The sequence below is a fragment of the Kryptolebias marmoratus genome, linkage group LG13, assembly GCF_001649575.2.
Source record: "Kryptolebias marmoratus isolate JLee-2015 linkage group LG13, ASM164957v2, whole genome shotgun sequence".
NCBI classification, from domain to species: Eukaryota; Metazoa; Chordata; class Actinopteri; order Cyprinodontiformes; family Rivulidae; genus Kryptolebias; species Kryptolebias marmoratus.
Window position 1 is genome coordinate 17,885,802 of NC_051442.1, and position 50,619 is coordinate 17,936,420.

At 38.2% G+C, this 50,619-nt stretch overlaps 3 protein-coding genes across 5 annotated transcripts; 2 read left to right on the forward strand and 1 right to left on the reverse strand.

The window, feature by feature from the left end:
* The first annotated feature begins 5,122 nt into the window (after nt 1-5,122).
* On the forward strand, nt 5,123-28,960 carry kcnip1b (Kv channel interacting protein 1 b). 3 transcript variants are annotated; one of them, XM_017412705.3, is made up of 10 exons: nt 5,123-5,256; nt 5,630-5,724; nt 5,809-5,897; nt 25,038-25,162; nt 25,254-25,323; nt 25,404-25,474; nt 25,556-25,663; nt 25,734-25,838; nt 26,690-26,752; nt 26,912-28,960. In XM_017412705.3, the coding sequence occupies exons 3-10, from the start codon at nt 5,810-5,812 to the stop codon at nt 26,957-26,959; spliced, it is 678 nt and encodes a 225-aa protein (XP_017268194.1). In that variant the 5' UTR covers nt 5,123-5,256; nt 5,630-5,724; nt 5,809; the 3' UTR covers nt 26,960-28,960. The 3 variants fall into 3 exon arrangements, with proteins under 3 accessions (XP_017268194.1, XP_024860943.1, XP_017268195.1); XM_025005175.2 differs by having other exon boundaries at nt 5,630-5,897; XM_017412706.3 differs by lacking the exons at nt 5,123-5,256; nt 5,630-5,724; nt 5,809-5,897 and adding an exon at nt 16,545-16,845.
* Nucleotides 28,961-30,357: 1,397 nt separating this feature from the next.
* Nucleotides 30,358-36,385, forward strand: npm1a (nucleophosmin 1a). Its single transcript, XM_017412476.3, has 11 exons — nt 30,358-30,516; nt 31,845-31,924; nt 33,042-33,161; nt 33,331-33,424; nt 33,565-33,683; nt 33,759-33,811; nt 34,462-34,513; nt 34,591-34,671; nt 34,794-34,895; nt 35,012-35,086; nt 35,358-36,385. Exons 1-11 carry the CDS (start codon nt 30,468-30,470, stop codon nt 35,406-35,408), a joined length of 876 nt encoding a protein of 291 aa, XP_017267965.1. The 5' UTR covers nt 30,358-30,467; the 3' UTR covers nt 35,409-36,385.
* Nucleotides 36,386-39,452: 3,067 nt separating this feature from the next.
* Nucleotides 39,453-42,648, reverse strand: LOC108233802 (claudin-7-B). The gene is made up of 4 exons (XM_017412493.3): nt 42,150-42,648; nt 40,600-40,764; nt 40,401-40,485; nt 39,453-40,256 (listed from the first exon to the last, which is right to left on the reverse strand). Exons 1-4 carry the CDS (start codon nt 42,370-42,372, stop codon nt 40,103-40,105), a joined length of 627 nt encoding a protein of 208 aa, XP_017267982.1. The 5' UTR covers nt 42,373-42,648; the 3' UTR covers nt 39,453-40,102.
* Between the last annotated feature and the right edge of the window lie 7,971 nt (nt 42,649-50,619).

Consider the following 50,619-nt stretch of genomic DNA (forward strand, 5'->3'; position numbering starts at 1 on the left):
ATGCATCAGTTTCAGTGTCATGGATGATTTTCATTTATGTTGCAGTTGATGAAAAGGCACATATTGGACATTGTGAAGAGTCACAGATCAGACTTTTCTTGGTACTCCAATATTATTTCACCAGGTCCTATGTAATTTCATTGGGACAAAGCTAGGCGGTGTGTGCAGGGAACGGATTGACTGACAGATATCTTACTCAGAACTGTTTAATGTGTCTTGAAGTTGAGAATTAGATGACATTAACAAAGTGTTAAATGTCTGAAATCTATCCTTTAAGAATGGACATGACTGGATCTCAGTTTCCAAACAGTTAAAAAGAATAATGAAAGTGAAAGACTTCATGAAACATATTGTTAAAGCTGAGTTTCTACCAACATTTGTATGTATTTCTGCAGTAATTTTCTGGGTTGATTCAACATTTTAAAATTACATTCAAGTTAGACATGCAGTCAAAAATTCCTAAAACTTCATAAATTCAAGTTTTCATGGCTAGAAAGCCTCACAACTTTGCTGAAACTGTTGTGTTACTCAGAGTCAAAGAAGGATTGTGTTATATATTTTAATAAATACTACTTCCTGTTAATCTAGCATGTCGGAAAAAAATGCAAAAATCTTGGGTTTCTCAAAGCTGACCCCCTGTGTTCCAAACTAACTTGACAGGTCTTTTTTATCCTCTTGACAAGTTGAATGACTGACAGCAACTTCTCAACAAAGGGCAACATGGCAAGAGGACATGTATCGCTCGTTGTCTTCCAGTTAAGAATTTTTATTTTATTTTATTTTATTTTATTTTTAGACATTTGTTAAATAAATAAATCTACTTTTGAAACCTGCCTTTTAAGGGTGATCAATACCACAATGCCACCAGGTGTGTTCCTATAACAAAAAGAGAACATAATTCCTCTAGAAAGTTGGAAAAGTAGAGTGGTTCTGGTTTTTCTCTTCTAGCAACTGAGACTGAGTCAAAATTGCAAATATAGCTTGTTTAGAATAAGCTGTCTTTTTCTACAGTATACTAATTATTATTAATTAATATTATTTATTTTAATGCTGAAGTTGTAAATGTTGGCCCTGCTTTTTATTTTAATCATTTGTTCTCTCAGAGATGAATCTGACCCCTCAATCCTCCCTTCCTGAGCAGAAACCCTCCCTCACGCAGGTCACCTTTCAGGCAATGCACGCTGCACTCTGCTTGCACTTGCTCTCACAGTAACACAGACTCAGCACCACATGATGAACACTTTATCATTACAATCAGGTTCGTATCTATCTTTAGACTCAGATACATGACCATTACTTGAAAATGGCCACTGAGGGACTTTTTATCGCACCAAATAAAATGAGTCATCATTATAAACTAGTACCCAGATGTTGCTGTAGATCAAGACATTAAAACATTAATTTTGCTATGATCTGTTGACAAATCCTATAACAACAAATCGTCCTGGTTTTGACTATAACTGTTACAAAACAGAAAAACGTGGCTGATCATGCAACGATCAAGAAGGCGAACCCTTTTGGGTCCCTATAATTTCACCTACTGTTGAAGTGCACTGGATAAACAGAGCTCATGGAAAGCAAAGAACAGACAGGTAGAGATTTTTTTTTACAAACTGCCTGTTCTGATTATTGCTTGGCCTCCTGAGTAAATACTCAGAAAATAATTTTAAAAAATAGTCAACTAATCATGTTATGGTGACTGTGGCTCAGTGCTGCAGTCTCTCCTTCCCCTGTGATCTTTTCACTTCTGTGGCTTGCAAGCTTTTCAGCGATATTACGAGTAAGGCTGTTTTCAACTTGCAGAGTTTATGGAGAACCGCATTGTCTGGTTTTAGATTTTTAAATTCTGCCTCAGGAGACAGATTTTTACCTTGTAGCAAGTTGTAGTTGTAGGGAAATATGAAGCCATGTGCACAGATATTTGTGATAGATTTGATGTTTCAGCGCAGTTTTAAGGCAGGCTGTTAAAATATATTTCAAACGTATTTATTTTGTTGACTGAAACTACTTCCTGCTCAGTATTTTCACTTACTGTTATAGTCCAGAAAGTGAATGCATCTTGTTTGTAATAAATGGTCTCATTCTCCTGATAAAATAAAATTAAAAAAAAAACATTTGATTATTTGTATTCTGAAAACATTTTAATAATTGGTTGTTAGTTGCGGCAGGAGATGACTCTGATCTCTGACTCCTCACTTCCTGTGCAGGTCACCTTTTAGCCGATGCATGCTGCAGTTTGTTTGCAGACACAGCCCCACATAATGAGTACAGTTTCATCACATCTTTTCCATCCCTGGGCTTAGATGAACTCTCGAGGACCTCTATTTAGGAAGTGCCACTACAGGACTTTTTTTATTGCATCAAGTAAAATCAATAATCTGTGTAAAAAGCTGGTTCCCAGTTGCTGCTATAGATAGACATGTAGACATCACCAGTTTTAGCCATGAGCTAGCTCCAGGTTCTGAAACTGAAGCAGAATTTCAAGAAAAACACAATGATTGCTCATGCCACTAACTCAACAATCAGCACAGTACTACTTTGTGTCCTAGCAATTCCACCTACTGATTGTGAAGTGCACTGGATTAACTATTGTTATGAAAAGCAAGGGACATACAGGTATTCAAAGTTTTTTTTTGTTTGTTGTTGTTGTTTTCATAACAAGTTCATAGTGTGCTAGTTCAGTTGATTGCTTGGTCTCCTGTACGAGTACCCACAATATCAAAAACTAAGCATCAAATCAAGCAAACCAGTGGAGACAGAGTTATTTATGACAAAGTAAATAGATCCAAGACTCAACCTACACATTTGTCTTTGCTTATCCTGCGAGCCTGGCATATTTGTGTTCCTTTAATTTCGGCGGTCCAATGGATCAGTGAGGAGGAATGGGTCCATATTCTGACGATAAAGGTTTTGATTATCCATGAAACGATTCTGGGATCATCTGAGTGTTTTTGTTTGTGTGTGCAGTTGATGAAAAGTGTGTGTGTGAAATGTGTTGTACTGAAAATACCAAAAAAATGCAACAAATAAAAAAAGTTTGACTATTTTTTGAATTTGTATAGTTTGACAAGTCTGATTTTTCAAAACTCAGTGCCCATCCCTATTTGTAATGACTAATTTGGTGTGTTCTGATGTATTTTGTGTCGTATCACTGTCAATTGTCCTAATCAAGAATGAAGAATGTCACTTTTTGAGACTTTGCATCCTTTTTGTTTGCCATTAGCAAAATTTCCTCCTTGTATTCCTGTCCAAACAGAACCAAAAAGTGTCCCACAATCAAAATGTTGGCCTCTTCCATCAAGGCATAAAGTGAAAATGTAATCCAGAGATCAGCACAAAAAAGGCATGTACCCATATATTTTTACTTTTTATTGTTCTTTTTTATTGTTTGTGCTAAAAGTTTAAGAACTAACCGCGTGCTCATGGTTGTACATTTTGATTGTGTGCCTTGCACAGGGATGCTATTTTTACTGTCACACTCTTTGAGTAAAGTGCTCTTCTCCTGAGATCGAAACAAGATTGAGCAAAGCAACCACCTTGAGTCACGACAACAGTGCTCCTCCTGCTGTTGTTGACTTTTGAAATTTTTGTTGTTTCCTTCTTTCTAATCTGAGATTTAGAACAGAACTACGGTCAGCTTGAGACCTCCTCAAACCTGACTGCAGCTCTGAGAGGACAAATCAAATCTATAAACATTAAATATAGACAAAATGAAAGGGGGGTTGGGTGTGTGTGGAGTGTAGGGGGGTGTTTAAAATGGACAGAGGTAGTACTGTGTCATGCTTTCCCGGAGCATTTCCCCAGTTCACTGGAGTGAGAAATAAAAAGCTCTGTCTCCACAGGCAAGTTGCGGACTTACATAACCTGTTTTAGAGTGACTTCAAGGAGTGCACTGTTGTGTTTATGGTGCAACTGCTTTCCTTTATGTGACTTTGGTGTAGTGAGGTTCTGCTTTACTAACGATAGCCTCACAGGTGTAAGTTTAAAGTGATCAGACTGAAAGAAACTTTGACGTTAATGATATTTTTGATGTTTTACAAAGTCGATAGGAACTTTTGAAAGGTGGTACTTTTGATTATTAAGGGTCCAAATGCATAAGCACTGAAGCCCCTAGTTTCCATCACAGTTTTTGTCAGTTTTCACGTCTCCTGATTTATCCAAACCGTGCACCTCAACAGGAACTGTGTGCTTTGACTTTTGGCATTGTGCAACATAAACGAAATTTGCACAGCTCTGTGTACAGTTTCCCCACAGACAGGTGAGAAAACTCAGCCTTCTTTGTGGCTCTATAACTCGATCATGCTTTACAGTAAAAACATCATTCAATGGATGAACAACTCACAAAAAGTTGGATTTCACATGTCTGAACTGGCATTTTTTATATCTTTTATGGTTTTTAACACAGTCACAGTTTAGGATTTATGAATCTTGTGATTCTTTCTCTACAGAATGTTCGGTTGGCGAGGTTGCACACTTTTTCAAATCCCAAATTTTGTTAATACCACAACTTTTGTAGTACGTATACAAATTTTACGTCACATCACACAGTGTGGGCATTTTTGTTTTCTCTCACTGAGTCTTTTACTGCTGTAGGACTTCTCTTTTGTTTTGTTTTTTTAAGTTCCTCAAGGTGCAGAGATCCAATTTTCATAAGTTTAGCTTTATTTTTGCTTTAATTGTTCTCTTCAAGGCTAAAAGTGAAGGGGGTTTGTAACTTGTCATATCTCCTACTTAGGCATTTTTTGTAGCTCAGATTTTTACAAAGTTGATGTTCAGAAAGTATCAAGTTTGAGTTAAGACCACTATATAAAACCACTGTCTAAAAATAAATAATGTTAAGACGTCAACTTCCTGTGCTCCAAAAGCATCGAGCCTTCTGTCTTACCCCGTAACCTACAAACCTTAACGTGAATCTTTCACCAGGCTGTTTGCTGGATCATGCAACTATGTATGCACATCAAGAAAAAAAAAAAAAAAAAAAAGGTTGAATAAGGAGTTTCAGCCAGACTGAGAGTGAAGAAGCACAAATGCAAGTCAGGAGGAGGGACCACGTAGCAGGGAGGGAGGGAACAGCGTGGTGGCTGCTGGCACTCTATGCAGCTCAGATCTGCTGAGAACACCAGAGCAAAACTCCTCCACAGACCAGAGCCGCAGGACTGCCACTGCAGTTCAGAAGAGAACCTCCCACCCAAATATTTGCTGTGCTGGAGGACTGGCTCGGAACATTTCAAGACAGACAACAAGGAGGAAGTGAAGGTGAGTGAAACCTTGATGAGGTTGATGTCTCCGAGATGAACAAAACTTCCAGGGGGTCATGATAATTTAGCATACATTCAATTATTTACCTGTTTCTCAATTTGTTTTGTGCAATCACACTTTGCACTTTTACAACTTTATTGAAGAATTTCAAAATGTTAAATTTCCTTGCAATTGCCAAGTCTTTTTTTTTCACATTTCTAGCACTGTTTAGTTGTCTGCCTTTAAACTTCACCACAGTTTGATTGTGCAGGAGCGTGTGTGTCTGTGTGTTTCTTAGTAGTTAGTGAGCAAAATGTACCTGATCAAGTTAAAAGGCTGTCAAATACGGTATTCTCTTTTGAGAATTTAAAATAAAATCTTTCTTCTGCAGGAATGAGGATCCCCTGTTCCAGAAACCACCTGATGATTTCACATTCCAGAGGCTTTTGAAGGAGGCTCTTCTTCGCAACAAGGACCACATCCCAGGTTATTAGGCAGAAAAGTCTTGTTGTTTTCATATTGAGACATACTGGAGGAAACCCAGCCCTTCTGCCCCTGCCTTAACCCCAGGATGGATGGCTGTACCAGCCGCTGCAGGCAGGGGGTGCAGAAGTTAATCCAGTCCCTGCAAAGACTGGTCTCAGGAAGCCTCGCTAAAGGTACTGTGGCTCTTCACTGATGCACTCCTTCGTTTCATGACTTTTTCATGCCGATTTGATCTGACACAGAGTGGTTTATTGGGTATGATCTGGTAGGGCCATGTAAATGTAACGTTCACATCTGTAATCATCCTATGTGGTGCTTTCATACAAAAAAAGAAATATTTTCAGCATCAAAACCACTAAAATGATTTAATTCACAACATTTAACAAAATACCTTCATTAGGCTTCTGTTTAATATCAGTTCTGTGTAAATCGCACTCTGTTCTGTGATGGTTTTGCAGCCACGCGGTCAAGGTCAAGATTCACTTCTCTATCCAGCCATTGTGTACTTCAGTGCTCAACAGTGATGTGTTTTATTATCTATGAGTGAAATAGGCTAAGCCTCTGCTTTACAAGTGGAACTCTGTAGGGGTTTCAGCTCAAAAGATTATAAAAACAAAGCTATATTATTACATGTAACAATGTTTGAAGTGGGAATGCACAAAAACTTTTTTGCACTAAAGGCAATAAAAGCTATAAGGAACTGAGGTTGTTTGTGTGTGTAACACTAGACGCCCTGTAAATGGTGGTGTATTTGTGGCTAAGTCTGCATTCAAAACAAGTAATGTTTAATGTTGGAGTTTGATGATCTGTTTCCACATTAGGCAATTCAATCTTCTTACAAAGCAGTCTGAAAAGACTATTTAACAGCTTTATGGGTGAATTATAAATCAATCAGCTCTCCGGGGCACACATAAAAAAATGCTTCTACATCCATCAACATAAAAGTAAAGTAAAGCACCTGAGGCTTATATTACAAAGCCTTAAGTACCTCTCTGTCTTAACTATGTTAGCATGCCAAGCAGTGTCCAGATGTTGATTATGGTCTGTGTAATTCTGCACAGGTTTATCAGTTTGGGTCGTGTATGTGTGTGTTGATACAAAAAGTCTTGTACCAGGCAAGCAATCACAAAAAATTAATCTAGAGTTGTATTTTTTTAGAAAAAGTAAGACACAATCTAAACCAAAAACATGGAGGCTAAAAGCTGTACAGTTTCTACAGCCAAAGATCAGATAGCAAAAAAAAACAAAAAGCAGTCTAGCAATCTCCATTCTGCAGGACTGTGTAAGTTACTGAGAGAAACACCTTAGATCTTTTTTTTTGTGGGGTTTGGTGGAGTTGCTTTTACCAGTCAGAGTCTTACCTGATGTGGTAATCTGAACCTTAGTTGGAGGAGGTTTATATGAGGAGGACTAGTTTGAGTGGCCCCAATTCCAAAGCAGATTTCTGTCATCTAAGAAAACGTCTCTGTTGTTTCATAAACTTTTACCACATGACTTTTACATTAGATGGTTTTTCACACTGAAGACTGCGTAGGTCTGCAGTCTTCTGCAATGAAAAAATGAAACAATGCAAATTAACTTAACTTAACATTTTAGAGCAGTTCAAGCACTTTTTTCTTGTTTTTATGAATGATTATTACACTCACAGTTACTTGACCTGTGTTGCAAGTGGAGGAAGCGTCTTCCCTTTTGTTGACTTGAAGTGTAAATTTGAGGTTTTGCTCATGTTTTCACCTGGCAGGTCTTATCACTCTATAAATTTTGACGAATTTCTGTTCTTCATCAGTTCTGAATTAGCGTTGTGAATAACAAACTATAATTTTAATATTGCAAAAATAATAATTCTACACTAACAAGTTGTGCAAAATCTTTGTTCAAAACTTTGTCACGCATGGCAGCAGCTGTTTCAGAAAATACTGGTTTTAATTCTGAATGCAAAATTTAAGAGGACAAATTTTAATTGAGCTGAGTAGAAACTCTGCTGTTCTCAAGTGGTAAAGTCAACTGTAAAATATGAAAGCAGAGTAGATCTTAATCAAAAGTTGCTGGTTGTCAATTCATAAAATCACATATTTGTGAAGCAAAAGTAAACAATCAGGCTGAGGATGAGACTGTTTTGAACTGGTGGAAAAGCTACTGTGCTATTCTAGAAACAATACAGCCCACTCATATATGCATGGGTGGACAATCTGGGTCATACAATGCAGCTACATGTAAGCTCCACAATCTGTATTATTCCAAAGCCATTAAGAAGCTGATCACAGCTCTAAGTAAGTCATTAAACACAATGTTAGGGGATTCCAAAAGTGCAAAGGTGTTTTCACAATGATCTCTGTTTCCCTGCCTTTTTATCAGTAATCCTTCTCTCTGTGTCCTTTAAAGGATGAGTAGCTGCTGAAATGGAGCGTGAACTCTATTGAACATCGAGTCCCTTGATATTGTCCTTCTGCTTCCGTGTGCTGCCTTTCTCCAACTTCTCTTTAGTGCTTTTTCCGTTTTCAGCGTGCGTCTGACCGCTTCTGACGCTTGAGGTCAAAATGCCTCTGTGCTGAGCAGCACCTCATCTTCACTTTGTTGCATCATTAAATGCCACTGAGTTAATTAGGAACCTTTAGTAAAAAGAAATGAAAGATAAAAACATTTTAAAAATGCCAGAATTAGGGCTAATTGTTCCATAAATGTACCCAGCAGTGGGAGTTTTCAAAGGTTTCATTAGAAAGAATGAGTTTTTAGTGTGTGTTTTGAATTGTTAATTCACTGAAGATTTTGTGTACACATGTTAATGGGACATTTCAGCCATTTTAAAGTAGAATTCTGTGGTTATGAATGATTAATATCTTACCTGACATTCATAGAACTACAACTATAGTAAGTTCTCTTTTTAGCATGACCAAAAAACAGTTTAACTTTATAATGTTTGTAACACCACTAGGCTTTATTTAGTCAGGTGATAAGAGTTTATTCTGATATTTAGTCTTATAAAATGCACGGCGATAGTCTCGAGTTTCTCCTGTGGCTGTCCCTCAGGATGTTGCTTGCACAAATTACTCATAAATATGTCGCACAGCATCAGCTCTGCAGACTGCAGCAGACGAAGAGCACGATTTCATATGCATGAGAGGAAACAAGAAAAAAGGGCACACACACACACACACTTGCACATTTACTCACACACTTCAAACAATTCCACCTTTCTCGTCTCAATGCACTGATCACTTCTCATTTCAAATTGCTATACATGGCAGCTTGCTCCCACTTATATCGCTTTGTGATCCGGTCAACTAATCGTTGCCTGTTCATCTTTAGAAACTAAGCTGCTTCCGAGTTCAGTGGCATAAATATTCATCTGTAGACCTTTGAAGGGTATGAGCTGAGAGTTGGGAACTGAGGGTGATAATATGCCTCAGGCCTGAAGCTGACTTTACACACACTGTTATTCATGTCTCCCAAGTGACAAGCTGTATTTTCTGCTCCCGTTCCAAACTGTTTTACATCGAAACATGGTTTGGTTACAATGCCAAGATAAAAATAAATTTAACCTCTTGCTAAATTTCTTGGTATTACATTGTCTGAGACAGATCAAGGAGAAGCAAGAAAATAATGTGTGTTTTTATTTTCTTTTATTGCTCAAATGTCCTGAATTAGTTTAAAAATGTGCCTGATAAGTTAACTGTGTAATAAAAGTCAAGGTAATTCTAAAGGGATTAGTCAGAATTGCTGAGTTCTGAGTAAAGTGGAATGTCTTCAGTCTTTTTTTTTTCCTCAGTTAATTTTAACCTCTGAATCTGAGCATTTGCGTGATGAAAAGAAAAAATGCAAATACGTTACAAAAAGGCAGGATTTTTAAGCATTTTGAAACAACGCGTGTCTCAGCCAAGACTCCAGCTGCAGGGCTGTTCTTGAGTAGTTCAATTCAGACAAGCTTTAAGCAGCTGAGGAGGAGAAAACGCTCAAGTTCTGGTAAAGTTCCTGGTGTCTCTGTGAGGCATTTTGGCTTGGTGCATTTACATAACACTCACTACGACAGTAAATGCAGCTAATGATGCAAACGTCATTCTCAAGTGTTTACTTATGAAAAGAAGAATCAGTTTAATTTACGTAGCCAGGTGAAAAGAGGAACAAGCATAACACTTAAGTTTAAGACCACATTTGGAGGGCAAATGTTGTTTTTTCCCCTTTATGTTATTTTTTTTTCCTTCACCGTTTAGTTTTTGTCTCTTGCTGTTTCACTTGTGTTTTAGGTTTAGGGCTTACAGTTGGTTAGGGTTTAGGAATACAGGTACTGGGTTTAAAATACATAATGTTGGTTAATCCAATATGTTAGAGTCCATTGTCAAAAAGCACTTGCAGTTATTTTAAATTGCATGTAAAAAGATGTTCCTAACCCTAATTTGTTTATTGATTTATGGCGCCATAGGTCTTATATCCAAGCAAAGACAGCAAACTACTCATTATGTGAGTATGTGCTACATATTATGTTGCACAGAGCCACAGGCTTTGGTGCATGTCTTTATTCTTACCAACAGGTTTGATGGTGGATTTAAATCTTCTTTAATGAGATAATCTGGTTGTTTTTGAAGTGATATTCTGTCATCTGTTGTCCAGGACTCCCTTGAAAAAAAGATCTTGTAATCTCAACAGGATTCACCTGGTTAAGTAAAGGTTAAAAAAATAAAATTAGTAAAGTAGAGTTTCCAAACTTAGCCCCTTATCAGCTGCAAAGACGAAGAAGGCTAGGCTAATGGCTAGCCAAATGTTGGTCTGGTGCTTGTTGTTTTTCAGGCTTAAAAAGAAATTCTTCTAAAAAAACATTGTACCACTGGAAAGGACACTACATGGGTTATTATTAAACCTTTCCTCTTTTGTTTGACACCATTTGTTTAGTTTGTTGCTGTTTTTTTCAAGAACAACATTCTTGTTTCTCCACAAATGTATGTGTGCTGAGCATAAAACTTGCTTGGCTAGCCTTTAGCGTAGCCTGGATGAAGACTTTTGCTTGTTTCTCTTTACTCCATGCTCTATTACTGTTGCCATGGCTGAGTAGGTACTAACTATTAATAACTATTTGATAAAACAACGCTTCAAAAATGACTAGACCATCAATTTAAACCTTGTGCTTGAGTGTTTGCTTCAGCTGGACGCACTCCAGTGAACAGAAATAAGAATGTTCCAATATAAGTGATCTATATTAGTTTGATTTACGTCTTAAAAATAAACACTATATGTTTAGCTGCTATCTTTTTTTTATTTTGATATAAATTTTAAATGCAGTAAAGCTGTTATTCTCACATTTATGTGTTTAACTCGTGTACACTCAGACTCTGTTGGAAGCAGTGGACGTCTAGGTGAGGACTCTCAGGCCTCATTCCTCCGCTGTTACAAGGAGAAAGAGTCTTCAGAGTGCACAACGTTGCACGAACAGTCGTCTGACTGCACACAGCAGGGGCAGAATCAGAAATATGACACTAACCCATGTTTGTTAACCAAAACTTTGCCAGGATTACCGAACACCACTCTCCTTTGTCCCCTCCTTCTCATTTCTTGTGGCTGTTACAGCAGCGGATCGGAGCTGACAGTGTGTGTCTTTGATTTTAATTTTTTACATCACCTCACTATGTACTTTTATGTAACCACCCTCCCTAAGATTTATTTTTATCTCTTGCTTCTGCCTCTCCTCTCTTTTTCTCTCTCGCTCTCTCTCTGTTTCAATCCCTACTTTAATTTTGTTCTGCAACAAAGTTTTATTACTTGGAATATACTTTCCTATTGATTCCCGAGTAGTTGATGCAACTACAGCATAGTGATGAATGAGTTATGTGCTTTACAGGGCACTGTTCTTATGTTCTGCTGACACATTGGTGAGCTGCCCTGCTGTGTAGATTTTCGCTCACTCTGTATGTGTTTCAGAGTAAAATATGCTGCTAGTTGAGCCAGAATTTTTTAACTTTGCTGCCATCTGGTGTTAAACAAGTAACACTGCAAAAACAAACATTTCTATTCAGAGTTTTTTTTAGTAGCAAAACTTCTTGAGCTTGTTCTCTTACGTTCTTCTTGTCCCCTCAGTTAGAGTAACAGCCATTTCTCCTAACATGTTTTATTCACTGTAACATCCACCTAAGTAAATTATCAAAGATAGCCAGATCTTACTCCAGATTTCCCAGTTTTTTGCCAAAAAAAAAATTAGTACCCTCTGAATTTCTTGTATTAGATCTAATTCCTTTCAAGCTGAATCTAGAGATCATATACTATTGGTTCAGTGAATACATCTGAGTAAAGCACATTTCAGACTAATAAATAGAAAAGATGTGCCATGAAAAACAACCCAAATAAAAATGTATTCATAGTTTTTTTGGGGCAGCATTAATGGATACCTCACACTAGAGAATCTATCTAATTTCCAGTAACCATCAAAAGGTTTCAGCTACAGTTTGAAATACAGACAAAGACTAAATAACTCTTATCGGAGTCAGGAAATACAGGATAGATCCTCCCTTTGTTTGTAAATGGCAAAAAAAAAGTTAGAAATGGCAGTGTGGGGTTTCTTGAAGGAATGCCTTTCTGCCTTCCCTGCTAAAATTTCAAACCAGATCATCAGACAGATCAGACATTTTTAAGATTTTGATCCGATCTTAAAAATGTTGTTTTGAACAATATCGCATTTTTTTTGCATTCTGCTAGTGCTCAGTGTATGTGTTCTGAATGACTTTCAGCTATTACCATAACAAATTGGAACTAAACATATTCAAAAATGACTGAGTTATAACCATATTTATTTTTTTCTGAAGTCAGCTGGCTGTGGCAACCATCTTAAGTTAGATTAACTTCAACAGGTAATCAGTTGTAGATGTGCATGTGATTTCTTTTGGAAAGTTTCATTGAAGTCCACTGACTGATTCACAAGTTATTTTGATAACAAACATAGTAGACTTTATTAATTATTGGCAGAGTTTTGAATGAACATCTTGCGTGATCAGTTAGCGCTGTATGACAGCGACTGTTCCGCACCAACAACTTGGTGCGGAACAGTCTGAAAACTGTGGAGATGACAGAGGGCTTTGGGAGACACTCCTCTTCACACACACACACACACACACACACACACACACCTCACAATAACTAACTGTCCTGTGTCATTCGTAGAGACTTACCGGTTCCTGAGAACTACTATTTCCCAGGATCTTAAATGAGAAGTCAACACAGACACTATCCTATAAAAAGGCCCAGCAAAGACAGTTTTTCCTGCAGAAGTTGAAGCTTTTCTACACATCTGTCACTGAGTCCATACTGTGCACATCTGTTACAGTCTGGTTTGGTGTAGCCACCCAGCAAAAACATAAATGCAGAAAATAAAAAGCAGACTGCAGATGACAATGAAAACTGCAGAAAAGATCAGTGGTGCTCCCCTGCCCACCCAGAATCAGGATCTCTGTGCAACAAGACTCAAGAAGAAGGCAGGGAACATCGCCAAAGGCCTTTCACAGCCCGGTCAGTACTTGTTCCAGCTCCTTCCTTCTGGCGGGCGCTACAGATCTGCCAAAATCAGAACCACGAGACACCAAAATAGTTTCTTTCCCATTGCCATCGATATCATGAACACCTGAAGTGATTTTCTGCTGTAAATGTTAGGTAAAGAAAATGGACGGATGGATGGATGAATGAATATATATTTGCAAATTGTTTGTACATAAGGAGTGTGACCATCTACTGACAACAAATTCCATGCATGTGTGAGTATTGGCCAATAAAGTGATTTGGATTCGGATTCTGATGGGACTGTAATGGACTTGTGTCCAGTCCAGGATGTACCCCATCTCTCCCACATCTTTCCCACTGGAGATAGGCACCAGCTCCCCCACGACCCTGGACAGAAAAGTGGGTGAAAGAAAATGGATAGATGATTGCCATCCCTTTGCCTATTGGCAGAGAGGGATTAAAAACCAGGTTGGAGCTTTACTAAAATAATTCAGCATAAGGCATAACCAGCCATGAGCGCCACCTCATCAAGTCTAAAACTGCAAACTGCCATCTGCTAATACTTGTAATAAATGTTAGCTTGTGCTAATCTTTAAATATTTCCTGTTTGGTAGAAGGGGTGTGCTGCTGTGTGGAACTCATCCATTTCAGAAACGATAAAAGCTATGGAAACATCAGACTGCAGTGCGGCGTTCTTGCTGCTTGTCACTCTGTAGCGTGACATGTTGCTGACAGACACATCCAGATGGCCAACAGCTGTCAGGGGGGATAAATTTGGGTTGGGAATCCAGATACCTAAATTTCCATCTGAGGTGGTTTGTGTGTGTGTGTGTGTGTGTGTGTGTGTGTTGGTGCATCAGTTCTGTTTGGAATGAAAGCAACGGCGGGGAAATGTTGTTTCAACTTCCATATCGTTTTCACTGCCTGGTCATGGTCCTCTTTTACCCTCTGGATGTACAATAAATATTTGATCGGAAAGTCAGGGAAATCCCTGCATTTAGCTGCAGCTGTTAAATAATCTAAAAAGAAAGGGAGACTGAATATTATTTTAGTGCAACCATTTTTGTGTGCAAACCTTCGATTGGAGAGTCGGAAAATGATTCAGGTAAACATAGAAGAACTGGGGTACAAGAGATGAAAATACATCTGAATTATAAATGATTTAATGTTTAATTAATCAGTGCTGGTTGAGTTCATACCTCAGCTCCACCTGAGCGATCATCACGTGGTCGGCCTCAACACCCCGCTCGAGCGATTCCACTGCAGACATTTTGACAACTCACCTTAGTAAACACAAAAATTGCTATAATTCAGTCAGTTTTACAGATATTTGGTCAAAATTTGATGTGGTTGTAGCTGAGAGTCATTCACAGCACAGAACTCAAGTGCCTCTTTGCATAAGATCTTTACTTAAAACTCGAACGTTAAGTATTGGAGTCAACCCTGTTTGTCTTTTAGCAAAAAATCTCCTGAACCACGGGACATTTTGTAATGAAACTTTCAGGAAACAATCACTGAAAGCACATTTACAACTGATTAACTTTTGTAGTCAACCCAAGAAAAGAAAACGGCCACAGCTAAAAAAGTCTGTAGCTCAGTCAGTTTTACAGATATTGAGCTAATATTTGTTGTGTTAGTAGCTGAGAATCATTCCCAACACATACTTTGAGAATAATATCTCGTGGTATTGCAAGAGAATAAAGTAGTTTTCAAGGTTTGACCAGAACAGCTAGAATTCTGTCATTTCTCAACATAAGATGATCTTAGTCAAAGATTCTGGCAGCAGGTTGCATGCATTTTTTCAAGAAATGCTAGGGTTTTATTTGAAGGATGTGTTCTACGTATATCTGCACCTTTGGAAACAGACTCTTCTGCTAAAGATTAGTAAAAGTTACCTTCATTAATCTGCTTGTAGTTTTTTTTTTTTTGTATACTTGCAGGTCTAAATGTTTCCTGTGAAAATGGCCAGTTGTGAAATCTTTATTTATTTTAATTTCATTATTTTACACCAATTTTGGCATAATAAAAAACAAGGATATATAGTCACTTATTAAATGTTAATCATTTTTTTTTGTGTGTGTTTTCTCCCATTTTTTGTATTGAGTCTTACTGCACTACTTTTTTTTCTTTTTTGCCTTAGCTATTTTTTTGTTACCACTCAACTCAAGTGTGTGTGTGTGGGGGGGGGAATTAAGAAACTGAAAAAAAGAAAAAAAGAGACCTTGTTGGAAAAAAGAAAAAAAAAATCTGCAGTGCATGAATTTTTTACCGTGCACGCACACACAGGCTGACAAAAAATGAGTGTGGGGACTTCATATTTCCTGTCTTCAGCATATTTAAGAAGGCCTCCACATTTCTGCGCCTTTACTTACGCCTCACATGACGCCGACGCAGCCTCCTTTACATGTCTCTGCACCAATAACGCCCTGAGGGAACTACCGGGGAGGAAACGTTAGAGGGAATATTTGATGGCCTACTTAATATCCTGACATGATCGGGTTTTTGTCATATGAACGGGCCGTGTGTTTCATCTCCACCACTCACTTTGATGTAGCTGGAGGGGTCTGAAGCCCCCCTGAACAGAACAGGAAGGGGAGCGGTATTGTCTGAAGAGAGCTCTTACTCTTCTATATAACATTTGTGTGTGAGTTCTAACGCTCATTCAACAAACACACTTCAAGTACTGTTATTACTCACTGTGAGAGGTTTTGGCTTAAAATTTTTCATTAACTAGTGGAGTCAACCCCGTTTTTCTGTTAGCAAAATAACTCATAAACCACTGGATAGATTTTATTGAAAGTTTTAGACCGTAATCACTGGATGTATATCTGCAGCTGATTAACTTCTGAAGTCAGCCCAATTGAAAATGGCTGCCACAGCTAATTTGCATTCACAACCCCAATAAGGTCTATAGCTCAGTCAGTTTTATAGATATTTAGCTAAAATTTGATGTGGTAGGAGCCAAGAGTTATCTACCACACATACTATGAGCATGAGATTGCGCCTGAAGTTGTTTTGAAGGTTTGACCAAAACGATGAGGACCTTGTATTTTCTCAACATAACATGAAGTTAGTCTGAAACTTTTGCAAGAAAGACAGCAGTCGACATGCATTCCTTTAAGCAATGCGAGGTCTTTAGTTATCTATTGGGTTGAGCCATGTGTGTGTTTAAAAAAATAAAAATCATCAATGATTTTAGAATAAAAGGATAAAAACAGATTGATAAAAAAAAAACAGCCACCTCTCTCATGTCAGTGGCATCAGTGAGTGCATCGCTCTGCAATAACACGGGGGCATGAGAATGCAGGCAGCATGAAAAAGGAAAAAAAAAAAAAAAGTGGGGGAAAGGCTGACAGATGAGTGGAGGGAGTGGCGCAGAACGGCAGCAGCAGCAGCTTGCATGTGTGCGTGCAGGGATCAGAAATTCAGGAGAGTTCGCTCAACAGCAGTGAGCCGTCCCCAGAGACTGATCTGGCAAAAGAGGGACACAAGCCCTCTGAGAGGAAAGAGACGACAACACTCTCTGAGACGAACGGCGGACCTTTTTGGGGGGTTGTTTGGCCAACCAAGCTGGTTTCCACGGTGACAACATGGGTGCAGTGGTGGGCACTCTGACCATGCAAACCAAACAGAGGAGACCATCGAGAGGTATGTCATCAGGAGGAGATGGAGAGGGGCAGCAGAAACCTGAGGACACTTTAAGATGACAGCTCAGACTAAAACTCATTCATTCATGCTTTGGTTTGTGGATGTTTTGCACGGCAGTCATCGAACAGCTAAAAAAAAAAAACCTGCTATTGTCTTTTCTTAAAGTAAATACTTGAACACATGTATGCACGACAACTAGTTGCACTGATTTTGACAGAGTGTAGGAAAAGTGCTCAAATATTTAAAAAAGGGATGGCTGTTTTTCTGTTGCAGAGGCTGCAGAACTGGTTTGCCTAAAGAGAGTCAAACCTTAAAATTGATGTAGATTGGTGAACTATAACACATGTGTGGTGTTAATGACAGACTGCAGGATGTCCTTGAAAATCGTACCCCCCACCCGCCCCCAGACTCTGTCATTTTTGTGTGCCTGCCAGTCAAAATGTGTCGGCGAGTGCTGCACGGGTGAAAGAGAAACAGGCAGCGAAGCAGGCAGAGTTCAGGCGAGAATTAACACGCAGCTCACATATCATACCTCACTCTGGCCTTATGCTTGAGAAGCCAGTTGTCATGGAGACCGGGTTGTAAAAGGCACAAAGGAGAGTGCAAACACGTACTCCATCTGGGTGAACACAGTGGTTTTTATAGCAGCAGGAGATGGAGATTAAAGAAAAAAATAAAGCGAAGCAAACCATTAACAGCTGACTCAAGAAGAGGGATGGTCTTTGTATTTATTTTTACACCCCAAAAAAAAGAAATCCTTTGTCCCATTTGAGAGTTTCACAAGCCTTTTAACAAAACAGGTCATCTTGTAGCTCTTTTTTTCTCTCTCTCTCCAATAAAGTGGTCCAATGAACAGTGTGCTGTTGTGCCAGCTATGCAAACATGGAAAAGATAAGATTAGACAGATAAGATTTAATCCTCAGAAAATGGGGGCACAGACGGCTGTTTGGCTCACTTCATATCTGTCTGAAGGATCTATGTATGGTAACTGGTCTGCCATGAGTTTGGATATAAGCTAAAAAGAAAAATAAATCAACAGCAATGTACAGATGACAGTCATAGCAAAACTTAAGGAACTTTCTCATGAAGAGCTTGATATAGATTATTTTATACAGCTAAAAGGTTCTGAAGAAATGAACTAATGCAGCTACAGCCAAAACAAATCCATCAACTTTCTCCTGTAAAAAAAACATTAACTATTTTTTGTGAAAATTTAAGTTGACAAAATGCCAATGTTTTGATGCACAAACTGTGAAAAAAGTGTAAAGAGAACCAAGAAAGTTTATCTACAGAAACAGCTGAAGGGACTGAAACTAGGTCAACAATGGCGCAGTCCATGGAAGAGCCATTGGGATTAAGAAGTTAGACCATTTTGAGATACTGGTACATATTTATGCTCAGATTTGTTGAGTAATAACTCCCGAAATTGTTTGTGACAAGTCGAGTCTGAGGTCAGGTGTACAACATTACGATCATGGTGTTCATGAAAGACAAGAAATGCAAAGATTGTAGCCCTGAACCCACCCTCATCTGGCCTGATCCAATCTAGTAGGCAACTTATAGGCATCTTTATAAGAATTTCATGGACTGGAAGAAAATTACGGTTTGAGCTCAAATGTTTGGAGCATTAATATAGTTGAAAAATTGTTAAAACTATAAACTTACTGGTCTAAAGGTTTCCCAGAAGCTGTTTGAATGCCGAGCTCTGTCTTCACGGCGCTCCACAGATGTTGCTTTACTTGTTTTTTAAATGTTCTTTTGCATTTAACAACTTGCTCACTCTTTGTGTTTTCATCTAAACATTTTTTCTTCAATCCCACACTCGTCCGATTCTACTATATTTGTTTACCTACACAGACTACGGCCAGCCTAATGTAGGTCAATCACGTGACTCGAGCATTAACGTGGTTTTGGGAGGATTCAAGTGCCAAGTGTTTTGTTTACATTGAGTGTAGACCCACATTTCTGAATGGCATATTAGTATATCTGGAAAACTACCAGAGAAAGCTCTTTCAATCTGCACCATTTGATATAGTTTGGGATAACCTTTTTTATGATTTTTTTTCATAGCTTGCTATGAGTACTTTCAAAAAAGGGCAAAACACACAGGCAGTATATATGTGTACTCACTGCTTAGACATCCAGGTTACTGGAGCTGCTGGTGTTGTTGTTTAGTGTTTTTGTTCTTTGGGCAATTATTTTCTTGATTTGTTGTAACACTGTTTAATATCAAAAGTATAAAAAGAGGGAAATGAGGAAAGAATCATTTTTGAGGTTGAGAAATATTTGGATATATGACCCAAAATATTGTCTGCTGATCCGTTGTGTGACCATTGTGATGAGAAAGGAAGAAGATTGCGCTTTCCTGGGTATTCCTGCAGCGTTTTCGGCTTCCAGAACACAGGCAGACAGAGAAAAAAGTAAGCCTCAGACAAACGGACACTGTGCAAAAAGTGTAAGTTGTATTGACAAATCTCCTGAAATGGACATCATTCATGTCATTTCTTTTCCTGATTTAGGGTTAGGGTTAGGGTTTTATGTAGGAGATGAGACATGTTGAAAGGTCCCCTCACTTCTAGGTTTAAAGAAAAAATTCTGAGCTCAGATACAATGAGAGTCAATGAAAGTGTGGATGTCCATTTTGCACTCTGGGGAGATTTGAGAGAAGACTAGGTCCTATAGGAGGGAAAGACACGTTGAGGAAAAGAGGACAAAAATGTCTACATTGTGTTGTATAAACTGTATAAGAAGGAATGTTGGAGTGTGTGATATCATCCACACTTCAAGTTGATCATTCTGTGGTACAAACTTCAAGAATCACAAAAACATAACTGTGATTGTATAAAAATAATCATAAAAAAATATCAAAATGCTGTTTTAGTCATGTGAAGTCTTACTTCCTGTGACCCATTTAAATTTTGAAAGATGTTTCTTTTGTGAAATATGGCTGAAGTGTAGAGCTCCAAAGATGGCTGGTTGGTAACACTGAGGAGCGTTCTGCAAACTGGATACACAGTCTTAATACTTCTTACTGCGTCATGACAAGGCAGTGAATTAAAAAGGTCCTTATCTGGAAGAGCAGGGTCATTTAAAGCCTTAAAGCTCTACTTTTGCGATCTAGACTTTTAGATTGACACATTTTCGAATGTGTGCCAAATTCTCCAGCTGTCTCCTTTTCTCAGCTGATGCCAAACTACAGTCACTGCACAGTGATCCCATCATCAGTGCATGACCACCTACGTGCTGCTACTGATGGCAGCAACTGATCTTAAATTGAAACAGATGGAGATGAAACTGTGGTAAGAACAGTGTGTGCCTTACAGAGTGGTACCCAGCAAACTGATGAACTTTTAAGGATTCTGACTTGTTTTTACTTCAGCTGCCGCTCTCCAAATATTCGCGCTGAGCAGAAATTTAACAGTGATTATAGAAAGTGTTATCTCTATGTGTGTGCATGTGTGTTGCAATTACTTGTACAAAATGAAAGTATTTTTTCAAATTTAATTTTAATTTTGACGATCGTTTGTTTTCATGATAACTTCATTTTATACCCTTTGACATCACCATCAATTTTACAATAAAAAGTTGTTTTAATTGGAGCTATATGGTTATTTACGATCACAAATTCCAGTAGCAGCTCGCGGTAGCAATTCTGAAGCCGTCTGTGGCACTTCCTACATGATGTAATGCAACATGTAATCCAAAATTGATAGCTGTACAGAGATTTTTCCAATAGTACAAACCGCTATGAAATTATTGAGCTTTATGTTTTAAGATGACAGCAATCCACTTTGGTTTTGTGCCAAACCGGGCTAGCTGTTAGCTCGTCAGTCCAATCAGAATTAAACTTTATTATGGCTGAACTGTTCTTCGTGTCAAGAGATGGCACATAGGACTACTTTTACCCTAAGAAATAACTTTTAAAATATAACATTTTTCATGTAATGTCATAACATTACTTCGAAATACAATACAATATTTCAGTAACTTTTTTTGTCTGTTTATTGCTTTGCATATTCAACCCCAATTCCGACAGAACTGAGACACTGTGTAAAATGTAAATAAAAACAGAATGCAGTGATCTGCGAATCTCACAAACCCATATTTTATTCATAATGGAACATAGCAGACAAATATTTTAAGAAAAATAAATTCATTTTGAATTTGACGGCAGTGACACATCTCAAAAACTTGGGACAGGAGCAACAAAAGGCTGTCGAACAATAAGTGCAACTGGACGAACTAATTAGGTTAGATAGCAAGAGGTCAGTAAGAGAACTAGGTATTAAAAAGCATTTTGAAAAGATTGAATCTCTTAAAAGTAAAGATGGACAGAGGTTCACCAGTGTGTGAAAAACTGTGTCGAAAAATAGTGGAGCAATTTCAGGATAATGTTCCTGAAGACTGGAAAGCTAAAAATCAGTTTGGATGATCGTCACTGCATTAAAAACAGGTCTGATTCTGTTATGGATGGGCTCAGGAACACTTCTGCAAATCATTGCCTGTAAACACAGTTCACTGTGCCTTCCACGGTCGCTGATCAAAGCTCTATTATGCAAAGAAGACATAGGTGAACACAATCCAGAAATATTATCATCTTCTCTGGACCAAAGTGGAAATCTGTTCTCTGGTCAGTCTAATTAAAATTTGCAATTCATTTTGGTACCCACATCCTCCATACTAAAGAAGAGAGGGACCATCCAGCCTGTTATCAGAGCACAGTTTAAAAGCCTGCCTCTCTGATAACATGGGTTTGCATTAGCCTATGGCATGAGCAGCTTACACATCTGGAGAGGTACCATCAGTGCAGGAAACTAGAACAACATGCTCCCATTTAGATAACATATTTTTAGGGAAGGTCTTGCATATTTCTGCATAACAATGCTAAACCTCTTACTGCATCCATCCATTACTTTGTAGTAGAAGAGTCCCAGTGCTGAACTGACCTGCCTTGAAGTGCAGACCTCTCACCAGCTGAAAACATTTAATGAACCATGAAATGAAAAATCCCTTAAAGAATATCCAGGACTGTTGAACAGCTACATCAAACAAGAAGAGGACATTTCTCTTCAAAACCTCCAGCAGCTGGTCTCCTCAGTTCCTCGACATTTACAGCTTGTTGTTAAAAGAAGAGGAACACTAGCTCACCTTTTTTTTAGATGTGTTGTGGCCATAAAATTCAAAATTGCCTTATTTTTCCCCATAAATGAGCAATTTCTTTGGTTAAACATTTGATATGTCTACTATGTTCCGTTGTGAATAAAATATAGGTGCACAAGTTTTTGCAAACTATTGCATTCTGTTTTTATTTACATTTTACACAACATCCCAACCTCTTTCTGAACTGGGATTGTAAACCTATTTGCACATTAAGATCATTTGTAGTGTATATGGTGTCTTTTCATCAAACTTTTGTTGGGTTTTTTTTTGTTGGTTTTTTTAAACTCATATCTCAACCCTAAAGCAATGTTGCGTCTCACTGCCCCCACAGCATCCTTTTTTTGATGTGTTTGCCCCACACTGACACCAAAATAATGATTACACTTGGAAAATGTCAGCGGTGTTCTGCAGAAACATGTGCTGCCGTCCTGACACAGCTGCAGGGGTCGCCACTGACAGCATAACAGAGTTGAGACCCAGCTTTGATTATCTCCATCATGTCATCCTGTATCACTTCCCCTCGCAGCAGGGGCTGATGAAGCTTTATGTGTGAACCATCATTTGAAACCAGCCTCCTACCTTCAAAGCGTCTGTAAAAGTCTGTACAATCTGATTGCATTAGGAAAAACTAAAGCAGTATATTCTCAATAACAGATCATTTTATCGTGTGGTAGGATTGCCAGTTCATGTTTTAAATGCCCTTGTTTTATTCCTCAATAGAGCTCTTGTATATTAGCCTCAATACGATGGAATTTTTTTGTTTGTTTTGTTTTTGTTTGCCATGTGTTGCTCTCTCTTTCTCCTCCGCTGTTTTCCTCACCCTCTGCCTGCTTTCTTTCCTCCCAATTCTCCAGCCACCCTCTAATCAACACCTCTGCCTGTTTCCTTTTCACACCCTCATTTCATTTCATCTGCTTCATTTACTGGAAACTAAAGCACCCTGACCAAAAAAAAACAGACAAACACGTACCCCAACACTTTTGCTGTTTTGTTACCACGCCAATGCAAACAAATGTGCAAATTGCACTGCCTTGCGCGTGGCTGTCAATCTCCATGACAACGAGAGGCCAGGGGATGGCAGCTCAGGGGAAGATGGAGGGAAGATCAAGGTTGAGTTAAAGTGATGCGTGAGGGCGTGCGCTCAAATAGGAAACGACATCCACCGAGTTAAACCGACAAGCCAAGATCCTGGAAACATTACTTAAGGGATGATCTCATGGAGGTGCAGTGGATCAAATATAACAAACAACAACATTAATATGATACGTTTTACACAAGTTAATAAAGCTCATCATGACCACTTATTGCTGCTGTTAGTTAATGTTTTTTGGAAAAAGCGGGAGACTAACAGGGGTATATGATGGATGAGAAAATGTCATCTTACTCATCGCACTCAAATCTCATTAACTTCATTCAATTGTAAAAAGAAATTAAATAAATGTATTCTCTATTTTTGATGATCCTACTGATTAAAGCAGGACTACAAATTTTAAACCTGCTTGTGTGAAATTGTTTTAAAAAAAAGTAATTGCAAAATAAGTAAGACTTTAGAGGAATTTATATAGATTTATAGAAACCCATTTACACAACTTGGAAGACAAAAAAATGCCATCAATACGAGTTTTAATCATAGTTTTATAATTGGTTTTAAAGTTGTATACATGAGATTCCAAATCATAATTACAAGAGAAATAATTGCTGCATAGTTATGAGTTTTAAAGCTAGAATTATGAAATACAAGCTCATTAATATGAGTTTAAAAATCATACTTGTGAAATTAAAAGGCATAATTTGGACTATAAAACTCAATTAATTTTAGAACTTGTGTGAAGTTATGTTATACATGTGACAATTTTATTTATGCTTTTGTTAAAGTAGTGCAAGTGCAGATTTATCAACACATTTTTTGTTAAACTAGTTTAATTAAAGGGGATATGTTTATTTTTCTTTGCACTGTGTAAATACATAGCCATGCAGCATCTATTTCTGCATTAGATTTACAACAATAATTTTGATATTATTGAAGTCCGGTCCTGTTGTAGAGCTATAAACAAATAATATCTTACCTGTTGTAGATAGCCCTTGGAATCAGCTCAGTTTAAAGAAAGCTTTATTCTGACTGATTGATGAGCTAACAGCTACTCCAAGTGTGGTTAAGAGGAAAATGGATTGCACAGAAATCTGGGTATCTGCAAGCACAAACAGCAGCAAAAGCAACTGCATCTGTACTGGTGCAGCCTGGCAAACTTTCAGCAGGTATTTTTCTGCTGAGTTAACCATTTAATGCAAAACAGCAGAGGCACGAACCGCTCTGAAACTTTGGAAATTGGAGTTATTTTAAGACACCACCAATCCACTTTAGTCTTTGCCACGCCCAAACTAGCCATTAGCTCATCAAGTCAGTGAAAACTAATCTCTATATCTCCAAACTGAGGGTGTTAAAAGAGCTGTTTACAATAAAATAAAAAAAAACATAATAATTGTTCATAACCTTTTCACAAAAATCCCACTTCAAAAGAGTTGAACTGTCCCTTTAATGTCTTTAGGATGTGTCTGCTGCTGCCTGTGGGTGTTTGTGAACTCGTTAATGTGTGGTTTGTTGCCCACCGCAGCAGGCTCTGACCTGCATCCAAAGACTGTGACAGTGACAAATTCAGGCCCACAGCAGAGCCATCTCCTCACACCATTAACCACCATCCGTCTCCCCAGCACCCGCTCCTCAGCTTCCCATTAATAAAATGCTTCAGCTCCTGTGGGGGGGGGGGGCAATGTCATTTTTCATGTGCACGCAGCTCTCCTTGAATCGTTCTTTTCCTCTTTATCCTCATCTTTGCCTATGTTTACGTTCTGCTTCGCCGCACCTCCGAGAGCGTTATTTTTTTCAGCAGCCTAATCAGATTTTTTGATGTTTTCCCCCAGCTTCACATGCTTGAGCCGTCCGTTTGCCCGCATCTTACAGTTTCCGTCTCCTGGCGAACAAGGAAGAGCCCGTGTTAAACAAGGTGTCGTTCTGTCGTCTCCCTCCACTGCAGATAAAACAGACGATGAGCTTGAGATGACCATGGTGTGTCACAGGCCGGAAGGCCTCGAGCAGCTGGAAGCACAGACCAACTTCTCCAAGCAGGAGCTGCAGATCCTCTACCGTGGTTTTAAGAATGTAGTGTCCCGATTTCACTACCTGATCACTTCACAAAATGTTTTCTTCCAACAAAAGCAGAATAGCATTGATGAAGCCTTTTCTTTCGCAGGAATGTCCCAGTGGAGTCGTAAATGAGGAGACATTTAAACACATTTACGCACAGTTCTTCCCTCATGGAGGTAAAGAGCTCTGTTTTCTAGACTTTCTCTTAGGCTTTTTTTTTCCCGAACCTTACAAGTTCACTTTGTTGTTGCTGCAGATGCCAGCATGTACGCACATTATCTTTTCAGCGCATTTGACACCACAAACAACGGCTCTATTAAGTTTAAGGTAAAACAAATCATGTAAAAATGACATTTTAATCTCCTCTCCCTTGCGTTTCCGCTGACTCAGTGCTGTTCCTGTTGACAGGACTTCGTAATGGGCTTATCTATCCTGCTGCGGGGCACTCTGAGGGAAAAGCTGGAGTGGACGTTCCATCTTTACGACATTAACAGAGATGGATACATAAACAGAGAGGTGAGGCGGCGTGAAAAACGTCTGCTCGGCCTTTTGTCTCTACGGGAGATGACATGTGGTTCTCTTGCAGGAAATGACCGAGATCGTGAGGGCCATTTACGACATGATGGGCAAGTACACCTACCCCGCAATAAAGGGAGACGTTCCGCAGCAGCACGTGGATGCCTTTTTCCAGGTTCACATTCCTGCGCCTTCCATTAACATAAACAGGAGATAAATGATTCAACATGCATGTCGTGATAAGCGTGTTTACCAGCACTGCTCCAGCGCTGTAGTTTGTCATACAACTAGCTGACTTTAGGGTAAACGCAAACGGTTATAACTCTAACTTTACAGATGCTGAGCTAAATGTATGGCGTCATTCTCAAGACTTACTTTGAGCCCTACTCACCTTTGCTTAAAACCTTGTTTGTCTGTTATCAAAATATCCAATAACCTAATGGATAAATGTTAATGAAACTCTCAGAAAGTTATCCCTGGATTTACAGCTAGAACTGAATAATTTTTAGAGTCCACCATAATCAAGACGGCTGTCAATCAATCAATCAAATCAATCAAATTTTATTTGTATAGCACATTTCAGCAGCAAGGCATTTCAAAGAGCTTTACATAATTAAAAAACAAAATAAAAACAGCATGTGACATTGAATAAACAGTAAGAAAGAGAAAAACATCAAAGACATCAAAAACCCGCACTCTAACCCTAATTTAGCCATAAGCAACTCTAAACAGGTGGGTTTTAAGTTGAGATTTAAAGGCACCCAGTGTTTCAGTTATTTTACAGTTTTACTGTCAATGCTAACTGGCATTAGCTGAGAGTCATTCACAACATAAGTGCGAATAGAACAAAAGAGATTGTGCATAACGTTTGTTTCAAGGTTTGACTAAATTGACTATAACTCATCATTTCTCGACATAGGATCAGCTTAGTTTCAGAGTCTGGCAGGGGTAGGCAATATGGACTTTATTTTTCTAACATATCCAATTCCCTGCAGCCTGGTATTAACTCTCTCTTTTTCCCCACAGAAAATGGATAAGAATAAAGATGGAGTTGTGACTATGGAGGAGTTTATTATAGCCTGCCAAGAGGTATGCATTGTCCTTGATTTGTGCAGAGTAAGGCAGAATCCACAAACTCTTTAGAATATTCCATCACCTGTGCTGTCTGAAAACATCACATATCCAGATGGACTGCATCGCTGTGTGCCTGAACAGTTTATTACATCTTTCCATCTTCTCTCTCACCAGGACGAAAACATGATGAGATCCATGCAGCTGTTTGAAAATGTGATGTAGGACAAGTGGAAATGAGGGAGATGAAAACGTGAAGAAAAAAAAAAAAAGAAAAAAAATCAGAGGGCTCGGTCTGAGTGTGTGTGCATGGTTGCATATGTGCAGTACCTCCAGTCTCTCCTCCTCTTCCTGTTCTGTCCAGCTGAGCTCTGGATCCGACCAGAATCTCCTGCAGTGACACTAATGAAAGGCCCGGAGGGGGAACGCTTACAGCCCTCCTGCCGAGTTTCGCCAAACAGCAAACACAAACTGATCATTCCAACGGGTTTCGGGTGTGTTGACGCATCTGCTTCAGGCGCGACGTAAAGACTGGCCTTTTTAAAGAGAAGGATGCTCCTACACGACGAGGCTGCTCCGGATCTTCGAAGAGTCATGTGCTCAAGAAGCTGAAATACTTGTTTTCCTGTCTTTTCTTTTTATTTCCCCAAAATAGAACTGCATGGAACTGTCTGGAAGAGATTTTTACCTTCAGATATTTGCTTGATTTGCCATGGGAATTTGTCCATATAAGGACATGTGTGTCTGTTAACTTTACCATGGGGTTTTTGGGAGATTTCAAATGTTATGTACTGGTTTTAATGGGTTCAGTGATTCATGTACTTTTGTGTTGACTTGGCTGCCGTCTTATGTCTTATGCTTGTTATTATTCTGTGTAAAAGCTTACAGTAGAAATTCAAACCATTGTAAGGCTGTACATTACCTTGGTAATATATGGTAAGTATGTCTGTTTACTGTCTTTTTGTCTATGTTGGAGCTCAGCTTTTATACTGAAAAAGGGCATTCTTATCTATTTTGACATGGTTGGCTAGTATTGGCAGCCATTTTGAATTTTGAGGTCAGGGACCTCGAACTTTCCGAATAAGAATTCCAATTTCAGAGAGCTTTCCAGTTCGTTAAGTTGAGTTGGAAAAATTTCCGAAGATTCAGACTTTCAAGTCTAAATCTTGAATGGAACGCACCATAATTTTAACCATATAGACAAGCTGATGGCTAGTCTGAGTGAGGTTAAGATTAAGCAGTGTTAGCTGCGGTCTTAAAAAAAAAAACCCTCCTGTTTCAAAATTTCAGAGTGGTTCATGTGAATGCAGTTTTCGAACTATTGCATCACCATTAAGTTTGCTTTATGTAGTCATTCGTATATAATTTTATGGTTATTTATGAGTATAAATAGCAGCAGTAGCTAATTAGCTGAAGCACTTTTAGTTCAGCCTGGGGTACTTCCAGCAGGAATATCATCATATTTCTTCTCTAATGCAAACCTGACAGCAAAGCAAAGGTTTATAAAACCTTCATATTCACTTGAACAGTTTTAAAATCTTTGAAATTGAAGTTGTTTTGAGACAATAGCAATCTGTTTTGGTTGTTTAAAACTGGCAGTTAGCGTGTCAGTTTGATCAAAATTAAACAATTTTGAATTGCAATATGTACGTTGTTATGAACTGTCCATAACCTTTCCCCTGAACCCTACTTTAAAAAACCAATACTATTGCTTCAAGATGTGTCTTAGATGATAACAGTAATATTCTAAATCTATTTTAGGTATTAAAGTTGTTGCCAGAAACTGTTTGTGTTTTTTGAAGTGTTGCAATGAGGTTTTAATGGAAAATACCATTACAAGTCATATTTTGAAGGTGATGTAACAACAGCTCTTTCTGTACGAGTCAACGTTTGCTGATGACTTCCTTGTTCAGTGATACTCTAACTATGATGACCTTTACAAAGCACAGACAGATGAAGGTTTCTATAGATTCCTGCCCGTGTTTTTTTTCTACCAGTGACTTCCTGTGAGTCTAAAAAGCACCACTGTTCCAGAAAACTCACTGGGATACGATATTTGAAGCACTGAAATATTAATCATTGTTCTTTTTCGCAGTCAGTGGAGCAGCTCTTGGTTGTGTAGTGCTTCTGTACAACATCAGAGTCCCGGGTCGATTGAAACAGAGTTTATGTCATGTAAAATGAAGAGTCATTTAAAGCCATAAAATAAAGATTTAAATTATTTAACTTAATTGTGTTTTAATTCACACTTGTCCTTCCTGTGTGTGAGGGAAAAGGTGCGTGGACTTCTGGACTGTAAAACAGTGATTCTTAATTTATTGTTTATTTGTTAAAGCTACAGGCTAAAGCATAGTTTTGTAGCACATTTCTGGACATTTTTATGTTTTTATAGAATAATTTGCAGTTGCAACACAGAGTGGGCAAATGAATTATTGATGAATGTACATTAGAGCGGCAGGCATAGAAATATCTCCTAAAACCGAATGTTCAGGATAAATTTCTAAAGTTAAAAAAAATGTATACGAAAAATTGTGCTCTGGCAAAAAATGTTTGTTAGCTGTAGTGTTTTGTGTTTTTGTTTGTTTGTTTGTTTTTGGGGGGATTTACATTGCATGTCTGTTTTGAATTCTGATGAAAAAGTAGTTCTGTTATTTATCTGTGGTTTTAAATCATATCATGCATTCTTCCGAAAACATTTTTTAAGTCAGAATACATAAACACAAAAGTATTCTATTATTAATATTGTTTTTACAGAAAACATGCTTTGTTGTCTCAAGATAATGACATAATACATTATCATGATAAACAAGCTTTGTTATCTTGTTATCTCAAGATATTGTGCTGAAAATAAATTTATCAGCATGTCCTCTCTCAGCTTCTGTTGGGGAAGCAAGTTTGGAGGAATAATGAAAATAACTTTGGGATAGTCTGAAATGGACAAAGACGTTTGAATGTGACGATCAAAAGGAAAAACTGCCAATAATTAGGTTTCAAAACTTTTAGTATTCCAGGTTGAAAGTGCACATGAGGCAGTGTGCTCACTACTAAATTTAAAGTTGATGTTGACAAATACTTTTCATGCCCTTTAAAAACACAGTTATCTACAGTTATTTCATTACGATATATGCGAGGTGCTTTGAGCTAAACTGCCAAGATATAATATCTGCTTTTTCTGAAGAAAGAGTTTGTGCAACAAACAGAATATAACAACAACAACAACAACAAATCGAACTAATCTTCCACTTATACTTTAAGATGGATGCAACAATAAAATATTTATATTATCTGCAGGCCAAACTTGACATAAAATGTTCACTGTAAACACAGAAAAAAGTAAGAAAATGAATTAAGTGGCCAATATTGTGTTCTTAAAGCTACTGGGGGGGAAGGGGGGACTTTGTCATTTTTCACTCCCTTTATTCGTGATCAAACAGCATTCAAATGTGTTTCCTACAACAGGTGCTTTCCACAGCAAAGGTACTTTTTGGCACACCTGTACACTTTTCACACCTCCTTCCAGTAGATGGCGCTAGTCGTCATTAAAGATGGTTGCTGCCCGAGGATCGACCATCGCAGAGCTCCAGCGAACAAGCGGCCGTTCTATAGGGGGCAGTGTTGAGCTCGTTGTCTTCCTTTTGCAACAGAGAAGAAGAGCAGCAGCCACCCGTAGCACGTTTAGTGTCCATCAGCAGTACTTTTTATTTGCGCCGCTGTTCTCTTTAACTAAATAAAAATGAACGGAGTGAACGACGAGCTGGTGTCGCCACAGAACTTCCTTTACGGTGAGCTAATGCTGAAAACTTGTGTCGTTTTGAACGAGTTCAACTCTCTTTGTCGAGAAGTTTACAGCTAGTTGTGGAGAGGGGAATGCTTACCTTTAGGCTAATATTTTAGCTGCTTGTTTCTTTCCTACTCGCAGTGAAATGTATTGTGGCGATATTGAGCATTATAAGTCTAAACACTTCCTAAGGGAATTGTATCACCAGTATTTTTGACCAGCAGGTTGTCCGTGTCCTCCCGAACAACTCGGCCACACACGTGGTTTGTTAAATCAACATGGCTGCGCACATGTGTTAAATTAGGTGTTAAAATGTGAGTTTTTATGCCACAAAACGCGTGAATTGCTTTGTAGTTTGATTTAAAGTTTTGTTTTTGTGTAAAAGTTTATTTAATAAAACGCTGGATGATAGCATTGTTTCCTGATCGAGATGAATCAGATCAACGTGGCTTCAAGCACATGCTGACTCTCACTACAGCTGATTATTGACCATTCTGTTGATTTTACCCCCCAGATATATATATATATATATATATATATATATATATATATATATATATATATATATATTTTATTTTATTTTTTTTTATTTTTTTTTTTTTACTAACCCCGGTGTCATAGATCATTTTGTATGGTGTGGTTATAACCTAAATTTGATCTGTATCTATATATCTGTAATATCTCATTTTTGTTTATACAAGTCTGTATCACATTTAACTAAACTAGTTTGCAGTACAAAAAGCAAATTGGAGAATATTGTGGTTTTGCAGCTGAACTTGGCCCCAAATCCTTTAAGTTAAAGTTAAATACCTTTTTTAAAATGGTTTTATAATAAATGTGATTTGCCCTTTGTCTAGTTAGTTTCTAATTTGACTTTAAATCTGTTCAAGAGTTTAGTTTATTAGTTTACACTTGTGTTCTTTGTACTTTAGACTACATATTTATTTATTTATTTTACTATTATTGGTTTTAAGTAATTTCAAAGCACCGAAAGTGGCTTTTACCTCGCATTTTTATTTCGATTCGATACTAATTGGATCATAGCCTAATAAAATGAAATGCCTTTACTAGACATTTTAATTTAGGCCACTTTAACAAATTTGAGTAACATTTTCTGTTATATTTTCTTATTTTAGGGTCATGCCTCCACGTGCTGTATTAAACCATTCATGTCAGTAGGGCTCCCTCTTGTGGTCAATTTGAATATAGTCCTTGAAACTTTAATTTGTTTTCAGTCACTGCGGTTGCTTCTTTTTTTCCTTCAAAATTTAGGTTTTCCTACTTGCTATTTAGTCAGTTTTAAAAGGCAATAACTGAAATATTTTTCTTTAGGATGTGTCCTGGAAGCCGGAAAGGAGGTGGTCTTCAATCCTGACGATGATGAGTTGGAGCATCAGTTAGATCTGAGAATGGTAAGTTGTTTTTTGCATGGCAGAAGGATATTAGGTTTACGTAAATCATAATTTAAAATACTTTATATTCCTAAGTTTCAGTAGGGTCACTCTGTATAGATTGCTTCACATTGTTTTATGATTAAACAAACCTGAGGGAACACAACGCAGTTCATTAGGCAGATTTTGACTGGTTTTCAAAAGCCGTTCATCGTTATTTGAAGAGGTTATTGATGCCTGTATCTACATTACATTAAACACAATTTAATGTAAATTTTAGGTAACTGCTTTTCTTTAAATTGTTTAACTTAATTGTGTTTTACTTTACACTTGTCAATTACCCACTCGTTAGGTTCGGCACGTTTGTCTCATATGACTCACGATGGTCTTAATTTAGTTTCAGAAGACTTGTGCTCCAGTTCAGCCTGTTTTTCATTCAGAACATCCCCTCCATAGAAGCAGTCAGAGTCAGCAAAAGTCTCCGGAGTCTATAATTCACAAATCCTGGTTCACGGGGAGGAAACTCCTCTGTAAGCACTCCTCTGTATTAAGAGATCAGCATTGATCACAGACTTGGAGTCTGCAGCTCTTCGACGCGTTACGGTAGCTGAATATGAGGTCATAAGGTCTGCAATGATGACCACGTGTTAGGGATTTCGCAACTGCTTTATGCTTTTGTTTTTTCCCCAAAGTTCTGAAGGCCCAAGGGTCAGCCTGTGGGACTCTACTGAACTTATAAAAAAGCCTCAGTGAGATAAGAAAAATGAGCCTAAGCTTTATTTATGCTAAGACTCACACATATCTCTGGACAGGTGGTCTGTGATGATTACTGACATTGTTGGTATGAGTCACACAACATCGTGGGACACAACTTCTTTGTTCTGTTCTGTCAGAATGACAGATTTTCTCATTTGCCTTTCTTTTTTCAGCATCAAGAGAAAATCAATTCAGCCTCTGGTCTTGAGTGAACCTTTCACCTTATCTAGCTGAAGAATGTGGTGTTTGGCAGCTGTTTCCCCAGAAATAATATGTAATGCTTGTCTATATGGCTCCAAAGAGTTCCTCTTAGAGCGATCAGGTGGGAAATTATCTGAAAAGTGAACACGATTTTTAGTCAGTTGTCTCCTTCTGTCTGCAGGCCTGTGTGGACCCCAGCACAAAAGATCAGATTCACATGGTGGAGGTGGAAGGAAAAGACTCAGAGGGTCAGAAAGTCAAGGCTGTGCTCGTTTCACTCAAGCCCTCTACCCTGCCGAGTGTAAGTGTCTCTTTTTATTTACCAACACTGAAAATGTGCACTGTGGCGGTACTCTGTGTTGCTGCTGTACTGCATTGTCATTTTTTTTTTAAATGATCTTCCAGATTTGGACGAGTCTTTTACCGTTTCTTCCACTTACTTTAAATATTAATTGTTGTTGTTTCTGTAGGTGTGTCTTGGTGGATTCACGGTTACGCCCCCAGCAGTGTTTCGTCTGAAGGCAGGTTCAGGTCCGGTGCACATCAGTGGGCAGCACCTCGTCAGTGAGTATTTGAGGAGTGTTGGCTGGAGAACGAAACGTGCTCCGTCTTCTAAAAGTTCTGTTTTAGAAAATAAAAACTTACCAGTACAGCGACAGAGTTTAAAAATAAGACCCCTGTTCATCTTCTCTAAATCCTTCAAGTGATGGAGCCTGATCAGACTTTTGATGAAGAGGAGGAGGAGGAGGAAGAAGAGGAAGAGGAGGAGGAAGTCAAAACATCTAAGAAAAGGCCTGCCTCATCCCTTGCCCCAAAAACTCAGGTTTGCTTTAGTTATTTGCAGACTTTAATCATGGATTTGTAACAGTTTGAACAAAACATCTGATTTCTTTTACAGAAAAAAATGAAAATGGAAGGTGATGATGAGGACGATGAAGATGATGAGGATGAGTGAGTACCGAGTTGTACACAGTGACACAATATTAGAACCTTTTGGTGGAAGTGTGACAAAACGGTTTAAAAACCAAATTTGAGTATTTGAATTTTTTTTCCATAACAAACATCTTTAAACCTAAATCAGACTTTTTCTAGACGTCATCTTGGCAAAGCTTTGCTACGTGTTTCCTACCTTCCACCTACCACCCACCCTCCTCCTGGGAGGAAAAACAACCAAGCTGGAGCGTTCTGTTATTTTGCCACCATAGATTATTTTGAAAGGAATATAGAGTGGAAACTATGGTCACAGGTGACCACAACTTAACTATCAGAGTGCAGACATCCCCCTTCACTTTGATCCACCTGACTGGTAAAAATAAAGAAATATAAAAATCCCCAACTAGCAAAAATACCAGCTGCACAAGTATTTAAAGAAAACATGTACTGATGTAGCAGCGTTTTTGCTTCAAAAGTCTAACCGTAGTTCTGAGGTGAGTTGGATACCACTGGATGGGTGTAATAGTTGGTGCTGTTTATATGTGGCTACGCTAAACAGATGAAGCACCAACATGGTGTTTCTGCACACATTAGAGAATTAAATAGTGTCATTGGATTTCAGCATGTGATTCTCCTCTGTCTGTGATTGAATTTCTCTTTTTGTTCAGGGATGATGAAGAGGACGACGAGGAAAGCGAGGCAGAAGAATCACATGTGAAGGTAAGCAGGGACTCCATATTCCTGCAAGCCGAGTTTAATGAGGGCTTGTTTTCCTAAGAGCTTCCTCTTTGTTAAAGGCCAAACCAACCCCGACCAAACAAAAGAAAAACCCTCAGAACGGCAAGAGCCCTGCACCCAGCACTCCCGCTACAAAGCAGGTGAGGTGCTTTTTATAAACCTTTTATTGTTATTTCAACGTGTTCAGTGCAGGCAGCCTAATAATTTTAGAAGTTCACTGTATTCTTCTGCTCCTAATATTTTTTTTTTTATTTTTAAAAAGACCCCCAAAGGGAAAGGTGAGAAGTCGCCTAAAATCCAAACTCCCAAAGCAAATTTGACTCTGCCTGAGATTAAAGCCAAGATTACTGAGGCGATGAAGAAGGTTTGGACCTTTTTTTTTTATCTACTTGTTTTAACATCTGTTAAGTGTTTTATATATTTATAATGAAAGAACAATCTATATATGTAGCTTATGTTTGAATGTTCTGCCTTCCTTAGGGTGTCACATTACCTAAAGTTCAGGCCAAGTTTGAGAACTTCATCAAGCATGGCCAAAATGTGTCAGATCCCAAGGTAAGTCATCAATAAAAGTAATTAATAAATAAATATATATATATATATATTATTTATTTTATTTTTTTACATTAGAAGGATGATAAATCTAGATTGGTTCAATTTCAAATTAGAGTAAAAAAGCTGAGACTAATTTAGTTTAAAAGTTACTTTTTGGTGTTATTCCAGGCTACCACCAGGGGGCACCAACAGCAAATGTTCAAAATTTATACACTGGGGGGGAAAAACACAGAAGACATGTTTATGACATATGTCTTATTTTTCTCTTTAGATCGTTGCAGAGCTGTGGAAGTGGAGACAGACACTGAAGGAAGACAAATAATTAAGTGTAGTTTTAACATTTTATGACTCATCACCATAGCTTCTCTGAAATCTTTGGAAGCCCGACTGTGTGCCTCACTCTTTCATTGAATCAACCTTCCTGAATGAATCCGGGTGAGCTGGTGATGGAGGCAGTGAAACCGTTGGCCCCGCATTTATTCACCGCCGATCACCCACTCATTTAGACATTTGTTTTGTTAAATAAATTCTGAAGCCACGTTACAAGTTTGCATCGCTGAATGTTTGGAGCCCGCAGTTTTGATTGATTTGACCTCATTTGGGAACAGTAGAATAGTGTCATCAGACAACAGTGTAAGCGCAATAAACCTGAAAACAACAACCTGCAACATGGTACCAAAAGTGAAGACTTTTCTTTTAACCGTCCAGATTGTCCTTTTTTTTAACAAGCTAAATAAACCTTTCATTGAAACAGTCGCCACCTTTAGGCTCTATTAGATCTGTTTTTGTGTCGTCACCACCGACAGCCCACAGGCCAAAGGTTGTGTACCTTCAAAGGTGTTGCATGCTTGAGGGAGTTTGCAAATGACTTGTGTAACCTTGTAGAAATTCCAGTGTGAGGAAGGTTCAAACTATGTGCTTATTTGACTGGTTAAAGTTAGATAAAATTGTAAATGGTAGTGCATGAAGCCTGTCAAGTGAGACCATTCCATGCAAGTGTTCATGTTTAGGATTTTAAAAGTGCTGTGGGTTTGAAGCGTCGGTGTGAACTTGTTAAACACAAATGATGTGCATCTGTTCCCTGCAAACTGAAGAAGAAATGTACCCAGTTTTCAGGATACTTGCATTGTTTTTATTTGCAACAGTTTCCTATTAAAACTTCCTTGCTGTCTTGACATTTTAAGATCTGTTTTTTATTTTAAGTTTGCAGAACGGTATTTAAACCTATTGGCAGGAAATGGACTGCTTCGATTGTTAGTTTTCGAGTTCGTCCTCTTGTTAATTAAAAACCTGACTTTATTCTTAGCTGTGTATGTTTTATTCAAGTTTTCTTGGCACAAGATAGCCCTGATTTGCGATGATTAAAGCAAAGTTTAAACTAGTAGGAGCTGTGGGTGCAGAGTCTATGTAGATCTAGTTCCCAAAAATCACTTTTTATATAAAAGCTTTATATCATTTTTTAAAAAGATAAGTTGTTTTTTCCACCTGTATCACGTTGCTTTGATCATTGATCATTTTATCATTCTTAAATACTCCTATAAGAGCAGCAATCATAAATTACTCTGTCAAATAAAATCTGTTTTGTGACCTTTGATCATATAACTTTTTTTTTTTAATACGGGCGTGCATTAAGAAAGCTGACAATGTTTAACTTGTGAGCTGTTGGCATGGTAATTTAAAACGATAAACTTTTCCAGTGTGTCATTTTACGGGCTTTTATGACTTCAGGCACAATTTTCAAAAAGGCCACCACCTTTTGTGTCAATCACTAAACACAATGAGCACAAACACAGCAAAATACCCCAGATCTCTGGTAAAATTAAACACCTGTAAACAAAAAAATGACAAATTTATGAAACTATTTTGTGGCTATATCAAACATGTTCATATTCATTTATTTCCTTTTTTTAAACTATTTACACACTGCTGTGTTAAACCTTAAACACTTAGAACTTTGACTTTCTTTAGAAGCATAAATGAGGTTTACCGAAAAGGTAAAAAATAAATAATTTACCAAACACTACATAAGACTGGTGCTGCAGACCGATGTAGATTTATTACCTCAAACCCAACCTAGTCAACATGAAGTCAAGAAATTATATGCCAGTGTTTCTACTGCTGTCAGCTTAGCAAACATTTTGTGTAAACAAATACTGTAAAAACTTGAAGCAACCTCCGCCGAGGCCACGGCAGCAATAGTGTGATCTGGGTCACTTGTTTCTGTGACTGTCATCCAAACCTATTTGTTAGTTTTTACTTGAATTTTTGCTAACAGAAAAGACAAACTCTGGAGGAGGTAAGAAAGGAGTCACCTGAGACCTTTGACCTCGTGACCTTGAAACCAAAAGGCCTTATTTTTAACCCTTGAAGTGTCCAGCTGTGCAGTTCGAAAATTCTCGGCATCATCTCTGTCATTGCGGGAAGAACCTCTTCGTTCTGCCTCTGTCCCGGCACAGTTATCATACCTGACTGGTGTGTTTTTAATCAAGCGGAAAACCTATTTTTTTACTGCTGAGGGATGTGAATAACCAGTTGGTTATTTGAAAAGACGGCACGCTGAAATGGCAGGAAGTGACGCAATCCTATCTGGGTCCAAAGTAGATAAACGTGTTTAGTGTGTTTATAGCTGTGTAAATGTGGGCTGGTGTTGTGCTGCTTGAGTTTAAAGTTTTGCAAACTTTTTTTTATTTTAGTATGTAAGCAGCCGTAAAAAAAAAAAAAAAATAGAATGACTTGGGTAATGACTGTACATGAGATATATTGTTCAACTTGATGTGTGACGACCAGATGTCCGTGCCGCTTATGGTTCATAATATATATATATATATATATTTATTTATTTATTTAAATTGACAGTTTTCCTTCGTGCTGAACGTTTGTCTGATGTTTACTTTCTGGCCTAAATAAGAGTGCTGTCAGGAAGTGACAAAACACAGGTGAGCAGTTACCACGGTGACCCCAGTGAGCCACATTTCCAGCATTTCTTCCGGTCCTGGCTCTGGTCGCACGCTTCTTCGACAGTTTACGCATCTAAACGTCAGCCTTCTGTTAGCTCCGGTGATGAGAAAAGTAACTCAGGTTACAGCTGGGTTGTAGGGAAGAAGGTGGATCTTGTTGCGTTGAGACATTTCAAAATGTCTGGGGTTTTTTGTTGTTGTTGTTGTTGTGATTAAGTTCCTAAGCCTGAGAGGAAACCTGTTCTGTCGGACCGAAGGCTTTCGATGATGAAACAAGAATTTACAGTATCCTAAAATGAGTCACTTTTTCTCAGAACAGTTATAAAATGATGGAAGATGAAGAGCTTTTCCTGTCTCGCTCTAGGAATTGCTTTATAATACAAAGAATAAAGTAATGATTTAATTATGGTCACAGGTTTACTTTAAGCTTTTTGTTATCCCCCCTCCCTGTCTTCTAAATGACCCCTCCATTTGTGGATAATTTGCAGTCAGGGTGATAAAAGTAATAGAAAGCATAAATTTATGACCCAACAGATTCAGTAGCACGGAGATAAATGCTCTGAACGTTTAGCTTTACTTTGACCGAGTGCCCCGCCCCGATCAGATAAAAGTTTGGGTTATGGGCAGAATGTAGTCACGGCAAAGCTTTCCTCGAAATAAACTGCAGTATAGGAGAGAATTACTCACTGCATCGGCAAAAAGCGACTTGTAATCTGTTGAATTTTTAACGTTTTTCCCACGCTTTTAAAAAGGAACCTTGTAGTAGGAGAAAAAGTAACTTAGCTCTTTTGAGTTTGACTGAGGAAAGTGTAGTTTGGTGGTTTGGCCGTTTAAAAGGCAAAGGTTTGTCTAGAGGGCGGGGGGGCTGAAGCCGTATGGTGCATTTAGGTGAGCTAGTACATTAGAGAAGTCTTAGTTTATAACTCATTACGAAGTCATGTGGAGGGGGTTGCCATAGCTCTGTGGTCTGTCACCTTCAGGCTGCACCCGAAAGAAAAACAACATGAAGCCATGTACAGATAGAGGTTCTGGCTGTTCCAGATTCCTGCTTGACTTTTACTTGTCTGTTTTAATGAATCTGGCTCACAGCCGACGAAATCCGATGCCCCGCTGCATCAATGCAGGAGCCCTGACCAAGTACTGTACAGACATAAGGCCAGCATTTTCTGTGGTCAGGTTTTATTGGTCTGACATGTTTTATTTGACCTGGATTTAGGGATTCCATTAGCAGAAATTAAGAATGAGTAAAATAATCAATGTCTTCAATTTGTTTTGTCTCTGCAGCAACATTTCTGATGCAAGTCATTATAAACCACCATTTGATGTTCTGAGTTCAAAATCCTTTAACTGATCATCTACTAGCATGTCCTTTTCTTTAAAAAAAAAAAATATAAATACATAATAAAATGTCCAGCATTTTCAAAAGTTTATTTTATTTACATTAACATACTTTTAAAAGGTTTTTAAAAAAATAAAAATACAAAAATAAAATGCTAACAAAAGCCAAGTCCATTCACAGGAACAGCCTTTACAAACTTCAAAAACGACAACAAAAAAAGGTTACCTGTCTATCATTTGTCATGACAACAACAACATTGGCAATTTGTGTTTAAGTCATGTCTAAAGTAATTAAAAAGAAGAAAAAAAATGCAGTGGTACTGACTGATTAATCAAGAAGCCACAGTACTAAATAGAAGAAAACAGCTTTTCTGTACATGAATAACTAATGCACTGAACCATGTGGAGAGCACTTCCTACATAATGCTGTACAAAAATCAGGTTTGCCATAATTTAAACTTAGTGCTTTACAGTTGTCGACAGTGTGGATAGTACGCATAAAGCACGGACAACTCCAAACATGGCAGGATCAGTAAGCTCCGGAGTAAACAGCCAGTATTTAAAAACTTGAATGCGTTTAGATTTTACAGTAACATCTTGCAGAAACTAAAAACGCACCATATTTAAAAATAAAAACACGTGTGGATACATTGATCATTTCTGGGTTTACAGCTAATGAGAATGTCAAAATGTTCCTATTTGCGATAGATTCCTGTCCTGTTCAAACAAATGATTTGTTGCTGCTCGGGGGTCTTGATATGGGATACTTGGGTTCAGCTTTTCTTTTCGGGCAGGATGCTGACAGCATGGCGCCTCCCACTAAGGCAAGGAATGCTCCGGCCCAGGCAATGAACATGGCAGCACCAAACTCATACCTTCAGAAAAGGATTTAAAAAAATTTAAAAATTCAGTTAAAAATGGCTAAAACAGGAAGGTTCTACTAGACAGAAAAGGCTTACAATTTACGTGGTTTATGCTTCTATAGATCGAATTCATGACAGAGATTCTCAGGAACTCACCTTGTATTGACAGGAGTGAAGGGGTCATAGAAGGCTCGGACGATGTCGTTAGCAAACCAAGAGCAGGCAACAATGGCACACAAAGCTGTGGGGAGCAAGCAATCAAAAACTTTAATCAACTTCCCCCCCCTTTGTGAAACACACACACACAAAAAAAAATCAAAAATGTCTACATAGGGACATTAAAAAGGCTACTTACAGCCAATAAGAATGATGATGCCGCCGGTCAAAGCAATGCGGGCCTTTTTCGCTTTGTCGTCGCCTCCACAGTTGGTGCATTTCATTCCCATGGTGGCTACACCAAGACCAGCCACAGAAGCAATGATGCTCACAATCATGAGGGCGCGTGTTGCCTGAAGGGCACCTGGTGGAGAAGATAAAGACTGGGTTAATCCTTCAGTTATCAGTCAATGCCAGTCAACAGTCAGCACGTAACTGAAAAAGGTGTAACAAGAACCAACAGATTTTCATTTCAATCACAATGGAAAAGAGGAAAAAAAAAAATGCAAATGGTGACTACTGATTAAAAAGCTGCAACCGACCTAGTTCCTGTTGTGCACTTAGAAGCTGTATGCAGGAAAACATGTGTGAACATTCAGTTCTAACAGAGCAGTTACTCTTGTTGCCCCAAACAACATCAACGCCACCACAGACCGGCTCCAACCCGGAAGAAACGCTGCATGTGGGGGGAGGGTGCGTGTGAGCGCAGGTGAGTCTGAAAACAGGTTGAACAGGTTTCAGGTTTCTTTAGGAAGACACTCCCAGTGGCAGGTACATGCAGCCCGCTTAGTAATTTGACATTTTTTTTAGTTTCAAACAGAGTACACAAACAGAACAAAGCGCCAAAAGCTGCATTCAGTTTGTGAAAAGTGTACCTGACGGTCACTCCAATTTATGGAGTATCATTTTAGCATTTTAGATACCAACTGTATTCATTGAAACTTCCTGTTCAAACTGCTTATTTCCTACTAGGTGCATTTTTTTAATTCCTTCATTTTGAATCAAAGCTTTAAATGGCTGCCCATGTAACTTCACATTTAAATCTGCTGTTAAACAGCAGCGAGCAAATAGTTTCAGTGAAGTTTGTCTCCTGCACCTGTTGACTGTTAACAGTGAGTCATACAGGTGTTTAACCTTTAACTACATCTGCCCTGGAAACAAACATGGAGGTGAAGCTGCTCAGGACAATGGCTAAAAAAAAGAAAAAACAAAACAAAATGGGTAATCATTGCCAAGGCCTCGTGCATTCCCGCCTTTCAGACTGAAAATGCAAAGAATTCAGAACATTCTGGCTTTCTAGTCGTTTTAACCCTTTATAGTTCCGTTCAAGACTTTAAAGCTTCAGTCAAAAGGGTGACGAGAACCTGATTGGCTGCGAAAAGAAGTTGGCTAAAATTGAAAAAAAAAAAATCCCTTTACCTAACAGGTGGACGTGATAGTTTTATCATTTTTCGTGTAATGCAACTACACGTAAAGGTCGTTTTCTTCCAAAACAATTTGTTTTAAATGAGACAGGAAGCGGTGAAACACGCATTAACACCAAAATCAGGGCGATGTAAAGCGTTGAAGAGGGCGACCGATAGACGGGGGGAGGAGAGTATTCAAACTCACCTTGTTTTTCCAAGAAGTCACACAGTGAAAACTAAAACCACCTTTAATTCTTTTTTTTTTTTTTTTTTTTTTTTTTTAACTACACTTCCTCCTCTAGAAATGACGGACAAATAAGAGTAATCTATTCGTTTCACTCACTGTTGAGCTGCAGCATGGAGTCGTACACCTTGCACTGAATCTGCCCGGTGCTCTGGAAGGCGCAGGACATCCACAGTCCCTCGTACATGGACACCGCCGTGATGATGTTGGACCCAACGAAGGCAGACATCTTCCACTGGGGCAAAATGGTCCCAATAACCAGTCCAATTACACCCAGAAGACCCAGGGCGAAGCCCAAAATCTGAAGACCTGAGTTGGCCATTTTAGCTTCTTCTTCTTCTTCGAATAAAAAAAAAAGGAAAAAAATGAAGTCGACGACGTCCACCTGCTCCGAGAGTCCCCTGTTCCTTCTTTAAAAGTCCAACAGGCAACAAGTTTGTTTCGCTGTTGTAAATGTAAGGTCCTTAAAATTGTTTAGGGATTCAGTAGTTTGCTCTCTAAGTATAAAATAAGCAAAAACGAAGGATATTTGACCTTTAAACGTCTCTCGGTGAAGTCCTCGCGCACCTGTTCCTCTGCCGCACCTTAACTGAGGGAGTGGACCGCGGGAGCGAGCTTTTTACGCGGTTTCTGTAGCAGGTGGGCGGGGACGCGCACGCAGTTTCGTCTCATCAACGGGAAGAGCGTGCACCTGAAGTATCGTGACGTCAGCGCTTCCTGAAACAGACTTCTGAGCTGCAAAACAGAAACAGAACGGTCATGTGATGTTATTTTGTCAAAAATATGAGGGGGAAAGACGACAATTGGTCCAACAATTAAATAGAAATAAAGTTAAATTAGATATAGTTGATTTATTTAGAAATAATTCGGAAAATAAAAATTTTCAAATAATATTTCGTTATCTTAAATTAACACAATTATTTAATAGAATTTAGTTTTGAGCGTCATTCTGGTCCACACTCCATACCAGTAGGTGGCGGTAATGCACCAAATTCGTAGTTTGCCAACCGCCAATAAAAATTTAAAAAGAAGAAGAAGAAACAGAACGGCCTTTCTGACCCAGCCCTGGTTTATATTCCCTATTTCGACTTTGACTTATCAAAATAGGGAAACCGTAGCTCCTGAGCGTAAATATTCGTGGGGCGGACATTCGTTTCTTGAATGGTTAACTGCACAAATTTTTACAATTCGCGTTACATTTTCTGTGGAAAAGGGATGTATGTTGTTATATATTGCCCTTTTATTGTATGCACAAAGTTGTCCCCTATTCAATTGAGAATGAATAACCAAAAACTGTTTTAAATTCCATTTAAAAGTGTTCAAGTAGTTGAAAAAAACCAAACAATATACAACAAGCCAAATAATGATATTTTACATTATTTATTAAAAGGAACTATAGTTTGGGACCAGCCACACCTGTAAGCAAATAATACATGTCATACTTCATCTTACAAAGTTGTCCGTTTATTGAATTTAAAGCATTTAATTGATTTATTTTTCAGTAGTATAAATAAGAACCCCAAACACCTAAAATGTCCTAATTTGTGTGGGATTTTAATATGTAAAACTGAGCGCACTCTTTGACCTGCCTAAAAGCAAGTGAAAACAGCCGCTATGATCATGTCACTCAACCACAGCAGAACACTTTTTGTTAACACTGTGGTTTCTAAACTTGTGTTTGTGAAATCCACTTGGGTAAAGTTGAGCCATGAGCTCAAACCTATGAAGTTGTGTTCTGATAAGAGTGCACAAATGAGCACAACACTGGCATCTAATTAGATGTCTACGCTGCAAGTATTCTTTAATCTCTTGGTTACACGTGTATTTAAGTACAGATCAGATTAGTTATATGCCAAATGAAGTTATATATATATGCTAAATGAAGTTAGCTTCTAACCAGATGTGCACATCAGCTTGTGTGTCAAATAAATCCAAAATAAAAATCCAAGTAAAGACATTAAAATTAATTTTGCATGATTAACAGTGGAAAGGGGCTTTATTTTTGTTTTTGCTTTTAGAGTCTCCTTCTCTCGGGCCTTTGAAATCACATAAACACAGCTGTACACTGCTGGATTGAGAAAGAGTCTATCCTAAATGCCTCGGGCCTTTAAACATAAACAACCTGAACAATCTCCGCCCAGCAAACCTTTCTAAAAATGGAATAAATTATATCTATTTTTATTAAAATTTGACACAAAACTACGACAATGCTACATGTTAAAACAGTACAACCATTGCTTTCCATAAAGGCTTTGTAGCCAAATGCTAATGACACTTATCTTAAATTAAAAATCAATCTCTAAAACTATTTCCATAAAAGAGAGCAAACAACAACAATTTTTTAAACAACAATAAAACCAGATATTTCAACCATGTATTGAATATAAATAGGGAAATCCTAGTTAGTTATCTACTCTATAGTTTGAGTTTATAGTCCTAAGAAAATTCAGTTTCTTCCTTCTTTCACTTGTATGTTCTGTATTTGTGACCAAGTTTTGGGTCTTTGTGTGTAGGGTTAGGGTTAGGGTCTGTGAACGATGTGTTGTCTGCCATGGCCAGCAGGCTCAAACACTTCACAGCTCAAATTCATTTTTACTTGTAATCCCAGCCTTGCCTGAGGACAAAACTGATGTTCTCCTGGTCAGAATAAATGCAAAAAGTGCTCAAAACAAAGACAGAACAGCACAGTACAGTATATCCAACACTGGAATTAAAAAAAAAATGGTGTAAAGAAACCTAAACCAAAAGGAAAGCAGACATGTCAACAAATAGTAGATGGAGTATCTGGTGTGGCTCTGAGTCACAGTTCAGCAGGAGGCAAATGTGACACCTGGGCTTCCAGAAACTCATCAGCCAGGACTGCTGCACCAATTACATACCAGCCGATCTGACCTCACGGGCTACATTTGTACACTCGTCAGTTATAAGAATGAGAATCTATATTATTCTGTAACTGTCATGCAAACCTGTCACTTCCCCTTCAGAGACTTCTCTGCACCACTGCAGTAAATAAAGAAGAAGAGGTGTAAACCAAAAAAAAGTGAACTGTTTCCTGTAAATCAACATTTTGTTTTATCTTTTTATGACCGGTTTTCTAAATGGCCCAAAAGATGAACTTATCTCTTCTCTTTAATATAAATGAAAGAGCTTGGGGGGATTATTTATTTCCCTTTTATCTGGCATAATTAACGCCAACACTTTCCAAAATAAAAAAAAAGGAATAAAAATAGTCAGGGGTGGAGATTTAAGAAGTAATCCACAAAGCTAAGACAGAGAGTCCTGTTTGCCCTCAAGGTATCCTGCTCTCTGTTGACAGTTTGTTCTTATGACGGCATGAGAACAGGAATTCCTGGGACTTTCAAGGTCGTTTACTTGACTCAGACCGGCGCAGATGTCTTCTTTTGGAATTTCAACCAAATCTTTTGTTTCACTGTGGCATGGCAACAAATCTCGAAACCATTACCCTTAAAAATGAACGGAGCTTATTCAGACTTTTTCTCTGTGTTGAAAAGCAGCGCTTCGGTCGGGTAGCTGACTCTGAACAAAGGCAGTTGATTCATTGGCTTCACCGGTCAAACTGGTTTCGTGTGGCGCCTGCTCGTGTCTTATCAGTTCTTAGAAAACATAAAAATGAGGCAAAGACATCAGTTTCTGTGGATGGGCAGATTCAACAAGTACACACATGTGAAGAAGTCTTCTAAAAATGATAAAACCTTACCATCCACCAAATTGAGTTGTTTTGCTGTTTTGTTTTGTTTTCTTTTGACTGATACTAAAGACACTCTCTGAGTCATCACATTACATGGACACATGAAGTATACAATTAAGATTCTGGATTTGTCTCACATGACTCATCAAACAAATTTCTCCGGGGCGTGCCATTGAATCAGTGGCCTCAGTCTAACTGTTACACATAGCTAACTTTACTGGATTTCACAGGTTTTTTTTCCCCCTGTAGAGTACAGTATTTGGACTTAACATCAGATTTGTTTTATGTTCATGTTTATCAGTATGACTTCTGTTTGAACCATGAACAAGTTTTTGACAGGACAAATGTGGACCCCCTGAAAATCCTTCCTTTTAAGTTTTCTCTGACACTTTTACCTGTGAGGTTTGCAGGTAATTACTTTTTTTTTTTTAAAAAAAGCTTTGATCACATGCTGGAATTAAACCCTGTAATTTGACTCGGTTATGATCTTACCTTTTTGACTCATTTACTCCACATGACCAAATAAGGGCACAGGAAATGGGACAGGTGATTAGATGAAACTACAGTGGGTGGACAAAACTCTGGGGTGAAATGCTGCCACCTGCTGGTTTATGTAATAACAGCACATAACAACCGTAGTCTAGTATGGGAAGACGTTCTTCCTCTCGCCTACACCATTAAACTCTCTCGCATTTACTATCAAATTGAAACCCTCTGACAAATACAGCTTGTGAAATTCGCTGATGACATCTCCATCCAAGGCCTCGTGATGATGAGAGAGCCTACAGGATCTGATGAAATTACTGATGCACAAAATCAAGTACTACAAGTAGGAACATGGTAAACTTTGGAATAAGTTTTTTTTTAATTCAAAGAATAACAAGCGACATACAGGTTGAAGAGTGAAGTAAGTTGAAGTTTTGCATTAGAATGTGTGCTGTTCATAATAAGCTGTTCATGGGCCTAGTTTTATTACAATTTTAAAAATAGGAAATACATACAGAATATCCTAAATTTCAGAGTTCATTTTATTCCTTCTCATATTGTTTTTATCTTTCAGTATGTTGTGGGCCTCCTGCAGAGCAGATACTAACTTCAGACAGGTAGCTTCAGGCGTGATAGTGTGGGTGAGAGGGTTTGATGTATGTCAGAGGAAGAATATTTTTTTTGTCTTAAGGGGCCTCCCATTGTCTAGCTTCTAGTTTCTCTAATTGTCTTGTACAGTTGTAATCAGTATCTTACCTGCGGTAGAAATTGCTCAGGAGTTCTCTCGGGGGAAGTCAAGCTCATCTGAGCTGAGCCAAAATCCAAAGTGGAGTGCTGCCAAAGTGATTTATACTGATCAGATATTGTTTTTATTACAGAAAAAAATCGTCCAATGCAAAATTATGATGTTAAAAAAAATGCAAACAGGTATTCATAGGATAAAAAAGGAAGAATTTATGAAGGAACTTCTTCATTGATGAGAGTCAAAGTTGTCGAAGGACTGTTTACTAATATGAATTAGGGACAGAACCAAGCTCATCACCTGTTTTTGCCTGTGTTTGGGTGCATTTAGCTGTCTGTTAGCACAACATCTCATGAACTCCTTGACAGATTTTAATGAAACCTTTAGAAAGTAATCACTGAACATGCTGTACATCTGTAACTGATTAACTTCTGGAGACAATCCAAATCAATCAGGAAATGCACAAAAAATGTGAATCGTTAAATCAATTCAGTTTTACATAATCATTATTTAAGCTGATGATCTAAATGTTCTAAATATACATACGCACACACACACAAAACAACAGTATCATTTGACTGACCTCACACATCCAGTGCCTCGGAAAAGATAATTAACCCAAGGATGAGATTTTCTCACATCTAAATTTAGCATGTAGAGTCCTATAATGGAAACATGGGCCTGCTGGAGGGAATTTGGTTCCTCCAGCTTTCGTGAGAACTGCATTTGGTTTAATGCCTTAATCCTTATTTGCTGCATTAAGAAACATAAAGCACCATTCAGTCTGAGCAAGGACTGCTTCCCTGTGTGTGGGTTTACTGTGAATAATCTCATCTAAATACACAAGTCAGGCTTTCATGAGATTTGAGATGCCGCAGCAAAGAATAAGGAGGATCAAAGGAGGAAACGGGGCGTCTGACCCCTACTGGGGTCACGCCTCAAAGGGGAAATCGATGCAAAAGCAATACTAATCTGCCACATCTGATGCAGTTTAATTTCAGTCTGTTCTGCAGAGTGACTTGAAGCATAATTATCAAACATCAATTCACCACAGCTGTCACTGACAGACCGTGATGTCTAACAGATTTCTGGGGCATAAATCAGAGATGTAAATGAAGCCTTTTATTCGTCTGATACGTTCTGCCTAAATAATCTTGGTCCTTTAAAAAGATGAGCAAATCTGTAGATCAAACAAATGAGAGTTTACTTTTAAACATCCTCAAAAAGTAATAGTATTTGTTTATGTGGGTTCTTGTCATTTATTTCATCTTTACTTGCAGCTTGGCCAAGATGAGGTGTGTTGGTTTACTGGTTATTAAAGGTGCCAGTGCATGCTGTTTGCCTTTTATTCTACTGGTTTCGTCACAATTCATGTCTCCGTTGTGGCAACTTTGGAAAAAAATGCTGCATCAAAACACACAGCTCAATTGGTAATAGTGTGCTTTGACTTTTGGTAGCAGTACATTGTAAAGCCAAAAGGACATTTGCAAAAACTGCTAAAATTTTTCCCATAGACAACAATGGGATGTTGGCAAACCCCAGTCCTCTTTGGAGCTTTACAGCTCAGGCATATTTCACCGCAGAAACATCATTCAGAGTTTAAATGGGTCGCAGAAATTTGGACTTTATATGACTGAACTGGCATTTTGATATCTTTAATGGTTTTACCACAATCACATGTTAAGTTAGGTGATTCTTTAGAGCTTTTAGAGTGAAATGTTCATTTTAATGTTGTGATGTTCCACACCTACTATTGAGGTGTCAAATATTTTAAAATAAATATTTTTACTTCCTCAAAAGTTATACTATACTTTATACGTCAAAATGTTGGCATTTTTGTCTTCTTTCACCCAGTGTTTCTCCCACTGCTCCAGAATTTATGGTTTTCTCTCAAATTCCCTCAGCGTGCAGAGTGTAAGAGTGTAATCATCTACCACCGACACCATTGGTCAGTACCAAGATCGTTTTTTTTATTTTGCTGCAAAGGTCATCAGTGAATATTTTATTTTAAATGAGCCTCTTCTAATTTTTATGTTGTCTTCATGTGTATTTGATTTGGGTTTTATAGCCTAAAGACAAATGATTTTTCCCGTTGTGCTTTGAGCACTTCACGGTCTGCATGTTAAAACACCAGAACTAGGATGTACTCAAGTGTAAATAAATCTGCCTCATTTGTTTATGATTTCAATTTTTTTTGTGTGTGTGTGTTTATTGTTTCATTTGGGTTGTTTGTCTCGTTTGTCTCTATGTGGCCCTGCGATGGACTTGCGACCTGTCCAGGGTGTCCCCCGCCTCTCGCACAGTGACTGCTGGGGATAGACACCAGCTCCCCGCGACCCGGGATGAAGAAGCGGGTAAAGAAAATGGATGGATGGATGTTTCATTTGTTTATTCAAGGCCTGCTCAGTAACAAAGATTGCATTCTTCTCTTGTTTTTTTTACTTTCCATCACAGGAGGGTGCTGTTAAACACGTTTGTTGTAATATTTTTAAAACAAAAGATTTCAAACAGCAAGTCAATTTGGTGCAAAAATCTTGTGAAAAGTATTAAAAGACAGAAAAGTCATCTCAGACATGTCTCGTTGACACTGTTTTGAAGCTGATGCAAGAAATCATTTGCATTTTATACACGCTTTGAACCTCTTACTTCTGGTCAAGCCCTTCTAAAGAAACCATGTCAGTGAGACATCCTCCTTATCTTATAAACTAGGTCCAAAATGTGCCATATACAACCAATTTAAGACAAGTTTGGGTAAGCTGACCTGTCCCTTTTGGTTATGTCCAAACAAATCATGGCTGCCTGGGGACTTCTGACTGCTTCTCAGCGCTGCTCGTTTGGACTGGACTAAAATGCAGCACACAGACACAAAGTAAACAGTTAGATGTTTTAATTTATCTGCGTGTTAGTAACATTTTGGGGGTGTTAGTTGAGATAACAGAGAGGTGGAATTCAAGACTTTGCCGGCAGAGTTGTAGTGGAGAGTGGGCAGGCTGGTGAACCTTAGAGTGTTGGCTGAGGGACTTTTAGTAGAGCCACAGTGACACAGCTTCAAGGTAACATTTTACTCGAAAGTGGGTTATTTAAAACCTGACCTGGTAATGCCTTTACAAAAACACTATTAGGCACGATGAAGTGTGCACATACACTTTTCTAATATGCACAATTCTGCTTTATTATTATTATTATTAGTAGAAATATTACTTTTGAGTTGCAAGAGATTTGCATTCATTGGTACAAATGTACTGAGAGTCCGTATTAAACACACCCCCTGCTGCTGGAAATAATCCATGGAGCTGGAATATCCCCAAACAAACACTCGCAGATTAAAGCATTCAGACCTGATATGAAACGCTCATATGTTTATCTCTGATGCAACATCACAAGTCACGCAAATAATGACATTTCTTTAAAAAAAAAAATCAGAGATAAACTTAGAGTGCAGTTAATAAGTAACTGTATTATCTGAAGTTTGAACTTCTCAAATGAATTTCATTTCCAATTACATTTTCCCCCGAAGTCTAAAAAATAATATGTTTCTGTGGATTATCCATTTATTGACTCTCTTCAAAACTAAATGCTTACATTTAAGTTGGTTGAACAAATCGTCGACAGCTGTGTGAGGAAATGGCAGC

Bases quoted from the DNA above. Each gene is read 5' to 3' on its own strand.
- kcnip1b (XM_025005175.2), top strand. From the start codon at position 5,810: ATGGATGGCTGTACCAGCCGCTGCAGGCAGGGGGTGCAGAAGTTAATC. The intron at 25,163-25,253 runs GTAGTGTCCCGA...TTTCTTTCGCAG, and splicing joins TCTACCGTGGTTTTAAGAAT to GAATGTCCCAGTGGAGTCGT. The intron at 25,475-25,555 runs GTAAAACAAATC...TCCTGTTGACAG, and splicing joins ACGGCTCTATTAAGTTTAAG to GACTTCGTAATGGGCTTATC.
- npm1a (XM_017412476.3), top strand. From the start codon at position 30,468: ATGAACGGAGTGAACGACGAGCTGGTGTCGCCACAGAACTTCCTTTAC. The intron at 31,925-33,041 runs GTAAGTTGTTTT...TTCTGTCTGCAG, and splicing joins ATCAGTTAGATCTGAGAATG to GCCTGTGTGGACCCCAGCAC. The intron at 34,672-34,793 runs GTGAGGTGCTTT...ATTTTTAAAAAG, and splicing joins GCACTCCCGCTACAAAGCAG to ACCCCCAAAGGGAAAGGTGA.
- LOC108233802 (XM_017412493.3), bottom strand. From the start codon at position 42,372: ATGGCCAACTCAGGTCTTCAGATTTTGGGCTTCGCCCTGGGTCTTCTG. The intron at 40,486-40,599 runs GTAAGTAGCCTT...TGCTCCCCACAG, and splicing joins CATCATCATTCTTATTGGCT to CTTTGTGTGCCATTGTTGCC. The intron at 40,257-40,400 runs GTGAGTTCCTGA...CCTTTTCTGAAG, and splicing joins TTCACTCCTGTCAATACAAG to GTATGAGTTTGGTGCTGCCA.